The sequence below is a fragment of the Octopus sinensis genome, linkage group LG14 (genome assembly GCF_006345805.1).
Source record: "Octopus sinensis linkage group LG14, ASM634580v1, whole genome shotgun sequence".
In the NCBI taxonomy this organism is placed as follows: Eukaryota; Metazoa; Mollusca; class Cephalopoda; order Octopoda; family Octopodidae; genus Octopus; species Octopus sinensis.
This window is the reverse complement of record NC_043010.1, coordinates 51,072,931-51,145,019: the sequence shown is the minus strand read 5'-3', so window position 1 is coordinate 51,145,019 and position 72,089 is coordinate 51,072,931. Positions and strand designations below refer to the sequence as shown.

The following is a 72,089-nucleotide window of genomic DNA, read 5'->3' as shown; positions in this document are numbered from 1 at the left end:
GAGGCTACGGGCATTGCAAGTTAGCTTACGTCGCTATGGAAACGATGAATTGCGAATATCAGCAAAAGACTTACATTTGGCAATGCAGGTACGTTAACTATGGATATGTTTCTGTTGAGTTAAAATTAATTGCATGTTTTGACTGCTTAAAATAATAATATATATAGGCGTAGGTGTGGCTGTGTGGTAAGTAGCTTGCTTACCAACCACATGGTTCCAGGTTCAGTCCCACTGCATGGCACCTTGGGCAAGTGTCTTCTACTATAGCCTCAGGTTGACCAAAGCCTTGTGAGTGGATTTGATAGACGGAAACTGAAAGAAGCCTATCATATATATGTATGTGTGTGTATATGTTTGTGTGTCTCTGTTTGTCCCCACCAACATCGCTTGACAACTGATGCTGGTGTGTTTATGTCCCCGTAACTTAGCGGTTCGGCAAAAGAAAACGATAGAATAAGTACTAGGCTTACAAAGAATATGTCCTGGAGTCGATTTGCTCGACTAAAGGCAGTGCTCCAGCATGGCCACAGTCACATGACTGAAACAAGTAAAAGAGAGTAATCCTTTCTACTATAGGCACAAGGCCTTGGTTTTGTAGGGAGGGGATCAGTTAATCTTATTGACCCCAGTACTCAACTGGTACTAAATTTATCAACCCCAAAAGTATTAAAGGCAAAGTTGAACTCAGTGAAATTTGAACTCAGAACATAGTGATGAGTGAAATACTGCTAAGCATTTTGCCTGGTGTGCTAACAATTCTGCCAGCTCAAACACCGGAATAATAATAATTATAATCCTTTCTACTATAGGCACAAGTCCTGAAATTTGTGGGAAGGTGACAAGTCAGTTACATCGACCCTAGTGTGTAACTGGTACTTAATTTATCAATCCTGAAAGGATGAAAGGCAGAGTGGACCTCAGCAGAATTTGAGGCTGGTGCCTCGGGAGAAAATAATTTGATGAAAATACAGCTAGGGTCGTGACAAATGTCCTCCTAAAATTGGAGTGACGTGTGCTAATTTGTGGATGTGCATAAATTACATTCACGTACACACACACATCTTGCCTTTTATATACACACACACATATATATATATATATAATTTATAGAAATATTTATGAAGTCCATAAAAAGTGTATTTTATTTCCATCTATTTTCACAGGAAAATGATATATACCTAACAGACAGAGCCATGACCGAAATATGCATGTTTTACCAGGATTCTTTGGGAATAAATTACCAAGGTGTTTATGACTGTTTGATGGAGACACACGCTACCTCTGGTTGGTGAATACAACATTTGTGCAATCTGATAAATTTGAATTTATATTATTTTGGAATAATTTTATTTTTTCCTTCCTTGATCTTTACTTTATTTTCTGCAGAATTTCTTGGTTTATCTTTTATCATTTACCTTTTGGTTGTTTCAGTCAGTGGACTGTGGCCATACTGGGGCATCATCTTGAAGGATTTTTTGTCGAATATATTGATCTCAGGATTCTTTTTTATCTTAAAGCCTGCTATTTATTCTACTGGTCTCTTTTGCTGAAGCGCTAAGTTACAGGGACATAAACACACCAGCATTGGTTGTCAAACACACACACACATATATATGATGGGCTTCTTTCAGTTTCCATCAAGGGTTTGGTTGACCTGAAGCTATAATAGAAGACACTTGCCCAATATGCCACACAGTGGGACTGAACCCAGAACCATGCAGTTAAGAAGCAAACTTCTTACTACATAGCTACATCTGCACCTATATATTCTTTTTCTTTTACTTGTTGCAGCCATACTGGAGCACCTCCTTTAGATGAAGCAATCAACCCCAGGACTTATTCTTTGTAAGCTTAGTACTTATACAAACACATAAACAGTGGTTGTCAAGCAATGGCGGGGGTGACAAAGACCCACTCACATAAATACATGTATATATGACAGGCTTCTTTCAGTTTCTGTCTGCCAAATCCACTCACAAGTCTTTGGTCGACCTGAGGCAATAGTAGAAGACACTTGCCCAAAGTGCCACACAGTGGGACTGAACCTGGAACTGTGTAGTTGGGAAGCAGGCTTCTTACTACACAGCCACGCCTGCACCTATACATATTCAGTTTTGTTTATTTACTTATTCATATTTTGATGTCTATTATTGTTGATGTTGTGATTGTGGTTATGAGGCAGTTTATCATAACATTACCTTCAATAAATTATTTTAATGATGGAACTCAATGTAGATAAAGCAATAAATATCATGTAAATATTGGGTTAATTATTTACTCTTTACTCGTTTCAGTCATTTGACTGCGGCCATGCTGGAGCACCGATTTTAGTCGAGCAAATCAACAAGTAGACTTTTTTCCATACAAAAAGTTTTTACCCAATATTTACATGCTGTTATTTACAGCTTTATCAAGGTTGCGAGCTGGCAGAGTTGTTAGCACACTCGACAAAATGCTGAGCGCTGTTATGTTCTGAGTTCAAGTTCCACTGAGGTTGATTTTTGCCTTTCATCCTTTCAGAATTGATAAAATAAATACCAGTTGAACACTGGAATTGATATAATTGATTGCCCCAACCCTAAAAATAGTTAGCCTTATGCCAAAACAAGAAAGGATTATTTATAACTTTAGCTATTTCAAGTTACATGGTTAAAAACAATTTATTCCATGTCTCTTGAAGCTTCTAAATTCTTTTCACAAAATTACTCTTTCACTTGTTTCAGTCATTTGACTGTGGCCATGATGGAGCACTGCCTTTAGTCAAGCAAATTGATCTTAGGACTTATTCTTTGGAAGTCTAGTACTTATTCTATCGGTCTCTTTTTGCCAAATCGCTAAGCTACGGAGATGTAAACACACCAGCATCGGTTGTCAAGCGATGTTAGGGGGACAAACAGAGACACAAACATATACACACACATACATACATACATACATATATATATATATATATATATATATACATATAAACGACAGGCTTCTTTCAGTTTCCATCTACCAAATCCACTCACGAGGCTTTGGTCGGCCCAAGGCTATAGTAGAAGACACTTGCCCAAGGTGCCACACAGTGGGACTGAACCTGGAATCTTGTGGCTGGTAAGCAAGCTGCTTACCACACAGCCACTCCTACGCCTATAATTACATTAAATATAATTAAATACAATTACATTAAATATTTTAAAGTTGATATTTAAATAGGAAACAAAGACAAAATAGCTTTACAGGTGCAGCTGTTACCATCCCCTCTAATGACCCTTTTGTCCCTACTACTCATATAAGCATTTCCAGCATCCCTTGAGATAAGGTATCATTTACTTTAGAAAGTAGTGAGTTAATTGATAATTTAATTTCAATTTCAGGACGTGACAGTGTTCTTGCAATGGCACACAAGAAGAAAGGTCCAACAATACCACTGGAAAAAAAGGTAGCTGACATCACTGAAAGACTCCAGAAATCTGTAATGAATGTTGAAACATCAGACGTGTCGAATATTGAAAAGCATTTCACAGAAAACGATCAATATAACAGTCAAATTTTACCTGAAACCTTGGTGAGTATGTAGGCAAAAAAATTAGTAAGATTCATCCATTTTTAAATATTTATACTAAAAAATAAAACAGAAACAGGAAACAGGCACTCGTGGAATATAAACAAACATATTAGACGATACAAGGGGTAGTAATCTACTTTTTAGGGTTAGGGTCAGTTTTAGGATTGGAGTTAGTGTAAGGGTTAGTGTTAGGGTTAGGGTTAGGGTTAGGGTTAGTGTTAGGGTTAGGGTTAGAGTTAGGGTTAGGGTTAGTGTTAGGGTTAGGGTTAGGGTTAGTGTTAGGGTTAGGGTTAGAGTTAGGGTTAGGGTTAGTGTTAGGGTTAGGGTTAAGGTTAGGTTTAGAGTTAGTGTTAGGGTTAGGGTTAAGGTTAGGGTTAGTGTTAGGGTTAGGGTAATGGTTAGGGTTAGAGTTAGGGTTAGGGTTAGTGTTAGGGTTAAGGTTAAGGTTAGGTTTAGGGTTAGTGTTAGGGTTAGGGTTAAGGTTAGGGTTAGTGTTAGGCTTAGGCTTAGGGTTAGGGTTAGGTTTAGGGTTAGTGTTAGGGTTAGTGTTAAGGTTAGGGTTAGGGTTAGTGTTAAGGTTAGGGTTAGTGTTAAGGTTAGTTAGGATTAGGGTTAGTGTATCATTAATAATATCTGATTGGTAAAAGTAGATTACTGCCCCTTGTATTGTCCAACATGTTTGTTTATATTCCACGAGTGCTCATTTCTCGTTTCTGTTTTTTTTTTAGTATAAAATATTTAAAAACGAATGAATCTTTCTCAGTTTTTGCATGCATCATTTAATTTGTATATATTTTCCATTATCATAACTTTTTTTCTTCATTGCCTTTGATTTAATTGGAGAGGTGCGTTTCTGATGTAGTGCTGAAATTTCTTACACACTCAACCAACATGTACAAATGTACAACTTTGTAATTCATCTTAGTACATGAAACATGTGTAATGGTGAATAAATAATACCAACAATTTTTCTCCAGCTTCCTGTTTTGATACACAATAACATAATATATACATAATAACTCTGCAAACAATATTTCATGAATTTTTAACACTAGTATGTTAGTCACATAAATACAACAACTACATACTGATTGTGATGGGAGAATAAGCAGATGGGCATCAAGAGGACACAGCTTGAATTTTACCCTACCTATCTATTATATAAAATCCGTTCTGTCTGACTGTGTGTGTGTCTTCTAGGATCTCAGGTGTCCTCCATCCGATTGCGCTCAAATTTGATACGTAGATACCGATGGTATCAGGACGTGTATAAGTCTTGAAAAAATTACAAAAATCAATTCCAGGTGAGAATGAGATCGATAAAGCCATGGGAACGTGCATTTGTACGCACAAGTACATCAGCTGTTGTGATCAATAATATGTGTATGTGAGAAAAATGCATGTGCAGTTTGTGCAAAAGAAGCTGGCTGGCTTGAAATAATGCCACAAAATGGGACGGTCAGACAAGTTGTTTTGAGAAAATTTGGTTCAAATGTTTGACAACTCAGCACCGTCCATTGGACGGGGAGAAGGGGCATTTTGCTCGTACTACATATATATATATATATAGCAGATGATATATAAGCAGATGAGCATCAAGAGGACAACATTTTTTAGACAAAGAATGGCTATGAAGGTCCATCCAAGTAAAATGGGTATCAAAGTGGGCTATGGGCAAAAAAAAAAATGGTTGAGAACCCCTGCTTTAAGTAATGAATCTAAATAACTTTATTACAGGTTTTATCTTATATCAACAAACTTGATCTACCAATATATGGAGCACTTTTAAAGAATCTTGCTTCATATTTCCGTGAAGAAAAAGACATTACATTTGTGAGGTATGTATATTTTTCATTTAATCTCACAGACATTTGTAAAATTCCATAAATATTCATTCATTGGTTTAAAATTTTGGCACAAAGTCTGAAATTTCAGGGGAAGGGATAAATCAATTTACATCAACATCAATATAAAAATCAAATGGAAATTGTAGTTCTGATACCCATGCTGGTGGCACTTAAAAAGCACCATCCGAATGTGGCCAATGCCAGCACCACCTTGACTGGTGTCCATGCCGGTGGCATGTAAAAAGGACCAACTGATCGTGGCCGATGCCAGCCTCCTCTGGCCCCTATGCCAGTGGCACGTAAAAAGCACCCACTACACTCACGGAGTAGTTGGCGTTAGGGAGGGCATCCAGCTATAGAAACACTGCCAGCTCAGACTGGAGCCGATGCAGCCTCCTGGCTTCCCAGACCCCGGTCAAACCGTCCAACCCATGCTAGCATGGAAAACAGACATTAAACGATGATGATGATTGATCCTAGTGTTCAACTGGTACTTATTTTAATTGACCGTGAAAGGATGAAAGGTAAAGTCAACCTTGGTGGCATTCAAACTCAAAACATAGATGGCAGAAATGCTGCTAAGCATTTTGCCCAGCATACTAATGATTGCCATTTCCAAATATTCATACATTAAAATTTGAAATTAAGAAGAAGAATCAAATATGGCTAGAGGGATTGGAAGCAATCAGGGCCGGCTCAAAGTACTGGCAACTTGGGTAGTCGTTTGGGGCACCATATGCTAGGGGGTGCCAAGGAAGTCGTGACAAAGTCAAGGAAATTTCCATGACTGTCAGCTTGTACACACTGAAATTCAGCTTACACAGGGTGCAGCAAATGATATTTGAAAGAAGTTTTTGTTAAATTAAAATTTATTAATTCTATAAAAATAAACTTTAAAAAACCCCAGAAAGACACAAATATTTCAAAAAGAAATGTTTGAAATGTGTAAATGCTTTTGCTGTTTACAGCTTTTCAAACACACTTGTTATGATGTAATCAGCACAGGAGAAGTTTTTAGAAGCAGCATTGACTATTTCCTGTTTAGTTTCATATTTAGAATTCTTATAAAGTATTCTTCTTTTGCCTTTCATAGTTGATCATTTTCTTCCTGTATTTTAAATAAAGGGAATCTTTTGAATTTTCCATCTGCACAAATGTTTAGATGATCACTACATAGAACATTTCTATGAGAAGGATCTTCAATTTGTTGCTTACATACAAAGAACCAGGGATGGTGTCAGGTGGGTTGATTCCAAAAGAGTTAAGTAATTTGCACTACTTTCTTGTAATGAATTTCAATTTGTATAAAATCCAGATGGAAGCCTTTACTCAATGTATTAGATATAATACTAAAGAAAGGAGACATTTCAAAAGTGACAACAGTACTGACTTCAGCCAAAAGTTATACTAAGAATAACTACAAACTTGTAAAGGTAAGTTGGACAATTTACAAATCTAGAAAAATTTAACAAAATGTTTTTCAGTGGACATCTATTGAGGGGTTGGTCTTGTCTTTGGAGGACTTGGTGATTCACTAGTGCTGATGCCACAAAAAAAAAAGCACCCAATACACTCTGCAAAGTGGTTGGTATACATCTTTAACAGTCAGAAGCATAGCTAAGTTTTAAAATTAAGGAGAGCAAGCACATAAAATAAAAATAGGCACTATGACACAGGTGCAGGAGTGGCTGTGTGGTAAGAAGCTTACTTCTCAACAACATAGTTCCGGGTTCAATTCTACTGTGTGGTACCTTGGGCAAGAGTCTTCTGTTATAGCCCCAGATCGACCAAAGCCTTGTGAGTGGATTTGGTTGGCGGAAACTGAAAGAAGCCCGTCGCATATATATCTATATGTATATATATGTGTGTGTGTTTGTCCCTCCACCATCGCTTGACAACCAATGCTGGTGTGTCTACGTCCCCGTCACTTAGTGGTTCGGCAAAAAGAGACCAATAGAATAAGTACTAGGTTTACAAAGAATAAGTCCTGGGGTTGATTTTATTCAACAAAAGGTGGTGCTCCAGCATGACCGAAGTGAAGAGATTGAAACAAGTAAAAGAATAAAATAAGTATACCAAACAATTTTTAACTCGTTTCTCTTATATTACACAAAATATTTCATTGCCATATATATTCAAGGATAGGTCGTGCCAGTGGATAGGTCACACCCTTGGTTTGGGGTTGTCAAAGTAGGTATCTGCAGTTGACTTGCAGATAGGTCACACAATAAGCTGGTGAGTTACAACGGCTCCTTTATAACATAAATATAACTAATATTTGTTAAATATTATCAAATTACTATTTTACTTGTTTCAGTCATTTGACTGTGGCTATGCTGGAGCACCACCTTTAGTCGAGCAAATCAACACCAGAACTTATTGTTTGTAAGCCTAGTACTTATTCTATCAGTCTCTTTTGCCGAACTGCTAAGTCACGGGAATGTAAACACACCAGCCTTGGTTGTCAAGCAATGTTGGGGGGGACAAACACAGACACACAAACATATTCACACACATACATATATATACATATATACGACGGGCTTCTTTCAGTTTCCGTCTACCAAATCCACTCACAAGGCTTTGGTTGGCCCGAGGCTATAATAGAAGACACTTGCCCAAGGTGCCACACAGTAGAACTGAACCCAGAGCCATGTGGATGGTAAGCAAGCTATTTACCACACAGCCACTCCTCACCTTTATTTCAAAACTTTGCTTACAAATATTAAAGCATTTTTGCAGAAGTGACTTGAAACTAGTTTAATTGATAAATCAACTTGACTATTGATATACTGCCATCTACTTCAGATCTTTGTGATGTTGAGTGGATAGATTGCACCACTGATTTTTATTGAAATTTCTGGTAAATGAAGTGTGACCTATCCACGAGTGTATATGGTAGTTATGATAATCATAATTGTATTCTACATTCATTAATTTCGTGTTTCAGTAGCATAGGTGCAGGAGTGGCTGTGTGGTAAGTAGCTTGCTTACCAACCACATGGTTCCAGGTGGCACCTTGGGCAAGTGTCTTCTACTATAGCCTCGGGCTGACCAAAGCCTTGTGAGTGGATTTGATAGATGGAAACTGAAAGAAGCCCATCGTATATATATATATATATATATATATTTATATATATATATATACATATATATATATGTATGTGTATGTATATGTTTGTGTGTCTGTGTTTGCCCCCCCCCCAACATTGCTTGACAACCGATGCTGGTGTGTTTATGTCCCCGTAACTTAGTGGTTCAGCAAAAGAGACCGATAGAATAAGTACTAGGCTAACAAAGAATAAGTCCTGGGATAGATTTGCTCAACTAAAGGCGGTGCTCCAGCATGGCCACGGTCAAATGACTGAAACAAGTAAAAGAGCAAAACAGTAATATTATAATGTATAAAACAACTACTAATATAGGTGTATCAAGAGGTTATGATGTCAGGGTTTGTTTTGGTTCTTCATGTGTTAGCTGCCACGAACACATCTCATAAAATTGAGCAGACAGTTCAAAAACACAAGCGGTTGATCAAATAAAGTAGTGACTCCAGAAATTTTCTTCCAAGGCCATGCAATTAACAACAATAGAAAAAGTGATTCGACTTTTATCATGCTAGTAATCAGAAGAGTTAAAAAAAAATTGTTCAAAGGGTGCCAATTTTGAAAAATGATTTCAGTGGGAGTGGTTGCTCCCTCGTGCCCCTATTAGTTACACCATTAATAACAGTTAGTTTCTGAAGACGAATACCATAGTTTAGAGGGCTTTTAACATATACGCGCTTTAAGTATGCATACAGATTGCTAATTGTCTTTTTACTTTATGTTTCAGAAGTCTAGTGCCCGGTTCAAGCCTTCTCTTATCAGTGAAATTCAGAAGAGGAATGTTTATCAAAAGAATGACACCAAAATATTAGCAAACAAGTTGAAAGAATCAGGACTTCACAACGGAACCACTGTTGCTAATAAAACTGAGAATAAACCTCAGCAAAATGGCAAAGTGGAATGTAATGGTCATAAAAATATTCCAAAGGTGACTGAACAGCCAGAAGAAAAATCTTTGCTCTCCCATTTTATTACTGAATCTCCAGATGATAAAAACATTAATGCATATACAAATACTAAAAATACTACTACTAATAATAATAATAACAACAATAACAACAACAACAACAACAACAACAATAATATTGTAACGGGAGATTACAATGAACTACCGAATATACGATTTGGTTTAAGGCAACTGGCTCTCACGATGACCCAAAGTATTCCTGGGAACAGGTGTAAAAAATCATTTGTAACACCCCAAGTGACAGATATACCAAATGTCCCAGAGAGTTGATGAAATGTTTCAGTTGCATTTTTTTCTTTAAGTTTAGTTAAAAATTTATCATTGATTTGAAGAGTAATGAAAGATGAATGGAAGTTTGTGGCTTAGGCACTGCTCTCACCATTCATCTTCTGTTTGTAATCTTGCTTTAAAAAAAAAAAAAACTTTAATCCTGTAGTATTTAAACTGGCCATATCCAACACAAATATTCTACCAGCTTTATGTTCAAGCAGGCCCGATCTGGCATCTCACACCTACCCTACAATGTTAATCTAAAGATAAACAGTCATTGAAATGTCAAAGCTACAAAATAATGCATGATTAATTCCAAACAATGTGAATAAAGAAACACTATATTTGACAAAGTAATCTGAATTCTAAAGTGTTAAGATTTTTAAAATCCTCAAACAGATGATGGAAATATGTGTAATATTTTTAGTGTCTACCTGTTACTATTCTTTTACTTGTTTCAGTCATTTGATAGTAGCCATGCTGGAGCACCACCTTTAGCCAAGCAAATCGATCCCAGGACTTATTCTTTGTAAGCCTAGTACTTATTCTATCGGTCTCTTTTGCCGAACCACTAAGTTACAGGGACGTAAATACACCAGCATCGGTTGTCAAGTGATGTTGGGGGGACAAACACAGACACACAAACATACACACACACACACATATATACATATATACGACGGGCTTCTTTCAGTTTCCGTCTACCAAATCCACTCACAAGGCTTTGGTCGGCCCAAGGCTATAGTAGAAGACACTTTCCCAAGGTGCCACGCAGTGGGACTGAACCTGGAACCATGTGGGGAGAGGAGTTTTGGAAAATTCACACTCAAATTGACTTTGTTTCCTAATAACTTATAGAAAAATGGATATTCTTTAATGAAATTTTCTACAAAAGCCTTTCAGATTACATAAATTATGATTAGATCAGAATTTAATATGAAAAAAAAAGTGGTGGGCTTGCACACACATATATACTGGCATATATCACATATATTTACAAAATGAAACTTGCAATTTCGAAAAAAATTGTGATGTGTGTCAGCATGTATGTGTGTGTACCCAACAATGTTATTTTTCACATCAAATTCCGATATAAATGTAATCTACATCGTCTGAAAGATACTGGAAGAAAATTTCATTAGAAGATACATGATTTTTCTGAAGCTTATGAAGAAACAAAGTGGACTCGTGTGAATTTTTCAACATTCCTCTCTCCACCCTCAGAGAAAGATTATGCTACAAATTCCAATATAATAGTAACCTACATCATCTGAAGCATATTTGTAGAAAATGTCATTGAGAAATATCCATTTTTTTCTGGAAGTAATGAGGAATATTGGTCAGATGGTGGAGGTGACAATTATACTGAAATTTGTTATGGAAAATTCCATAACAATTCCATTATTTGGAGGTGGAGGGAGAGAAGTTTAGGAAAATTCACACTTGAATTGATTTTGTTTCCTCATAACTTTCAGAAAAATGGATATTTTTAAAATAAAACTTTCTACAAATACTGTTTATATCGGAAATTTAGTCAAACTAAAGTGTTTGACCCGAGCAAAAAAACAAAGACAAACAAAAAAATAGTGCAATAGGTGTACAACAACATGTAGTAAACGAATATGGAAAAAAAAATGTGCACGGGCGAACGGTGGTGCGGGGGAGACGACTCGGAAAATTCACACGATCAATCTCACAGGATCTGAAAACACAATGTTAACACTCGGTCACAAAAATGAAAAAAAAAAAAGATAGTGTACTAGGTGTAAAATGTGTAGTAAACGAATATGGAAAAAAAAAAATCGCCGACGAACGGGGAAGTGGTGAGAGGACTCGGAATATTCCTGATGTGAATTTTCCGAGTCCTCTCCCCCGCCCCCGTTTACCAGAGTGCTTTTTTTTTCATAATCGTTCAACTACACCTATTACACTGGCGATCTTTCGTCTCTAGTAGACCTTTCCGTCGATTTCCGTAAAAAAATTTTTTTTTTTACATATGGGCTTGCGGGAACTTTTGAAGTAATGAGAGCGAAAGAGACACATTACTCTCTCTGTCTCTTCACACACACTAACAGAAGCACTTCACTTACACAACATACTGTCTGTCTCCCACACCCCATCAAACACACACACGCACACACACACATGTACATCAATGCTCCCATGCACGGTAACTTCAAAAGAACTTCCCTCTCATTACTTCAAAAGTTCCCGCAAGCCCATATGTAAAAAAAAAAATTTTTTTTACGGAAATCGACGGAAAGGTCTACTAGAGACGAAAGATTGCCATTACACTATTTTTTGAGTTTTCGGATCCTGTGAGATTGATTGTATGAAATTTCCGAGTTGTCTTCCCCCTCCCGTTCGCCATCGCGCATTTTTTTTCATATTCGTTTACTACGTTGTTTTACACCTATTACCCTTTTTTTATTTTCATCTTTGTGACCGGGTGTTGAAGTGGGATTACTGGTTCGTGTGAATTATCCGAATCCGCACCCCACCCATCCCGTCACAAAAATCGAAAAAATAAAATACTGTATTTGGTGTAAAATAATGCGTAGTAAACGAATATCAAGAAAAAATTTTCGCCGACGGACGGGGAAGTGGTGAGAGGACTCGGAACATTCCCGATGTGAATTTTTCAAGTCCTCTCTCCGGCTCCCCGTTCGCCAGCGCGCATTTTTTTTCTATATTCGTTTACATGATGTTGTACACCTATTGTACTATTTTTTTTGTTGCTCGGGTCAAACGATTGGCAATCTTTCGTCTCTAGTAGACCTTTCCGTCGATTTCCGTAAAAAAAAATTTTTTTTTTACATATGGGCTTGCGGGAACTTTTGAAGTAATGAGAGCGAAAGAGACACATTACTCTCTCTGTCTCTTCACACACACTAACAGAAGCACTTCACTTACACAACATACTGTCTGTCTCCCACACCCCATCAAACACACACACGCACACACACACATGTACATCAATGCTCCCATGCACGGTAACTTCAAAAGAACTTCCCTCTCATTACTTCAAAAGTTCCCGCAAGCCCATATGTAAAAAAAAAAATTTTTTTTACGGAAATCGACGGAAAGGTCTACTAGAGACGAAAGATTGCCATTACACTATTTTTTGAGTTTTCGGATCCTGTGAGATTGATTGTATGAAATTTCCGAGTTGTCTTCCCCCTCCCGTTCGCCATCGCGCATTTTTTTTCATATTCGTTTACTACGTTGTTTTACACCTATTACCCTTTTTTTATTTTCATCTTTGTGACCGGGTGTTGAAGTGGGATTACTGGTTCGTGTGAATTATCCGAATCCGCACCCCACCCATCCCGTCACAAAAATCGAAAAAATAAAATACTGTATTTGGTGTAAAATAATGCGTAGTAAACGAATATCAAGAAAAAATTTTCGCCGACGGACGGGGAAGTGGTGAGAGGACTCGGAACATTCCCGATGTGAATTTTTCAAGTCCTCTCTCCGGCTCCCCGTTCGCCAGCGCGCATTTTTTTTCTATATTCGTTTACATGATGTTGTACACCTATTGTACTATTTTTTTTGTTGCTCGGGTCAAACGATTGGCAATCTTTCGTCTCTAGTAGACCTTTCCGTCGATTTCCGTAAAAAAAAATTTTTTTTTTACATATGGGCTTGCGGGAACTTTTGAAGTAATGAGAGCGAAAGAGACTAAGAGAAAGCGATTGTATGACGAGGGAAGTTCTTTTGAAGTTACGTGTATTGAAGCATTGATGTACATGTGTGTGTTTGATGGGGTGTGGGAGACAGAAAGTATGTTGTGTAAGTGAAGTGCTTCTGTTAGTGTGTGTGAAGAGACAGAGTAATGTGTGAAAGAAAGAGATAACTCGGTGTATGTGTATATGTGTGTACATGTATGTATATTACTTCAAAAGTTCCCGCAAGCCCATATGTAAAAAAAAAAATTTTTTTACGGAAATCGACGGAAAGGTCTACTAGAGACGAAAGATCGCCAAACGATTTAGTTTGACCGGAATTTTGTGAAAAAAAAAAAAAAAAAATGGTGGCCGTGCACACATACACAATATCATAATTTTTCATTTCAAGTCTCATTTTCTAGATATATATGTGATGTGTATCAGTATGCGCGCCCACCAATTTTATTTTCATATTAAATTCCGATGTAATCGTAATCGACACCATCTGAAAGCTATTTATGGAAAATAATATTTCAGAATATCCGTTTTTCTGGAAGGCGCACACTTGTGTAGGAATGTCAAAATGGCTTGCAGTATGTTCCAGCTCTTCATGTTCTGACTTGAAATCCTTGAAAGGGAAAAAATCCCAAATTTCTGACCTTGTCCCTATGTAAAGCAAATAAATAAATATTATCTGACAAAACCTTTAAAGCTTCGTAAAAAGTGTCTTGTGATATTTGTTCCGGCTCTTTCACGCTCTGATTTCAAATCTCAGAATATATAGAGTACGAGTCTTGTGCAAGGATCAAGTTAATCGACTAACCCTCCTACCCTATGGAATTTGTACCTATTAGACATTATTATTATTAATAAATATGCGAGGGTGATGAACTGACAATCTTTAGCACGTCAGATATGGGCTTTATAGTATGTCTCACTTCTGAGTTCAAATGCCATCGAGGCCAACTATCCCTTTCAGGGTCGACAAAATAAAGTACCAGTCGATAGGGTTGATGTTTTTCGCCCCTCAATATACAAAAGTAGCGAGTTAGCAGAATCGTTAATGCGCTGGACAAATCGCTTAGCGGCATTTTTTCCGGCACTTTACGTTCTGAGTTCAAATTTCGTTGAAGTCGACTTCGTCTTTCATCCTGTCGATAAAATAAGTACCAGTTGAGCCTTGATGTCGATGTAATCAACTGAGCCCCTAATCCTAAAAATGACTCGTTTTGTGCCGCAATTTGAAGCTATTATCAATAAATATACATATAGACTCGCACACATCTACACACGCATAGATATTCTTATGACGACCTGTCTATTATTCTGTATATATGTCGCACACACAATAACACAGGTTAACATCAATAAATCTTGTCTTAAACATTCTACCCGGTTGTTCTCTTATTTCCCTCTGGCACACATAAGCATTATTCTATTTATATTTATTGTATTGACCGTGTGATGTGCTAAGGAAACATTCTCATCACCTCGCTTCGCACGGACGTCACAAATTGGTGACCCGTTCCAGATCCTTGAAATTACAGAAAGAATTATAATAGGAGGAGATATTCCTTCAATTCCATTATACATCTCTCTCAAATATATATATATATATAAACAGGCATGCATCAACTTACGTCGGTGTGTGTTCCAAATATGCAACTTAATTCAAAAAACGACGTAACGCAAAAAAATTATTTGAATGACTTCATTAACATCTATATTTAAATAAATATTTACGGAGATGTACTTGCATAGCAAGTGACCTGATCTGAGATCGTGTGCTGGAACGAAAACAATTGCAGCGTGGAAGGTGTTTATAAGCCATTTAAGAAACACACAAAAACCGTTAGATTCACTTCAACATTTAAATTTAATTTGCCAACATATTTTCGTTGCTTTGAGACTGCGACCTGTTCACTTGCAAAATTCTGTGCTGCATCGGAATTTTGTCAGTGAACAGATCGCAGTGTCAAAGCGACGAAAATATTTTGACAAATAAAATTTAAATATTGAAGTGAATCTAACGGTTCTTGTGTTTCTTAAATGGCTTATAAACACTTTCCACGCTGCAATTGTTTTAATAAATAGTTTGTGCATATTTTAACGTATTTTATTTGATTTTCCACAACGGTATTGTGTTATTTTGGGGGGGGGGGCTTTTTTCATAATTTTTATTCTGTTAAAATATATTCGAAGAGACCGATAAATTGACTGAAGTTGAAGTTTATCTGCTTCATTAATTTCTCTAAAAAAAACAAGCAAAAACCAACGTGAAGTCGAAAAAGATGTGACTTGAAACGACGTAAGTTGAGGTATGTATGTATGTATGTATGTATGTATGTATGTATGTATGTATGTATGTATGTATGTGTGTGTGTGTGTGTATGTATGTATGTATGTATGTATGTATAGTGGAAGGCGCTTAATGACAATAACTAGCTGGTAGCAATAACAACAACCGGCTGATAGCAATAAGCAGTGGATATAACAATATTTTGAGCATATTTGGAACTGCTAATTTTGATGACAATAACAGTTTGATAACATAGGAGTTGCTTCCATTACACACATATACATACACATACATACACACACACATAAATACATTCAGAATAGCAAACAACTGAATTATACATAAAATGTTCGCTTTTTCTGTAGCTTATTATTCTAAATACGTTGCTCGCAACTATCGTTTTAGCCAACTTTGTTGATACCTGCAAGTTTATTCCATCAATATTTATTGTATTGCTATAATATATCGGAGTTTAATGATATTGCAAATAATTAAGTGCTTAAATACGGTGCATGTATTTTCATGCTTATACATTAACCCGTGCAGGAGTGGCTGTGTGGTAAGAAACTTGTTTCCCAACAACATGATTCCGGGTTCAGTCCCACTGCGTGGCAACTTGGTCGACTGTCTTCTACCATAACCTCGTGAGTAGATTTGGTGGACGGAAACCGAAAGAAACCCGTCGCACACACACACACATGTATGTATGTGTATATATATATATATTTTTTATTTGTATAGATCTCTAATCTTCTTTCAACTCTGTGTGATGTCCCCCACCATCGCTTGACAACCGATGTTGGTGTGTTCACATCCCGGTAACTTAGCGGTTCATCAAAAAAGGTCGATAGAATAAGTACTAGTCTCGGGGTCGATTTGTTCGACTAAAGGCAGTGCTCCAGCACGGCCGCAGTCAAATCACTGAAACAAGTAAAAGAGTGTGTGTATATATATATATATAATATATATATATATATATAATATATATATATATATATATATATTATATATGTATATATATATATATATATAGATATATATATATACATACACACACACACAGGGAGCGGGGAGGGAAACATACATACATACATGCATACATACACACACGCATACATATATATATGAGAGAGGGAGACGTCGTCCTTTTTTCTAACGTCAATAAAACAGTTTAAATTTAAATCTCCGTGTTATTCATTGGCTCAATTATTTAATCCAATCGGACAAAACCTCGGTGCATTAAACCCCAGATCACACTTCAACTGGGAACTTTCACCAAGGTACTCTTCTTTCCATCTCTTGTTCAATAATGATTTACTTCACAGGTTTTGTTTATTTATTTTTCTGGTTTGTGCCTGTTTTATGTTGATTTTATTTTCCTTCTATTAAACATGCATTCAAAGATCATTTAATTTTCCTTGGTTGAACTTTAAAAAAATTTTTTAGAATCATTTCCTGTTGAACCGCCTATCACGGATGAAAGCAAACTTAGGTGTTTAATAGCGCACATAGATATAAAGACGTTTATGAACTCATAAGTGAATGTGAGAATTACTCAGAAGCAATTCAAACTCTGGAGAGACTGTACGTGAAACCTTTTAAACTTTGATATTCGAGTTTGGGTTTATAACAGTCGTAAACTGCAGTAATATGTTGTCTCGATGGAGCTCGCACTTGATTGCTCGACCTGCTAGGTATAGCGCTAAATCACCCTCAAATCCTAGTCTACTCTCTTAAAAAAAAAATTCGTAAGGTTTTTTTTTTTCCAGTTTGGAATAGTTTAGTTTGAGATATATTATTCTGAGAAAAAAATGGTACAGCTTTGAACATGTTTTTAACTGTCTACTCGTCAAGGCTGAACTGCAGTTGGTTAAAAAAAATTACATTCGTGACTTTTAACTGACAAGTGCACAAAGTTAACTAACACTTTTCTGGGATTTCTTTGCAAATAATATTTAAATTTTTTTTCCAGTATTATTTGTGGTTCTTTATTTGACATTAAATCTGTTGGATCTTAGAAATTATGTTACAAACTGCCGTTCAAACCGAAAAGATCCAATCTGTTATATAAAGAATATTTAAAATTTTCCCGGTCATCATTCATTTTTGCACTTTTATTTATTATTTTGAAACCATATTGTATGAAAACAGATAAACATTCAGATATGATTGCCATTTTTCAATTACGTTTCTAATGTCCATGTTACACAATTTCATTTAGCCGTCTTTCTTAAATCTGTAGGAGCGATGGGCAAACTGGCTCGCAGGACTTTTTTAATTGCACACTTAACGAAAATTTATTTTGAATTATTAGTTTAGTGCAATCTGACTTCTGATGAACTATGTCTCACGCAGCCCATCTCTTGAAAAAGGTTGCCTATGCCTGATATAAAGTATTGTCTAAGTAAAAAATTAAATAAAAAAAAACAGTACGAACGAACAACTTTTATTTTGTTTTCTCTTATAAAATATTTCAAACTTCGACTTTTCTGTTAGGACTGGAAACTTATTGGGTAAATGCTAGTTGTGGGTCTTTCTGTTTTGGGAGCAAATTCTGACCGATGAGTTGACTCTAGTAAAGATCTCTTAAGACGGTGGTAAAATCGTTTGAGACGGACAAAATCCTTACGAGCTCTTTTCGTTCTGGGTTAAAACTGCGCCGAGGTCGACTTTGCCCTTTCATCCTTTAGGGGTCAATAAAATAAGTACCATTTGGGCAATGGGGGTCCTTTAATATTGCTGGTCTAGTGTCAAAATTCGGAACTGTTAATAATGATCACTCTGTTGAACTTCCAAAGAGTAAAAACAGCCGATATTTCGTTTTATGGTCCAGAAAATGAAACTGCTGTCGGAAACTCGGCAAACAATTTGTTTTTGAAACGAAAATAAAAGCGTTATAAACTTGGTGTAACAAAACGAATTGTAAAACCTAATGTTTTTCCTTTGTAAAATGCGTTTTATTTATTTTATAACTTTTTTTAAAAATAATAAACTAAAATATAAGAATTAAACAATAGTGTCGATGGCATTTAACTCTGCGCAAGTTCTACAAGATAATGTTTGGTGATTCAAAACGTTTTGGTTCGTTACAGTATTCCACTGAATAACGAATTAATCTCAACGTTGAATTAAGATAATCAACGACAATCTCTATGTTCATCGTAATCATATGAATACCCCGTTCTACTTAATTCCTTTCAATCGGTTAACGGTTCTTACGGGTTTTTGTGTTAAAACAATCAACCATTTCTTTTATATCTTATATTTTATCTTTTTACTTGTTTCATGTGTTGGGGCTCTGCCTCGAAGGCTTTAGTCGAACAAATTGACCCCAGTACTCATTCTTAACCCTGGTACTTGATCTATTGGTTTCTTTTGTCGAACCATTAAGTTACGGGAACATAAACCAACCACCATCGGTTGTCAGTCGGTGGCAGAGGACACACAAAAACATACACGCGCGCGCGTATATATATATACATATACACACACACACGACGGGTTTTTTTTTCTTTATTACCCACAAGGGGCTACACACAGAGGGGACAAACAAGGACAGACAAAGGGATTAAGTCGATTATATCGACCCTAGTGCGTAACTGGTACTTATTTAATCGACCCCGAAAGGATGAAAGGCAAAGTCGACCTCGGTGGAATTTGAACTCAGAACGTAGCAGCAGACGAAATACCTATTTCTTTACTTCTCACAAGGGGCTACACACAGAGGGGACAAACAAGGACAAAGGGATAAAGTCGATTGTATCGACTCCACTGCGTTACTGGTACTTATTTAATCGACCCCGAAAGGCTGAAAGGCAAAGTCGACCTCGGCGGAATTTGAACTCAGAATGTAACAGCAGACGAAATACCGCTCGGCCTTTGGTTGACCCAGTACTATAGTAGGTGCCATACAGTGGTTGGGAAGCAAACTTTTTACTACACAGCCATAAAATTTCGAAATCAGCTTTCAGTTTCAAAGAAAATCTTTCTCCCAGTTTCTATTTCTTTACCGAACTTATTCGATTATTGTTAAACATTGGTTTTATTCTGTTATGCTGTTTATGTGGACGAGCTAGCAGAATCGTTAGCACACTGTACAAAATGCTTAGCGCCATTTCTACAATCTCTTTACATTCTTAGTTCAAACTAGCAGCATCGCCCGGCGTTGCTCGGGTTTGTAAGGGAAATAACTATATAAGCATTTTTAGAGAGTTACTTCCTTTATAGATGCCAATTCGGGCTTTCTTAGCCATTTCTGTTTTGGTGTCTTCAAGCCATGAAGTCGTTGTTCTAAAAGAACGCTGGTCTCCTTGACAACGCATTACGACGTTGATTTCCTTAAACTCCCTTCCCCACAGCTTCACGAGGGAGGGGAGAAGAGGGAGAAGCAAACACAGGTGCAGGTGTTTGAGCGTGGACGCCAACTCCGCCGCCATCGACACACGAAAAATTATGCATTAAAATGGAATAAAAAATGATGTTAAATTATTTTTAAAATCGTAGACTCATCGTAGACGCGCGCTAATAGCCAGATGGGCTTGATATTAATCACGACTATAAGATACCCGAATTTGGTTAAACTGCACCGCAAAATGCGGGAGGAGTTAGGAATCTAAATCGTAGGAGACAGACACTCACACAACTACAGTTTTATATATATAGATATTGTCGTGATCGACTTTACTTTCATCCTTTTGCTGGCAATAAAATAAGTATCAGTTGAACACTGGAACCAATATAATCGACCACCAAATTTTCAGGCCTTGTCCCTTTAGTAGAAAGAATAGCAAGACTTCCGACCCCGACCCAAAAACCACCCTTAAAAAATTTTTGTTTTCGGCTACGGGGAATATGAATCTGCAAAAAAAAAATGGCAAAAATCGACATTTCTAAATTACCACCCCCATCCCCATTTCCTTCGTTTTTAACCTTTTTCACAATTTTTTCCCCCAAAAATAAGAGGAAAAATACAGAGATTATGATTCTGAAAAAAATTTCCAAAAATCATTGTAAAATTTTTTTAAAGAATTTTTTTTCTCTAAATATGTGGAAAAATACGGACAAAATTTTCAAAATAGTTCTGTACTTACGGTTACGGTTTTAGGGTTAGGGTTAGGGTTACTGTTGGGGAAAGAAGTCAAAATTGAAGTTGTGGGAGGGGGGAAATTTCACAATGCCGATTTTTAGCAATTTTCCGGAACCTCCGTATCCGAAAACGGGGATTTTAGGCAAAAAAAATTACAAAAATAAACAAATTTGGGATAAAATGGGAGAGGTGGGGGACGGACTGAAGTCTTTCCGAAATAATTATTTTTTATTTAGATGGCGAGCAGACAGAATTGTTAGTGTATCGAAGATAATTCGCAGCATTTCTTTCGGCTCATTACGTTCTGAGATTAAATGCTGCTGAGGTTGAGTTTGCCTTTCATTCTTTCAGGGTCGATTAGATAGAGTACCCGTTGAGCACTGGATTCAATGTAATTGACTTAATCCTCCCGTCAAAATTACTGGCCTTGTCCCAAAATTAGAAATCTTTATATATAAAAGTGAGGTTGTGTGCTGTCTGTCTCCTACGATTTAGATTCATAACTACTCCCACATTTTGCGGTGCAGTTTAACCAAAAGCGGGTATCTTATAGTCGTGATTCATATCGAGCCCTTCTGGGTATTATCGCGCATCTACGATGAGTCTACGATTAAAAAAAAAATTTACCATCATTTTTTCCCATTTTTAATGCATTTTTTTGCTATTATTTAAGGGAAGTAACTCTCTAAAAATGCTTATATAGTTATTTCCCTTACAAACCCGAGCAATGCCGGGCGATACTGCTAGTTATATATATATATATCAATAATTTGCTGTTTCCTGTTGACTTCAGTCGTTTCGTTTTCTCGATTCATAAAAACGAAACATCACCTCAAAATAAATGAATGGGTTTAATCTATTCATTCTTTAGAAACCTTAATTCCAATTACATTATTCTCAGAGGAAAAAACAAAAAGGATAAATATGTTTTTAACCATATGCCTACTCGTTCAAGGCTGAACTGAAGCTGGTTAAACAACTCCATTCGTGATTTTGTTAAATAACAATTATTTAACATTTTGTTAAATAACAATTATTTAACATTTCCCCCACAATCTGCTCTCTTACAATGTTTTTGAAACCACTGTATGAGAACAGGTAAATGTTCAGATATGATTGCTATTTGTAAATTACTCAAGGATGTTATACAACTATTTAACCGTCTATTTTAAATCAGAAGTATTGGGTCTTTTCTTTTATTCTTTTACTTGTTTCAATCATTTGAGTGGAACCATGCTGGAGCACCGCCTTGCGGGGGGGGGGGGTTAGTCAAACAAATCGACCCTAGGACATTGTTTTGGTAAATTTTTGGTTAATGTTTACATCTTGACCCGGAAACGAAAATCAAAAAAAATAAAATAAAATACTGGGACGGGTGTGAAACAATGTGTAGAAAAAGAATATTTTAAAAAATCCGTGCAAAGCAACGGGAGGGTGGGGAGAGGACTTCGGAAAATTCACAAGGTCCGAGCTTTTCCCTCTTAACTTTTAGGAAAATGGGTTTTTTTTCAATGAAAGTTTATAGAAATACCTTTCAAACGGCATACATTACGATTAGGAAGAAATTTGTGGGGAACATCTTTTCCCAAAGGGGTGGGGAGAGAACACATCGGAAAATTCACAAAATCCGAGTTTTTCCCTCATAACTTTTAAGAAAATGGTTTTTCTTTTTCAATGAAATTTTATATAAAAATACCTTTGAAACGACATAATTACGATTATAAAGTAATTTGTGGGGAACTTATCTCCAAAATTGAAACCGATATTTAATTCCACCTTAAATCCTTCTGAAAAGTGTAGTGCTTGTTGAATTCAATTTGGACAACTTTGAGTGAAATTTTAGTTTCATTTTTGCTTTCAAACATTCAGTGGTATGGAATATGAGCATTCCACTTTTCTATGCTTGTATAAGTCATACAGAATTTACTGAGACAGATTTTCTACGGCTGGATGCTATACATGTTTTTCATGGAAGACTTGTATGAAGGTGATGCTTGTTTACAACCATCATGTGATGTCATGACAAAGGAACACACGTACATGCAGACACACACACACACACACACATCACTAACGTGACTGAGAGTACTAGTCAGCACCAGTATTGCTAGAAATAAGAGTTAAAACAACTCATAGTTACAAGAAGCACCACTATAGTGATGTATATATTTCTGCCTTTTGGTTGTAAAATTGTAAACAAGCTACCCTTATTTTATATATATATATATATATATATATATATATATATGTTTATATATATAGACTCCCTTCGGTCATGAATGACCATGAAATTGCACCTAGAAAGTTGCCCTCCAAAGCACAACTCTGGGCAAGGTTGTTTTTGGAAGGGCAGCAGTCGCCCATGCATACCAGCCTTCCTTCTCCACACCACTGATGTTATCCAAGAGAAAGGCAACGGCCGATACAGCTTGGCACCAGTGATGTCGCCACTCATTTCTACAGCTAAGTGAACTGGAGCAACGTGAAATAAAATGTCTTGCTCAAGAACACAACACGCAGCCCAGTCCGGCATTCAGACTCACAACCTTGCAATCGTAAGCTCAATGCTCTAACCACTGAGCCATGCACCTTCACATGTATGTATATATATTATAAGAGTTCAGGATTCAAGTGAATCAGGTATTTAAATGGTAAAATATTGGGTTGAGTTACAGAAAGGGAATTGTGTATATTACAAAAGCATAGGAACAAATACCTACATACTGGTGTATAGACAGATTATTATTCCAGTTGTATATATGATAGACCACATCCGACTGAGTATATTACGTATCTCAATGCTGTATTTAGGAACACACACTGCACCAATTGTAATAGACTCCAGATGCATGCTAATAGATGGTTCCAAGTATGGTGAATAATATATAACAATAGCAACAGATGGATAATGGTCCGTTCACTGCAGCTGTTTCCAATGAATTGTTTTAATTGACTAGTACCAGTCAGGGAATCTTGGAGTGGCACAAACTGGTGACTTTGGAATGTATAATTCATGTGTATTCACCTGATGAAAACTTTTTTTTTTCTCATGAAAACTGTTCATTAGTTAAAACATTTGTTGGAAACAGCTCTAGTGAATGAGCCATTATCCATCTGTTGTTTTTATATACATACATTCATGCATGCAGCAGGCTTCTTTTAGTTTCCATCTACCAAATCCACTTGCGAGGCTTCAGTTAGCTCAGGGATATGATATAACACACTTAACCAAGGTGCTGCACTGAGGGACTGACCCCAAGACCACATGGTTGGAAAGCAAGCTTCTAACCAGACAACCACATAGAGAAATTTTATAAAATAAGCTTACAATGGCTCAACACCAATTAGACTTGTCTTGAGCAACTTTACCTTGTCTTATATCAGATCTATTAAGCTCAACCCATCTTCAAATGTTCTTACACCAGCTATGTTCCTTGGCCATCCAGACTTTCATTTCTCTTGTAATGTCTAATGCTACCTAAGGTAGCATTATGATGGACACTACCATCTTTTTATTTCGAAGACAACTGTACTGCAACCTGTTATGAAGTTACAACTCCATAGGATTTTGTTGAACCAGAAAATGTGACAGATTTTTCTGATACCAACTGTAGGAAGTATTGATCTTATTCATGTCTCCTTTTACTATTTGCCAGTATTATGAGTCATACATTAGGACAGGTGTGACATTACTCTTATTGTGTCCAATCTTAGTTGTTAGACATTAGCTTATACTTATTTCCTTACAAACATATGAACTCATTCCAATGTAATAAATCCTTATTAAAGTGTATATACCAGGACTGATAAAGTGTTGCAATATATATATATATATGTACTAGTTCATAAGATTATAGATTATTCCTTTGTCGTCTCATTTTCCTTGTGGTAATGGGTGTGTGTGTTGGTGCATGTGTGGTTTATTGTATTTAGTTACAATCCTTGAGAGTTCAAGTCCTACCCACACCATTGATCGACAAAATAAATACCTGTGATGTTTTGGTGTCAGTGTGAGATTTCATTATTATTGTTATTAACCATTTCTTTAAAGCAAAATTTCCTTTTCTTTTCAGATTAAGTCATGTTTTACAGCACTGAGATCCTCAATCGAAGAGGAGGCCGTTTTGCTCTGATATGGTAAATTCTGCTTCCATTTTTGAGTGGACATAAATTTTGGTACAAATTCTGAAATGAATAAAATGTTAAAAAAAATTTAATTAAATTAATGAAAATTAAAAAATAAAGATAAAAGAATGATACATTCATATAAGTATTTAATCCTTTTGTGACCATATATTTTATATATCAGATACAATTTATTTGTGTGTTTCAATTAATCTTAGATGAATTAAGGAAAATATAAAATTTGCATGTTTTTAAAAACTGTATGTCTATGAGATATTATCTCCAGATAGACATTGCAGTTAATTTGTTTTTTTTTTATGCTTTTGCATTAAGTATGATATATAGATGACTATTTTAATCTGGTACTGCTTCTGTTCAAAAAAAAATTTTATTCAGCTAAGCAATTTACTGCAACACCAGTGATTTTTCCTATGTCACTAGCGATCTTTTTTATCTTAGTATATGGTTGCTAGTGAGTACACACTACTGACAGACTGAAGAGGCATTATCCTCTCCATTTGAAGATTTATCTATCACCAGCTTAATTTTGTAAAAACCAGAAGTTATATCTCTCTAGATTCTCATGATTAATAAATTTTTTTATTACTCTTTCTTTAACAAATAAAAAATCCAGGCTGGCAGCAACCAAAGGCCGAAAGCTATCAAGACGAGAAGTATGTGGTGTAGATTTAGTAGATACATGGTGAGTAATTATAAGTCTGTGGTGTTCTTAACTGTTATATGGGAATGTAAATATGTTTGCAAATTGTTTTTGTTACATGTTATTCTGTGTTCTGAATACTTTTATTTTAATGAATGTTACTTACTGCAAGTTATGGATGATTCTTTTATGAATTCATTGCTTTCAGGCTTAGCTTAATGTATTTTCGCACCTGACATCACAAAATGCGTCTGAATAAACATTGCCAGACAGCAAATAGAGACTCAGACATTGCTTAGAAAATATTTTCCATTTTTAAACTTGTATATTGTATGCACTAGGGATTTTGACCTTTAAATTTTGGGAAAAGAATGCCGATTATACTCGAGGATTTATGGTACTGAAGATGAAATTTAACCATTATTATTATTATTATATTAATTTTCGATACAAAGAAAGAACACAATAAGCTGTTTATTGCTGGCAACCTTTTCCGCAAAACAGGCTGCATGAGACATGGCTCACCATCAGGCTTGATGCACTACTAAAATAGTTTGAGGCAATTTTTTGTTAAGTATGCCATTCAGAATGTCACACAGGTTGCAGTTTGACCATGAAAGATTACTCTTTTACTTGTTTCAGTCATTTGACTGTGGCCATGCTGGAGCACTGCCTTTAGTCGAGCAAATCAATCCCAGGACTTACTCTTCGTAAGCCTAGTACTTATTCTATCGGTCTCTTTTGCAGAACCGCTAAGTGACGGAGATGTAAACACACTTGCATCGGTTGTCAAGCGATGTTGTGGGGGACAAAAACAGACACACAAACATGCGCACACACACACACACACATATATATATACATATACATATATACGATGGGCTTCTTTTTTCAGGGTCAATAAATTAAGTACCAGGGAAATACTGGGGTTGATGTAATCAACTAGTCCCCTCCCCCAAAATTTCAGGCCTTGTACTTATAGTAGAAAGGATTATCATCAATACAAATCAACGAGAACACTCTGCATGAATACCTGATCTGCTAGAAATTTCAGCTATTCTTCACTCAAATCACACCCAATGATCTTGAAAGGATACCTTAGATTATGATATCCAGGTTCCTGCACGGAAGAAAAAAAATGACAGGATGGTCATAGTTGGAATGCTGTTGATCGTTGGTCTGTTTGATGACAGTTGACTTGGGGCTAAACAAGAACATCATTATTACTATCACCTTCATCAGCAACCTCATCATCATTATCAACATCCACATCATCATCATCATCATCATCATCATCGTCATGCTATTCATTTTCAGCCATGCTATTTTAAAGTACCTCAGAGCGAAAACTGTCAGACAGCGCCTGTCCCTCTACTTATCCACTCAGCTGATGTATGGTACCTTGGTTATATACCAGCGGCAGAGCTCAGTTTTATTAGGTAACACATACCTTTTGCTTCTTTTATCATCTTAAAATTACTCTCTTATAATGAAAGAATATGTTAGTATCATTAAGCAACTATTCTGTGTGTGTACGTGTGTACACATGTTATCTTTTTATCTTTAACTTATTGGCCATGCTGAGACACTCTTCGAAGGGTTTATTATTTATTTATGTGCCCTTTTCAAGCCTAGCCAGGATCATGGGCCCGGTTTCCCGGTTTCTGTTGTGTATGTGTTCCCCCCAGCTGGATGGGATGCCAGTCCATTGCAGCGTTACTCAAGAAACAGGAAGAAAGAGTGAGAGAAAGTTGGGGCGAAAGAGTACAACAGGGGTCGCCACCACCCCCTGCCAGAGCCTCATGGAACTTTAGGTGTTTTCGCTCAATAAACACACACAACGCCCAGTCTGGGAATCGAAACCGCGATCCTCCAACCTCAAGTCCGCTGCCCTAACCACTGGGCCATTGCACCTCCACTTGAAGGGTTTAGCTGAACAAAATTGAACCCATTCTGTTTTACCGGTGCTATGTTAACACTTCTACGAAGCTGCGTGGCCTAGTGGCTATAGTGTTACAATCACAATTGCAGGTTTGTGGTTTTGACTCCCAGACCAGTAGCATGTTGTGTTCTTGAGCAAGACACTTCATTTCACATTGCTCCAGTCTACTCAGCTGTAAATGGGTGACCCTGCAACTGGCTGGTGTTCCATTCAGGGGGAGCTATTTGCCTGCCTGCTACAATAGCTACAACACTGCAAAGAAGCATACTGTATCATCAGATAGTCTGGTTGATACAATGATTCACTGATGTTAACAATTCTATGATATCACTGCAACATAAAAGCTCATATATCACATTATCATGCTTGCACTTCCAGTGAAGGTGCATGGCTTTGTGGTTATGGTATTCAGCTTGCAGTTGTAAGGTTGTGAGTTCGATTCCTGGCAATGTGTTGTGTCCTTGAGCTAGTCTTTATTTCATGTTGCTTCACTCTATTCGGCTGGCAGAAGTGAGTTGTATCTGTAATTCAAAGGGTTGGCCCTGTCATGTTCTGTGTCATACTGAATTTCCCTAAGAACTACATTAAGGGTACATGTGTCTGGAGTGCTCAGCTCTATTATTTTCACTATGACAGAGGATAGTTGTGGTAGACTTGGCTTCTATATTTAGCAATTTAGCTACTTCATAGAAAGTTTCCTTTCTGGATTTGCCTCTCTTTCTGATCAGGACCAAGCTACATAACTACTTCTATCAGTCTGTCTCTTTGACAACAGATTTAACTTCTTTTTCATAGTTATGACAGAAAGTACCAGAATCTGAAACATTTCCATCCTCAGAGATTACAATTACTGAAGCAATTGCTGAAGCATGGAACAAACTGCCGGCATCGGTTGTTAGTTGTCGGAGCACTGCATCCTTCAAAACTTCCATGCTTCCTGAGATTCGCCAACACTACACTTGATTTTCTCCCCTCCATACACACACAAGCATGTATCTGACTCATACATTGTTCGCTTTCCAGACATTTCTACATTACTGCATGTACTTTATATGCACTTTCTGACAAGTTGTGGTGCACCTGAGCACTGTATACAATAATTTCATATTATATATATATATATATATATATAATTACACTACTGTCATTGTGAACCCCGGGACCATCAGTAAGAACCAACATCTTTTGTGAGCACATCCACAAAATGGATTGAACTCAATACCGCTTACTAAACAAACATCAGTTTCACAACCTGCAGAGTCGTTTTCAGTTATGTATTGTGGTCATGGATGTAACACAATGATTGTTTAGCAGCATCTTCTGATGGTTGTCTGTACAATACACACTTCTCAATAAAACCTGGTTAGTCCACATTGCTCTGTAAGGATCATAGGACTGGTTTCTCTGGGTTATATTTTCTTCCCTGGACATGATGTTGGTCAGTCACAGAATTACTCATTTTTACCAGCTGAGTGGACTGGATCAACATGAAATGAAGTGTTTTGCTCAAGAACAAAACAGATCACCCAGTCCAGGAACTGAAACCACAATCTTATAATCATTAGTCCAACACCCTAACCACTAAGACATATGTCTCCACAACCCTTTGCATAATCAAATTTGATAGTCATTCCCATAATGACATTAATTATCCACCAAAAACAGAATTAATATTTTCTGCTTCTGTAATACTTTTTCGGTATCTCTTGTAGGTATGGTTTTTACATCCACCACTAAAGTATTTAATTCTTCCTCTAGAAAGAGTTATTTGATTAAATATGTGAAAAAAATTAAGAAAATATGGAAAATTGTCTTTTGTGAAAAGTATAATTGGAGATGTTTCTGCTTCTCACTGCATAAGGAGAGTTTAAAAAAAAAAAACCCTGTGGGGTAAAACCACTTTTGTAATTAAGAGTAATAAAATTTTGAACAGATATATCTACTTTCTACATTCAAAAGATTAATAGTACTCCTTAACCCTTTAGTGTTCAAATTAATATGTCAAAAGTAATCCTTACTCACTTACATTTTAAAATATTAATCTGGTATTATCTTGTAACTTCAAGATTTGAAAAATGTAATTGTTTATTTTTAGGGTGACATTGCAGGGTAGGTGTGAGATGCTGGTTCTGGCCAGTTTGAGTAGAATATTCGGGCCGGATACAGCTGGTTTAAACACTAAAGGGTTAAACATCTTACAGTCTGTTTGCCTTTTCTACAATGAAAGAAACCCTTTAGGGCCAACTGAATTTGTTACTCCTTGAAATTTTGATAAAAATTCTTTTCTGATTTTTCATCCATTCCAGATGAGGTAAACAGTCTTTTTATTCAGTTCCGAAGCTTAAGGGTCGTTCACAATCCTATTGAACTTCAGTCAATTCCATTGTAAGTATATCATACTGGATTTTGTTCAGGGCATTGTTCAGTTCCAGGTTAACCCCCAATGAATTATAAGGGTCTGCTTAATCCAAGTTAACTTGGAATTAAACAACAACTAAAAATACATGTAGAGCTTTTATTTTTTAAACTTTTACTTGTTTCAGTCATTAGACTGTGGCCATGCTGGGGCACTGCCTTGAAGAGTTTAATCGAACAGATCAACCCCAGTATTTATTTTTAAAGCCTGGTACTTATTTCATAGGTCTGTTTTGCTGAATTGATAAGTTAGAAGGACATAAACAAACCAACATCAGTTATCATCTGGAGGTAGGAAACGAACTCATACACACACTCACACACAAATACAAATATGCATGCACACACACACACACACATGATAGGCGTCTTTCATTTTCTGTCTACCAATCTACTCACAAGGCTCTGGTCTGTTGCCCAGGGATTCAGTCTAAGACACTTGCCCAAGGTGCAGCACAGTGTGACTGAACCCAGAACCATGTAGTTGAGAAGCAAACTTCTTACTGCACAGCCATGCTTGTGCCTCAGCAATATTATAGGGCGGAATCGTTAGCACATCGGGCGAAATGCTTAGCGGTATTTCGTCTGCTGTTACGTTCTGAGTTCAAATTCCACCGAGGTTGACTTTGCCTTTCATCCTTTCGGGGTCGATAAATTAAGTACCAGTTACACACTGAGGTCGATATATATCACCTTATTTTGAAATTGTGTGGATAATACCGTACTAAATTCTGGTGCCTCAACTTCATCTGAAATTTTTGTTGAACTCACCTATAAGTATATATATATTATTATATATATATATATGTATATATATATATATATATATATATAAGTTCAGCAAAATTCAGATTCAGATGAACATGGTACTTAAGTGAAAGGCACCAGAATTTTGTATGGTATTATCCATATAAATCAAATGGGGTGATTATAATCAAAGTAAGCAACAAGGATATCCAAGGTAGTGTAGCATGAAACGAGTGTAGTACACTACCTTGGATATCCTTGTTGCTTATTTTGATTATATATATATATACATATATATATAGAGAGGGAGAGAGAGATTTATATATATATATACACACACACACACATGTATATTTTATATGTATGTATGTGTATATATATATATATATATATATATTACGTTTATATATTTGTTGTGCAAGATTTTTGGCTAAACTGGCAAAATGACCATTCTGAAATACAACAATATATATATATATATATATATAAGCGAGAAAGAAGCAACAAGAATGGATAGGTTTTTAGTACGATCGTTTCATACAAGGACAGGTTTTATTAAAAGTTGCAAAGATTACAGCATATAAACGAGTCCCGTACTCATCAGCTAAAATACATGTAAGTTCTCTAGACATCCTAGTGTTTGAGGCTATACTCATGAAGTAATGTAGATAATTAAACAGATTTCTAAAGTTCATTAAAGTTCTTTAAAGATGATGTACAGTCTTATCACAGAATTAAAAAGTTTTGATAGCATCACAGAGAAGGTGACCTAATCCATATGAATTTCCATAGATATGATGAGGGATTATATACTCACAGAAGACAAATTTATCCATTGTTAATTACAACGAGGTGGGTCTCAATTCCTGCTTATTAGCATTACAGAGAGGGTGAATTAATCCTTTGTATATATGCACAGATTCCAATGGTGTAGATGTAAATTTCCAGAGAAATGGAGATGAATTTCATATTCACAGGCGATAAATTTCACAATGGTTGAACACAATGAGGTAGGTATCAATCCTTGTTATATGATTAGGTGTTTGCCACATTAATCACATTATATCACGTTAATCACGTTTATATGCTGTAATCTTTGCAACTTTTAATAAAACCTGTCCTTGTATGAAACGATCGTACTAAAAACCTATCCATTCTTGTTGCTTCTTTCTCGCTTATAATCACCCCACATTACTGTATTGTTAAATCAGTATAGTTTTTTTTGGTGCATCTAAGTTAGGTACCATATTCAAGTAAATTTTTTAAAATTAACTTGAATCTTTATTGCTCTTTGTATATATATATATATATATATATATATATACACAAACATTAAATAATTGACCAAGTAATTGAATTTCATGTATTATGGTTGCTGTTGTTGTTGTGTATGTGTGCAATAATTTTTAATTCCAATTTTTCAGACGGGACAGAGTCACTAGATCAGACATTCTTACTGACATGGATTTGGGGTTTAGACAATTTAAAGATGTCATGATAGACATTGAAGAAATACCGACTGTGGTAAGTACCAACCATTATTCTGTTGTACTTGTGTTTGTAGTTCAGTGTGTATGTATGTGTGTGTCTGTGTGAGAGAAAGAGAGAGAAACTGTTTGCGTTTTGTCTTGTCACAGACAAACGCCCAGACTGTAGTAGTTACATAGGCCAATGACAACATGGCAGAAAAAGGGAAAGCCAAGATATGGGAATATAATTTATTAATGATCACAAGCAAACAAATAAAGATTCTTACAGGAATAAAACTATGTTAAAATTACACTCTGTCACACTCATGCTCTAGTGCACTTACCTACTTTTTCTGTTCTTCTTCACCTATTCTCTCTCTCATATGCACCTTGTACCTTGAGGGTTTTTTGTTCCTTCTCAAGCCACACCTGGCTCATAAGGGCCGGTTTCCTTGGCGTATAGGTTTCCCACCTGGACAGGACGCCGGTCCGTCACAGGTGAGATGCAAGATGCAGGAGGAAAGAGTGAGAGAAAGTTGTGGCGAAAGAGTCAGCAGAAGTTTGCCATTACCTTCTGCAGGAGCTGCGTGGAGCTAAGTATTTCGCTCATAAACACTTATATCGCCTGGTCTGAGATTCGAACCCATGATCCCTTGACTGCAAGTCCGCTGCTCTGACCACTAGGCCATGTGCTTCCACATCTTGTACCTTGAGGGTATGCCCACACCATCACTCACACACACTCTCTCTCTCTCTCTCTCTCTCTCTTCAGAAGCCATATTTTCTCTCCTTTTCAGCAAAACACCTGTTCCTGTATCCCTGTCCTTTTATCATATTTTCACCTCCTTCAATACTATATCCTACTCAGATTAGAGATTGTGTCTTGCAAGTACTTGATGATGACTTCACCAGTGCTGATGCCACAAAAATATGCAGTCGGTACACTCTGTAAAATGGTTTGCATTAGGAAGGGAATCCAGCTGTAGAAACACTGCTAAAGTAGACACTGAAGCTCAGTGCTGTCTTCTGGGTTGTTTGTTACTTCAAACTGTCCAACCCATGCCAGCATAGAAAAAAGAACATTAACTGAGGCTGATGAAGTAGTACTTCACTACTATCGACCATGAGATGATCAGGAATTATAACAAACAGGTATTCTGAAAATGGAACCCAATTTTGATTAAGTGGTACAATGATGTCAGCCCCATGATAATTTCACAGCTGATAGCTTGATAATTCCGCAATGGTAATCTGGTAATCTATGTGGATTTCCAGCAGTTTCCTCAATGAATACACAATAATCCACTTTTGAAAATAATAAGCTTGTAATGAACCTCAGTCGCCAGTAACACTCGTAAATAAATACAAGATTGAAAGCCTATTACCAGTAATATACAAGGGGAAGCTTAAGGTGGTAAGCTGGCAGAATCATTAACATGCTGGGAAAAATGCTTAGTGGCATTTCGTCTATCTTTACATTCTGAGATCAAATTCTGCTGAGGTCGACTTTGACTTTCATCCTTTCAGGGTCAATAAAATAAGTACCAGTTAAGCACTGGGGCTAATGTAATCAAACATACCACTTCCCCAAAATTGCTGGCCTTGTACCAAAATTTGAAACCAATATACAAGGAGAAATATAGAATCACCAGCCTTTATTATGCAGCAAAGAAGAAGAGCATGTGTGTTATAGAGAGAAAGATAGTGTCTGTAAGAGAGAGAGAAAAGGACAGACAGTTTGCTTCCCAACAATGCTATTCCAGTTTCAGTCCTACTGTGTGGCACCTTAAGCAAGTGTTTCCTACTATAGCCTCAGGCTGACCAAAGCCTTGGGAGTGGATTTGGTATACGGAATTTAAAAGAAGCTCATCGTATGTATATCATCATCATCATCATCATCGTTTAACGTCCGCTTTCCATGCTAGCATGGGTTGGACGGTTCAACTGGGGTCTGGCAAGCCCGAAGGCTGCACCAGGCCAGTCAGATCTGGCAGTGTTTCTACAGCTGGATGCCCTTCCTAACGCCAACCACTCCGAGAGTGTAGTGGGTGATTTTATGTGCCACCGACACAGGTGCCAGACGAGGCTGGCAGACGGCCACGCTCGGATGGTGTTTTTTATGTGCCACCGACACAGGTGCCAGACGAGGCTGGCTGACGGCCACGCTCGGATGGTGTTTTCTTATGTGTCACCGACACAGGTGCCAGACGGGGCTGGCGGACGGCCACGCTCGGATGGTGTTTGTTACGTGCCCTCAGCACGGAGGCCAGTCGTTGCGGTACTGGCTACGATCACGTTCGGATGGTTTTCTTATGTGCCACCGGCACTGGTACCACAAGGATACAAATTCCATTGATGTTCATCTATTTTGATTTGGTTCGATTTGATTTGATTTGATTCGATTCGATTCTCACTTGCCTCAACAGGTCTTTACAAGTGTCACAAGAAGGAAGGTATGCACAGGTGGACTGACTACGTCCCAGGTAGGGGCCACGGATTATGGCTTCACTAGTCTTGCCGGGTCTTCTCACGCACAGCATACTTCCATAGGTCTCGGTCTCTAGTCATTTCCATGGTGAGACCTAACGTCCGAAGGTCGTGCTTCACCACTTCGTCATATATATATATATGTGTGTGTGTATGTGTGTACCTTTGTGTCTGTTCCCCCCCCACTATCGTTTGACAACCGATGTTGGTGTGTTTACATCCCTGTAACTTAGTAGCTTGGCAAAAGTGTCTGATAGAGTAAGTACTAGACTTAAAATAAGTCCTGGGGTTGATTTCTTCAACTAAAAACCCTTTAAGGCAGTGCTCCATCATGGCCATAATAAAATAAGTAAAACAAGTAAAAAAATATGAGAATATATATATATATATATGAATATCCAGAGGTAATGCAGTATGATCGTTTCATGCGACTCCATGAACAATGCAATCATTACATCAATTTAAAATGTAGAGCAATTTTCAGCTGCACAAAGACATAGAATTTAATTAAATTAGAAGGACACATTAATATAATTTTACCTAAAATCTCCAAGAGGATAAGGAGATAGACAAAGAACATGTTTTACCAACAACATCATAGATGTAACTGAAATTTATTTTCAAGAAGACACTGCCTGTCACTGATTTTTCTGTTGTTTAGTTTTATTACGGGGTGGTCAGTTTTAATTTATAGACTAGCTTATCAAATCCTTTGTATATTTAAGGGTGAGAGAAGACAGTGGGTAGAATCTATTTGGGGTAGAGTTGGTGGAGTAGACAGACATTCTAAATGGAACAGTCATAAAATCAAGATTTATTTGAAGCAATGTCATGAGGTTTAGTAAGAGAATACCAAACCCAAATCCACTCACATTTCCTTCATTTTCAACTTTTTTCAGAACTTTTTTCCCCAAAATATGCAGAAAAATATGGAGATTATGATTCTGAAAAAAATTACCAAAAATCTTTATAAAATGTTTTTAAAGAATTTTTTTTTTCTAAATATGCGGAAAGATATGGCCATTATGATTCGGACAAAAATTTCAAAACATTTCTCTACTTAAGGTTACGGTTTTAGGGTTAAGGTTAGGGTTTTAGGATTAGTGTTGGCAAAAAAGTCAAAATTGAAGAAGTTGGTGAGGAAAGGGGTGGGGGTTTCACAATGCTGATTTTTGGCAATTTTCCGGAATCTCCGTATCCGAAAGATGGGGATTTCTGGCAAAAAAAATATTTTATATAAACAAGTTTGGAAGAAAATTGCTCCTCAACCACTTGGTTTCAGGTTCAGTTGCATTGTGTGATACCTTGGACAAGGGTCTTTCACTATAACCCTGGGCCATCCAAAGCCTTGTAAGTGGATTTGGTAGATAGAAACTGAAAGAAACCCATATCCACTCGCAAAACTTTGTTCGGTGCAGGGTTTATAACAGAAGACACTTTTTACAAGGTACCACACAATGGAACTGAACCCAAGACCACATGGTTATGGAGCACTCTTCTCAACTACACAAACACACTTATAAAAATGTGTTTTCTTTCTTTTTACAGGAAGTGTGGAGCAGAGATATTTCTTTTGAAATGCCACTGCAATCAGATTATACTGTATCTATCCAGAAAGAGCCATCAACTCCATCTCCGCCTAGTTTAACTTCAAAATCTAAGCCTGGTAATTTTTCTCTGTTTCCACATTCTTGCACTTGATTAACTTTTCAACCAATTTCATTACAATATTTCTTGTCTTGAGGGCAACGACCTAGCAGAATCATTAGCACAAATGCTTAGTAGTATTTCGTTCATTTTTATGTTCTTCACTTTTAAGTTGAGTAAAAGTGTTAGATAGGAAGTCTTGTATTAGATTTCTGTGCAAAGATATTTAACTGTAAAGATTCTGTTTTGTTTTATAAGATAAGTCCACATTACTTATATATATATATATATATTATATAAAATCCGTTCTTTCTGTGTGTGTGTGTCTTCTAGGATCTCTGGCATCCTCCATCTGATTGCGCTCAAATTTGATATGTAGATACTGACGGTATCAGGGCGTGTATAAGTCTTGAAAAAATTACAAAAATTGATTCCAGGTGAGAATGTGATCGATAAAGCCGTGGGAACGTGCATTTGTATGCACAAGTACATCAGCTGTTGTGATCGATACTACGTGTATGCGAGAAAAATGCACGTGCAGTTTGTGCAAAAAAAGCCGGCTGGCTTGAAATAATGCCACAAAATGCAGTATATTTAAGAGACCAAAAAAGTAAGATGCAAAAGAGATATTTTCTTCAAGCTTGGCATGAAGGAAGGAAAGACTATTTGGTTTCTCAGGAATTTTTTTGCCTTAACTTCATTCAACAAAACCAAAAATTTTATTGAAATAAAGGCATGCTTAAGGCTGTACTCCACTAGCTTTTCCATGCCCTTGAACATCCCGTAAAGTAAGTTAGCTTAAAATTAGTTACTTAGTTCCCTAGATTGTTGCTTTTCATCAAAAATCGCCCCAAGCTGATTTCCTACATGTTTTATTGGATAAACTTATTATTGTCCCAGGTGCGTTCTCATAAATTCATCATGCTTTTCCATCTAGATTTACCTCCAGCTAACCCATTTGCATGCATCGTTTTTGTACTGCTTTTCTTCCGTCAACCTGTACATAACTGCACCTTCCATTTTTTGTCGTTTTTGTACTGCTTAAAGGCACGTTTCTTTCCTGCCAAGCTTACTGTTTAAACCATGTTTGTGTTCTCCCAGTCAACAGCCTTATCATTACTGGTACTCTAAACTCTTCGATTGCATATTTGTGTGAACAAAATCATTTTTCTTCGGAATAGAAAAAAAGGTCCATCTTTATTTCTTCTTTTGCTGGTGTCTCAAATTTAGGTTAAATCAGTGTTTCTCAAAGGGGAGGCCTATGGAACGGTCAGACAAGTTATTTTGAGAAAATTTGGTTTAAATGTTTGACAACTCAGCACCGTCCATTGGAGGGGGGGCTTTTTGCTCATATATTCATATATACCATCATTATCATCAATACTGTTAATAAGTGTTTCTAGTCATTATTGTCATCTGCTTGTACTCATTATGTATTTTGCCTCTTCTTTATACAAGCTATGCCGGCATTCTCTATGCCTGAAGACCAGTTGAGGATGCGGGAGATTGTTGCAGACAATGTGACTATGGTATCTATGTTTTTTGTATTTGTTTTTTTTTTCAGTCATTTGACTGTAGCCATGATGGGGTTTCTTCCTTGATGAGTTGAGTCAAATCAACCCTGGTACTTATTCTGAAGCCTGGTACTTAGCCTGTCAGACTCCTTTGCCAAACGACTAAGTTATGGAGATGCAAACAAGCTGATACCTGTTATCAAGTGCTGGTGGGGACAAATGTGATCACACACACACACAGTATAAACAATATTCATTTGATAAAGATACTTAAAGTTGAGCCACCTAGTTAGATCGGAATAAAATGCACACACAACAATTTTTATTTGAATACAAACCTTGGTACAGAAGTACTGGCAGAATGATTTGCAAGTAATGTATGCAGTCAATTTAACTTGAATTCATAATCCACTCTTGAGCTATTCAGACATGTACATTTTATTAAATATACAGTCCATAATATACTTCAGAGTACGCAAGGTGAATTAAAAGTAAATAAGTAACAACTGAAAGACAGGTGTCAATCCATTACGGCTGTTTCTAAGGAAGTTTTTAATTGGTAAATGAGTAAATTATATCATTATTATAAACCGCTTTCTACATGAATCTTACAGTCAAGGACATTTAGAGTAATTTTGAAGAATAATTTAAAAAACACAATATATATATATACTTTGGGTATCATAGATGAGTTCAGCAAAAATTTAGATTTAGATGAATATGGAACTTAAGTTGAGGCACCAGAATTTAGTACGGTATTATCCATATAATTTCAAAGTAAGGTGATTAAAGTCAAAATAAGCAACAAGAATATCCAGAGGTAATGCAGTACGATCATTACATGCAACTCCATTTAATTGAACAATGCAATCATTACATCAATTTAAAATGTAGTGCAATCTTCAGCTGCACAAAGAATTTAATTATATTAGAACAAATGGACACATTAGTATAATTATACCTAAAATCTCTGAGAAGTTAAGGAGCTAGACAAAGAACATGTTTCTACTTCAGCATAGAAGTTACTAAAATTATCAAGAAGACCCATGAGTTAAGATCTTCTACTACCATGTTTTTACTGATGAAATTCACTTCTCTGTCAATATATCTACCCTCTTTGCAATGTTGGCAAATGGAATAAGTATAAAAATGAACATTGTCAATTTAATTTTATAAAATTCCATATGTGGATGAAGAGGGCTCTACATTTTAAAACTGATGTAATACTTACATTGTTTAATTAAATGAAGTAGCATGAAACAATTGTACTACACTACCTTTGGATATCCTTGTTGCTTACTTTGATAGTAATCACTCCATTTTGATTTATATGGATAATACCATACCAAATTCTGGTGCCTTTAACTTAAGTACCATATTCATCTGAATCTAAATTTTTGCTGAACTTTATATATATATATATATATATATATATATTATAGACCTTTATATAAATAAATAACGTGAAATACACGAAGAGACGAACAAAAAGACAAATAAGTCATTCAAGCCTTCATTCTTCATTCAGAAACTGATCCCTCATCGCAGATTTCGGCTGTTTATTTCTGAGATCCACTCTGAATCAGCCAGCCACAGAAGGAAAGAATGAAACGCAACAGAGACGAACAGGAAACAAAAATTCTTTTTTGGGGACAGTAACAATTAAAAACATGGATATATATATATATATATACATATGAGAGGGATGACCACTAAGTGGACATCCATTATGCTAGAAGTCAACCCCCTATGGTCTTACCAGTAAGACAGGAATGTTCTCAAGAAAATTCAGCAAACTCCAGAATGTAAGTGAGCAAGACAAATGAACAGATACAAAATATACAGATTAATCACAAACCAGTTTCGTTGTTACCACTTATGTAGATGTCTGCAACTCGTCAGTGTGATCGTCTTAGCAAAATATACTTTGCAGAACTATACGCGAGACGTCCGCATGAGATTGAACATGTATATAGTTCTACCAATTACATTTGGGATTATATTTCAAAAGTCTTCGTTTTGGCGCGCCAACAATACCGGAAATAATTCTGCAGAAAATAATTCTCTGCAGTGAATTTTGCCAGTTAGAGAACATGGTTATTTAAATTTAAATTTAAATAACTATGTTCCATCCTCTCTCTCTCTCTCCAATTCCCCTTCCCCACCTCTGTCTGAGTCAGTCTGTCAGTCAATCATTCTTAGTGACCAATGAACCTGTTTTATTCTTTGTTGCAGTTTCAGGCAGAGCCTGATTTACCAACATTTGATCCCCAAGGTTTGCAGATGATAGTAAGTGATGAAACTGATCTCAACATTCTTCTGCCAACTGAAGAATTGCCAGGGGCAGAACCAGCTAAGTTAGTAAAACTATTATATTATATCTGCTGCTACTACGTTTGATAGCTACACCACTGGCTTTTGGTTCTAGTATCTGTTTTTATTTTTTGACTAAGTACAAAAGGCCTGTATTTTAGGATATTTTCATGTCATTCCTAATAACATCCTTATAACCTGCCATTCCTAATAATATCCTAATAACATGTCATTCTTAATAATATCCTAATAACATGCCATTCCTAATAATATCCTAATAACATGTCATTCCTAATAACATGCCATTCCTAATAACATCCTAATAACATGTCATTCTTAATAATATCCTAATAACATGCCATTCCTAATAACATCCTAATAACATGTCATTCCTAATAATATCCTAATAACATGTCATTCCTAATAACATGCCATTCCTAATTACATCCTAATAACATGTCATTCTTAATAACATCCTTATAACATTCCATTCCTAATAACATCTCATTCCTAATAACATCCTTATAACATTCCATTCCTAATAACATCTTAATAACATGCCATTCCTTATAATATCCTAATAACATTCCATTCCTAATAACATCCTTTCATGTTGTTTTAATTATTTTATTATTGTAGTTATCTTTAACCTGATGAGTGGCTATATTTATATCGAAGTGATTTTACTACTATTACTAATATTTTTACTATAATCATTTCTTAAATATAGCCATGAAACATGTGTCGTTATTCTACCAAATATATACGTTTTATTTATTATTTTGCACATTACGTAATCATTGGTATATTTTTTATCTTAAATTTAATTTTTCTATAATATGTAATTTTCTAGATGGTGTCATTTAATTTTTCATTATTGAATTGATAAAAGGTGGGGTTTTTTTCTAATTCATATATATATATATATATATATATATATGGTCAGCTGTAGAAATGAAGCCAGAACTGACTGGAGCCTGGTGCATCTCTCTGGCTTACCAGTTCCAGTCAAACACCCTAACTCATACCAGCATAGAAAATGGACAGGAAATGATGATGATGATATATGTGTCTTTTGTGTCTGTGTTTGTCCACCACTACTGCTTGACAATCTGGTTGCTGTGATTATGTCCCCATAACTTGGTGGTTTGACAAAAAAGAGACTGATAGAATAAATAGCAGTCTTAACAAATATAAAGTACTGGTGTTGATTCGTTTGACTAAAAAATTGTTTGAGGTGGTGATGCTGCAGTATGGCTGCTATCTAATGACTTAACCCCTTACTCGGCAGAAACGAATATATGCATTTTGACCGAAATCGTTTTTTTCCATCTCTGGCGAGTTAACTCGTCAAAAGATAGACTCGCCAAAATCGACAGCAAACGAGTTCCTTCATCTAAAAACGGGTTAACTCGTTTCTGCCCAATGCCGTAATTTAAAATCAATATTATTGAATTAAAATTCATAATAAATAAGGTTTGAAATATACCTCGAAATCACCATTCAAAACATAGTAAAATAAAACAATTAAAAAATATGTCTGAAAAAATACATTTATTTTCAAAATAATTGTTGGGTAAGGGGTTAAACAAGTAAAAAAGTGACAAAAGATAAAAGAACAACTCAGCACCATTGAAGGAATAATTCAGTAGCATTTATAAATAGTTGATTACAAAAGCTCTGTACTGAAGTTTGTTATGACAGGAGAAAAAATATTCACAGTAGATTTATATCGGTTAATTATGTTGATATATCCAATGCAAGCAGGATTATTTATAATGACTATTATAATGGAAGGAGAGTGTGTGTAGCTGGACTGCTGGTTATCATACACTGAAAGTTAGCACTAGAACAAACCTTTAACCCTTTTATGTTTAAGCTGGCCATATCCGGCCCAAATATCCTACATGTTTTACATTCAAACTGGCCATATCTAGCCCCTCACACCTAACCTACATTGACATTCTAAGATTAAACTATCACACCATTGAAATTTCAAAGCTATAAGATAATGTATGATTAATTGAAAATAATTTGAGTGAAAAAAGTATTACATTTAACAGATTAATCTGAACACTAAAGGGTTAAATAACCCTTGTACCAAGACATTCCAGAAGGATCTAGAAGAACCTATCATGTGAAGCTTGGCTGCTGATTGGTCAATAACTTGACCTCTCGTGTGAACAAGGTTGTGCTGTGTTGTGACTTAAACTTCACAATCTGTTGACTCAGTTTTGAGTCTTGCTATAATAGCATTGTGTGATCTGAGAGAGATTTAGCTACTATTAATAGCAAATCTAGTGACTAAGGTGAGGTTCCCTTGTTGATTAGGGAAACTCCCTCATTAGCTCATGAGGCTCCCTTATTGGATATGGAGTTGCCTGGGGCAACTGCTGGGGGCAAGCTAGCAGAAACGTTAGCACGCCAGGCGAAATGCTCAGTGGTATTTCATCTGCCACTATGTTCTGAGTTCAAATTCCGCTGAGGTCGACTTTGCCTTTCATCCTTTCGGGGTCGATAAATTAAGTACCAGTTATGCACTGGGGTCGATGTAATTGACTTAATCCGTTTGTCTGTCCTTGTTTGTCTCCTCTGTGTTTAGCCCCTAGTGGGTAGTAAAGAAATAGGTATTTCATCTGCCACTATGTTTTGAGTTCAAATTCTGCCGAGGTCGACTTTGCCTTTCATCCTTTCGGGGTCGATAAATTAAGTACCAGTTACGCACTGGGGTCGATATAATCAACTTAATCCATGTGTCTGTCCTTGTTTGTCCCCTCTGTGTTTTATCCCCTTATTGGTAGTAAAGAAATAGGTATTTCGTCTTCCGTTACGTTCTGATTTCAAATTCCGCCGAGGTCGACTTTATCTTTAATCCTTTCGGGGTCAATTAAATAAGTACCAGTTACGCCCTGGGGTTGATATATCTATTTCTTTATTACCCACAAGGGGCTAAACATAAAGGGGACAAACAAGGACAGACAAAGGGATTAAGTCGATTGCATCGACCCCAGTGCAAAACTGGTACTTGTTTTATCGACCCCAAAAGGATGAAAGGCAAAGTTGACCTCAGTGGAATTTGAACTCACAACGTAACGGCAGACGAAATACGGCTACGCATGTCGCCCGGCGTGCTAACGTTTCTGCCAGGGTTGATATAATCGACTTAATCCGTGTGTCTGTCCTTGTTTGTCCCTTCTGTGTTTAGCCCCTTGTGGGCAGTAAAGAAATAGGAGTTGCCTGGGGCAACCTTTTGGAAAAGACAGTAACCATGAATTTCACACTTTACATGTTTAACCCTTCAGCATTTTAACTGGCCACATCCCAAATAGTCTACGCATTTCATGATCAAACTGATCAGATCCAGCCCAAATATTCTCTATGTTTTATGTTCAAACTGGCCAGATCTAGCTTCTCACACCTATCCTACAATGTTATTTTTAAAATATACAGTCACATCATTGAAATCTCAGAGTTACAGGATAATACATGATTAATTCAAAACATTGTGAATAAATAAGCATTACATTTGATAGAATAATCTGAATGCTAAAGAGTTAAATTCTTTTACTTGTTTCAGTCATTTGACTGTGACTATGCTGGAGCACCGCCTTTAGTCGAGCAAATCGACCCCAGGACTTATTCTTTGTAAGCCTAGTACTTATTCTGTCGGTCTCTTTTTGCCGAACCGCTAAGTTACAGGGACGTAAACACACCAGCATCGGGTGTCAAGCAATGTTGGGGGGACAAGCACAGACACACACATACACACATATATATATACGACGGGCTTCTTTCAGTTTCCGTCTACCAAATCCACTCACAAGGCTTTGGTCGGCCCGAGGCTATAGTAGAAGACACTTGCCCAATGTTCCACACAGTGGGACTGAACCCAGAACCATGTGGTTGGTAAGCAAGCTATTTACCACACAGCCACAATCAAGAAACTGTGTGTATCTTAAATTGTGTTGTATCCATGCCTAAAAATTTAGCTCCACGATAATCTAGACAAGTAGTTCTCAAACATTTCTTGCCAATGAATTAAAAATTTTATATTCTCTCTTTTTTTAATGTTACAAGCAGTGGAACACTGGACAAAATTGCCTTATAGTATTTAGTTGCATCTCCTTACATTCATCATCATCATCATCATTCATCATCATCATCATCAATCATCATCATCATCATCATTATCAATCATCATCAATCACCATCATCATCATCATCATCAATCATCATCATCATCAATCATCATCATCAATCATCATCATCATCATCATCATCTAATGTCTGTTTTCCAAGCTTGTATGTGTTGGATGGTTCAACAGGATTTGGCAAAATGTAGAGCTGCTCCATGCTCCAATGTCAGCTTTGGCATAGTTTCTGCAGCTGGGGGGGGGGGGGGCAATCACTTTACAGTGTTTACTGGGTACTTTTTCCACACCACCACTACTAGTGAGGTTTGCGAAGCAACTTGTAAGAAAGAAAAAGAACAGGAAAAAGGCCCCTTCGACCAAATGAGGGAAGGATTTTTTCAAAAAGGAGGGTGGAGGCTAAATGCAGGATTCGAGAAGCTAAAGTATGATAGAGAAACCAGCACAGATGTCTTGTCATAGAGGAGGAGATCCATGGCATTATATAAGGGTGGGTGGGGGGTAGCTGGGAAGAAGATAAAGACGGCAGTGGTGGGGTATCATAATTCATTGTGAGTTCAAATTCTGTGGAAGTTGACTTAGCGTTTTATCCTTTTGGGGTTACTCAGCTGTACCTGTTCGCATCCACAACCGAAATTTGTGTCTTTGTGTTAGAATATTATTATGGAAACTGTGTATTGTGGTATCAGGTCAAGAATGTTTTTCTTGTTTTATTTCAGGGAACAAGTGACTCCCAAGAAAGGTGTACCTGATAGCACTGTGCCTGGAGCTCCGCAAAGAGGTGTCCCAAAGGAAAAAGATGCTGATATCACAGTTGTCCAAGAGAAACCACCTGCAAAACGTCCAGTAATAATGGATCTTTATATTTTATTCTTTTGTTTCATTGCTTCTATTTCTTGAAGGAACTATGTGTAGATGCAGTGAATGACACAATCAAGAAACTAACAGGGTGTATCCTGAATTGAGTTATATCCATGTCTAAAAACTTAGCTCCTTGATAATCTAGACAAGTAGTTCTCAAACATTTCTTGCCTATGAACAACCTTTGATTACTATTTTATTCTGCCCCCCCCCCCTAGCTATTCATTGTTTAAAAACTAGCTTAATAGAAGCTTCTTTCTATTTTGTTTTTCATGCATTGACTTGTGTAGGTTGAACTATGTAAAACGTCTGAGAAACAAGTTTTTTTGCAATAAATACATCCAAAGTAACATGTTGTTCCCCAATTTACAATTTCACTTGCATAGACCCCCAAAAGTTTTACATGGACTTCCAGGGGCAACATGGACCTTGGATAAGAACCACTGATCTAGACCAACTGCAAAGCTCCAAGCTGTTGTTTAGCCCCAAGATAGCCCTGACTGAGGAAGCTCATCATCAAAAGCATTCCAGTTGTGTTCTGTTCTTTTGTCCTAGACACAGTGTTCCTTAGACCGGGGTTCCATAACCATTGGGCTGCTGACTAGTGCTGGGCCATGGATCATTTGGCACTGAGCTGCACAGAAAGAATAAATTTTAAAATATTAATTCTGTTTTATTGATTATTGCAGTCTATATAACAGGTTTTATGCAGTGTGGATAGAATAGAATTTATATACTGTTCACTTCAGTGAACAAAATATTTAGAACATCTAAAACTAACCTGAAATTATATACCAGCGGTTTCCAACCAGGGGCCCACAGACCCTAGGTGGTCTGCAAAGGTAGTACTGGAGGTCCATGAACTAAAATTTAATATTTCATATATATATATATATATATATATATCTGTAAATTAATATGTGACAATTATTCGGTAGCCAAGATAAAACTCTGAGTTTCGGATGCCAAGTTGGCCAGATAACCAAAGAGATGGTGGTGTGGATTTCCACCTCGGCATCCAAAACTCAGAGTTTTATCTTGGCTACCAAATAATTGTCACATATTAATTTACAGATAAATTTCCTCTATTTACATAATATTGAGGGCTCTTTCTTTCTTTTGTTATCTTACCATTTTTACCAACATATATATCTCTCTTTACTCTCTTTTACTTGTTTCAGTCATTTGACTGCGGCCATGCTGGAGCACCGCCTTTAGTCGAGCAAATCGACCCCGGGACTTATTCTTTTGTAAGCCCAGTACTTATTCTATCGGTCTCTTTTGCCGAACCGCTAAGTGACGGGGACGTAAACACACCAGCATCGGTTGTCAAGCAATGCTAGGGGGACAAACACAGACACACAAACACACACACACACACATATATATACATATATACGACAGGCTTCTTTCAGTTTCCGTCTACCAAATCCATTCACAATGCATTGGTCGGCCCGGGGCTATAGCAGAAGACACTTTCCCAAGATGCCACGCAGTGGGACTGAACCCAGAACCATGTGGCTGGTTAGCAAGCTACTTACCACACAGCCACTCCTATATATATTTATAAAATACAAAATGGGACAAGAACGCAAAACATCCGGACAGCTAGGTGATACAAAAATGGGACAACAAACATCCAGATAGACGATATAAAGAAAACAAGGACGGGTCATTTGAAGAAAGATCCTCACAATTTCGGCTGTGAGGATAATCTGGTACTTGACTGAAGAAAGAAAATTTCGAATGACCCGACCTTGTTTTCTTTGTATCGTCTATCTGGATATTTTGTTGTCCCTTTTTGTATCACCTAGCTGTCTGGATGTTTTGCATTGTTGTCCCATTTTGTATTATATATATATATATATGTAGCAGCATATGTACACTTTGTTCTCTGATATATATATATATATATATATATATATATATATATATATAATATATATATATATATATATATATATATATATATACACATACACATATATATATAAGAATACAGTGTACATTCAAACACAAAAGAGATAGCCAAAGAATAGGATATCTGACTCACTAGAAAGAGCAGTTAAACTCCAAGCCACTAATTGTTGTAATTCTGAAAGTGATTGAAAACAGAATAACAACAATTAGTGGCTTGGAGTTTAACTGCTCTTTCTAGTGAGTCAGATATCCTATTCTTTGGGTGTCTATTTTTTGTGTTTGAATGTACACTGTATTTTTCTCTGAATAATATATAGTCTGTTGACTAATTTTTTCCTTCTTGCTAGACCATTGGTAACTAAGAAATTTTTCAATAAATATTCTTGCTACCCTAAGATTTTAATTAAATATATATATATATATATATATATACATAGGGATAAGTATATTAAAAGGGGTCCATGGGAAAACTCATTTCAATAAAAGGGTTGGGAACCACCTATTATATACTGTACATCTGGCATTCTGACATGTCTTGTCCAATTTCTAGCGCATTATTCCATTGGTCCTTCCTCCAATTGAGAGCCCTCGAAGAAGACGTCATGTACGGCATTTGAAGGTTGATGTCGATATTTGTATTAACAAGAAAGATATACTACAGAACATAGTAAATACAAGAGATATTGTGAGAAACATACAGGTAAACATTAGTTTGTTATCTTATATTTGTATTGAGGGATGTTTAAGATAATAAATTCCTTGCTCTTGCTATATTGTATTTTTTCGAAACTTATTTTAGTCATTGGACTGTGGCCATGCTTGGGCACTGCCTTGAAGAGTTTTAGTTGAACAAATTGACCCCAGCGTTTAAACTGTTTTCTTTTTTCTTTTTAAGTCTTGTAATTATTACTCTATCACACATTTGTGGGCTTCCACATAGTTTCCATCTACTAAATTCATTCACTAGGTATTGGTTGAGCCTGGGTAATAATAGAATATGCTTATCCAAGGTGGCATGCAGTGGGGCTGAACCCCAAACCATGTGGTTGGGAAGTAAGCTTCTTAACCACACAGCCACACGTGTGCCTATGATAATAAATCTAAAGTGATGACATGAAATATAAATCTTCATCATTGTCACCACCATCATCATCATCATCATCTAACATCAGTTTTCTATGCTGGCTTGGGCTGGATTATTTGAGAGGGTCCGGCGAGCCACAGGGCTGCTTCTTGCTCCATATCAGCTTTGGCCAGCCCCTATGCATCTTCCAAGACAACACCAAGCCTCTGGAGAATTTCCTTAATCACTTCCTGCCATCTGGTGTTGGGCCTGCTACAGGATCCCTTTAACCCTTTCGTTACTGTATTTATTTTGAGATGTTCTGTTTCTTTCAATTAATTTTAGATATAACAAGGAATTTAGTAAAATAATTTTGTCATCATTAAGCTAGGGTTAAGAGCATAAATCGCGACTAAAGTTTGGTAGAAGATTTTAATTCAAAACTTATGAAAACAAAACATTTGTACTACAGAGCCAGAGGTGGTTTCAGCTGGGTTGGTATCGAAAGGGTTAAACCCACAGCTGCTGTGTCAAATGAGAGTAAGGCCCTAGTAGGATGATCCTGCCAGATCATCCTATCAAACTTTTCAGCTACAAATAATTATTCAGTCACCTTTTAAACTGCTACTATCTCCTGTTTTGATAGGATGTTCAAGTATGCCATCCCCTTCTGCTAGCCAGTACATTCAAAGAACTCTTTAAGAATCCTGCCAGAAAAGGTAAGAAATATTTGGCAATACATTTCAGTAGTATTTAGTTTATTAATGTTGTATTCTTTGAACCATATATACAGAGAGAAGGTACTCTGCCCTTGTGTAGGGTGCATCCAAGCCTAGAAGTGTTCTATTTGGATTGTTAGCTTTCCAGTGGCTTGACGTTCATTAATAAAGTTAATTAATGTGCTTTTGAATTCTTCTGGAATAAAAATTAATAATAAACAGGTGAAGAACAACTATATAGTCATCATCATCATCATCATCATCATCATCATCGCTTAACATCCGCTTTCCATGCTAGCATGGGTTGGACGATTTGACTGAGGACTGGCGAACCAGATGGCTGCACCAGTCTCCAATCTGATCTGACAGAGTTTCTACAGCTGGATGCCCTTCCTAACACCAACCACTCCGAGAGTGTAGTGGGTGCTTTTACATGCCACCGGCATGAGGGCCAGTCAAATGGTACTGGCAATGGTCACGGAAAATTGTGGTTTTTTTTTATGTGTTACCTGCACTCCGGCACAGTGCGTGTGTTTATTTGGCAAAAAAAAAAAATGACCATCCTAAAATATAACAATAAAAAATATTCCTTATTGGAAAACAGGTGTGGATTGGTGACAGAAATAGCATCTGGCTGTAAAATTCCTGCCTCGGTAATCTCCTATATAAGCAATGCTAGCATGGTAAAACAGACATTAGATGGAATATGTGTGTGTGTGAGTATGCATGATGAAAGACAGGATGATAAAACTTGCTGTTAATTTGGTCTCAAGATCTATGAATTTGAAGTCAAATAACATGCAAGAGAGCTTCTATACCAGTGCTTTTCAAACTTTTTGCGGGAGCGGAACCCCAAGAAAACATTCCACTGGCTCGAGGAACCCCTGTGCAATAATATAATAGTCTTATGCACACATATCTGCACAGGAGAATTAAAAATTACTGCTGATTTTAGCAGTTTTGCAACTTCTTGCAGAACCCCTGGACTGTACTGGCGGAACCCTGGTTGAAAACCACTGTTCTATACTATAAAAAGGATATCTGCTTAATTAGTATGTAACATTTACTAAAAGCACTTTTGAAGATCTTATACCCCTCCCTCTATGCCTTCTTGTATTTCTCTCTCCTGTTATTTAATATTTTTTCCTTCTTTTCTCTCGCATCCTGTTACTTTCACTTCCTTTCTTTTCCAATACTCTCTATTTCTCTCTTTCTTCTAGTCAACTGTTTTTATTAGGAATACTAGGAAAATAACCACCCTTCAAGCAGTGTTCTGCTAGTGGAAATAAGCACGGAAAGATTGATTTACATATTTTTAAAATTATTTTCAGAGCTAAGACAAAAGCTTTTGTTTCCACTTTGGGCAAGAAACTTAAAACAAGTTGAAGATTTCAGTGAAACGGAATCAGATCAGAAAAGACCTATTTTTTGTGTACCAGAACTAGTGTGTGAGTATTTTGGCTGTTCCATTATGTTTTAACAAGAATTTGTTGGATTCAAAGTAGATAAAACTATGAAGATTGGGTTAAAAGCCCTCACTCTGGATAGAAAAAAAAAATTAAGAGGTTTCTCATAGGATTTGAAACTATATTTTAGTAACTATGATAGATGTTCTGCCAGTGGACCAAAGCAACCATTTGAAATATTATATCTATTTTAGAAGCTTTGTTCTTACTAGTGAGAATTGTATGTTCTTTATATCATAAGAAATAATAGGATGTGAATATTGGATAATATATGTATATATATATATATATATATATATGTATACACACACACACACACCACACACACACACACACACACAGAGAAAGAGAGATCATGAGTTTTCAGCTGTTCAGTTATTTGACTATAGTATGTACTAAATATGAAGAAAAATAAGCTTAATTTTAAATTCACATTTCTTTGTAGCATAAATCAACACAAGATTCAAATTGTCTTAAATATTATTGTACATGCATATATTTTATTCAACACTGCTATTTAATACATTCCAACATCAGCAAATTTATTTTGGGCTTTTTCCACATATCAGAACTGTCGTTATGAAATAGCTGTGAAGGATGAATTTGGTATTTCTGGCTGATAATACATAACAATGCAGAAATGCATGCATCCTACAATCAGGTGACATCATTCATAGCCCCATGTGTTTCCACACATGTTGTTTAAAAGGAGATATTTCTCCTGAGACTATTTCCACAGAACAAGGTTTTCCTCAAAAGATTTAATCAAATAAATCAACACCACTACTTACGTTTTTTATTTAAAGTCTGGTACTTATTCTAGCAGTCTCCTTTACCAGACCACTAAGTTACAAGAATATAAACAAACCAACACTGGTTGTCAAGTGATGGTGGAGATAAACACAAAGACACACACATATTTAACAGGCTTCCACACAGTTCCTGTCTATCAAATTCACTCACAAAGTTTGATCAGCTTATGCAGTGGAATGTCCTGTAAGTTCACTGTCATCAATTCAAACACAATTTTGAATAATGTAAATTTGAATTTTGTGTTGATTTATGTTGTAAGGAAGTGTGAATTTAAAACTAAGCTTATTTTTCTTCGTATTTAGTACATACTATGTTTTAACCCAAAAGATAGGAGTGGCTGTGTGGTAAGTAGCTTGCTTACCAACCACATGGTTCCGGGTTCAGTCCCACTGTGTGGCACCTTGGGCAAGTGTCTTCTACTATAGCCTCGAGCTGACCAAAGCCTTGTGAGTGGATTTGGCTGATGGAAACTGAAAGAAGCCCGTCGTATATATGTATATATATGTGTGTGTGTCTGTGTTTGTCCCCCCCCCCCAACATCGCTTGACAACCGATGCTGATGTGTTTACGTCCCCATAACTTAGCAGTTCGGCAAAAAGAGAATGATAGAATAAGTATTAGGCTTACAAAGAATAAGTCCTGGGGTCGATTTGCTCGACTAAAGGCAGCGCTCCAGCATGGCTGCAGTCAAATGACTCAAACAAGTAAGAGAGTAAAAGAGTATCTGATTGCACTTTTTGATCTTCATTATTTTTACTATTAATGGGGAGATACTGTGGATATACTTTCTCAGTAAACTTTCCTCATAGTGAACTTTCTTCATGGTGAATCGATAGTAGTGAACTTGCCTGTAACCATGCAGTGAAGTTGAACCTGAAACCATGTGGTTGCAAAGCAACCTGCTCAGGAGCACAATATGCTGACTGCATATGTAGCGATTGAAACTGCAACTTTGTGATTATCACTTCACTTTTGAACTAGCAGTTTCGTGTCACAGAATCAGAAGCAATCTGAGGAGGATTGGTTTCAAGAGTGTTAATGTGAAACACTTGAATTAAAATCTTTACAATCATCACTTGTTGAATATGAATCATCCCGTGTTTTTGTACAACTTATTTATTAATTTCTGTTTCTTTTATTGTTTAGTGAGCACTGAATCCTCATCAACTCCCAGGTCTGATCAACTACAGGTATGTTAATTTTTTAATCTTTTAATCTGAAATATAGTCAATATTTTTGCTGTGCCTTTGATACTTTCAACACTTGTTTCTTACCTTCGGAAATTAGAAATTCTTTCATTTGTCTCAGTTATTGCACTGTGGCCATGCTGGTGCACCATATTGAAAGGTTTCAGTTAATTATATCAATCTCACTACTTCCTAAGCTCATATCTTACCATGGTCAACTTGGCCTTTCTTTCTAAATAATAGCACGTTAAAAATAGCGTGGGTTAAAAATCCCTTTGAATAGAAACAGTTGAAGGCTGCCTGTGAGACACAAATCCACAGGACAGACATTCTACCATTGTACCAAAACAATCCTTCAAATACCTCTATCTGTTTTAGAAATTTTATTCTGATTTCTTTATTACCCACAAGGGGCTAAACACAGAGGGGACAAACAAGGACAGACAAAGGGATTAAGTCGATTACATCAACCCCAGTGTGTAACTGGTACTTAATTTATCGACCCTGAAAGGATGAGAGGCAAAGTCAACCTTGGTGGAATAGGAACTCAGAACATAATGGCAGACAAAATACCTATTTCTTTACTACCCACAAGGGGCTAAACACAGAGGGGACATACAAGGACAGACAAACGGATTAAGTCGATTATATCGACCCCAGTGCGTAACTGGTACTTATTTAATCGACCCCAAAAGGATGAAAGGCAAAGTCGACCTCGGCGGAATTTGAACTCAGAACGTAGCGGCAGACAAAATACCGCAAAGCATTTCGCCCGGTGTGCTAACGTTTCTGCCTGCTCGCCACCTTATTTTTATTCTTACTAGCAAGAACTGATTGTTTAAATTTTTTTTTCCTCCACAAAAACTGTTTTAAAAGCTGTTTTAAACATTTGAAAAAATTATGATGTCTGAATGTTAAGCTTTTGTCTCTTGTAGGACCTTTCATCTGTAGAGTTGCCTCGACCATCCTCTGTTGTTAGTGAGCGTCAAAGGTCAAGCTTAATTGAGAGAAGTGTGACTCCTGTCAGTATTAAAAGTGGAAAATCAAAAGATTCTTTGCATGAAAGCACTCCTCGGAAAAGAAGGTAAAAACATATATATGGCTGGGTGGTAAGAAGCTTGCTTTCCAACCACACGGTTTTGGGTTCAGTGCCACTGTGTGGCACCTAGAAGAAGTCCTTTTTCTATAGCCTTGCGCTGACTGAAGTGTTGTGAGTGAATTTGGTAGAAGGAAACTGAAAGAAGCCCATCACATATATATATATATATATATATATATATATATATATGTTTACATACATACATGTATATATATATATATATAGATCAATGTGTGTGTCGGTATTTGCCCACATCTCCCCACCATTACATGACAGCCGATGTTGATGTGTTTGTCCCAGTAACTTAGCAGTTCAGCAAAAGAGACAGCTAGAATAAGTACTAGGCTTATAAAGAATAAGTCCTACAGTTGATTTCTTTGACTAAAAACCCTCTAAGGCGGTGCTCCAGCATGGCCACAGTCAATGACTGAAACAAGTAAAAGAATATATATATATACCTAGGCAGTATTTATATATATATATATTATATATATATATATATATAGATCAATGTGTGTGTCGGTATTTGCCCACATCTCCCCACCATTACATGACAGCCGATGTTGATGTGTTTGTCCCAGTAACTTAGCAGTTCAGCAAAAGAGACAGCTAGAATAAGTACTAGGCTTATAAAGAATAAGTCCTACAGTTGATTTCTTTGACTAAAAACCCTCTAAGGCGGTGCTCCAGCATGGCCACAGTCAAATGACTGAAACAAGTAAAAGAATATATATATATACCTAGGCAGTATTTATATATATATATATATATATATATATATATATATACGGTTAAGTAATTGAGATTCTAGTGAATTCTAAAGAATTCACATGAATATGGTCCTTAACTAGGATGCACCGGATATCTATATGGTGTTAACCATACGACAAGTGGGGTGATTATAAATAGGAAAAAAAGCAACAAGAATGGATTAAAATCTCGGTACGATCGTTTCGTACGAGGACATCTTTAATAAGCTACAAAAAATGCAGTGAATACAGATGGCTCGTACTCGTCAGCTGAAAAAATATCAGAGAATTCCCAAACATCAAAAGGGGTAGATACAAAAGAGGTTGTAAGATTAACTGCATTGAAGAAAGTTCGATTCATGGAGATCCGATGAAAGGTTTTAAACCTATAGAATTTATGCATGTCTACATATAGCTCATATTGAATATTTGATCAAGTTGTATGAAGAAATGTTCGGATACAGTCATGCAAAATTTCTGAAAATCCGAGTAAGAGGCAAAGTGACTGCCACATCATGTAGAGGAAAGTCTGAGTAAAAACATAGTGACTGTCATATCGTGTAGAGGAACAGATTGTTATTGAAATTTACAAGAATTGCAGATAAGTTCGATTTTTTGGTTTTTTGCCTCTTTTGCAGTCACTTTGCCTCTTACTCGGATTTTCAGAAATTTTGCATGACTGTATCCGAACATTTCTTCATACAACTTGATCAAATATTCAATATGAGCTATATGTAGACATGCATAAATTCTATAGGTTTAAAACCTTTCATCGGATCTCCATGAATCGAACTTTCTTCAATGCAGTTAATCTTACAACCTCTTTTGTATCTACCCCTTTTGATGTTTGGGAATTCTCTGATATTTTTTCAGCTGACGAGTACGAGCCATCTGTATTCACTGCATTTTTTGTAGCTTATTAAAGATGTCCTCGTACGAAACGATCGTACCGAGATTTTAATCCATTCTTGTTGCTTTTTTTCCTATATATATATATATATATATATATATATATATATATACCTAGGTAGTATTATATATATATATAATATATATATATATATACCTAGGTAGTATTTATATATATACATATATATATATATATACCTAGGTAGTATTTATATATATATATATATATATATATATACCTAGGCAGTATTTATATATATATAGGGAGAATTCGCGAATAAACAAAAGAGGAAGACAGGTGGTGTAGAAAACAAACAGCTGTATTAGTTTAACGCTCGGAAATTGAAAAAGTCTTTTACGTTTCAAGCCTATGCTCTTCCACAGAAAGAAACAAGGAGAGAAAAAAAATGTGTGTAGTGGCTACACATCTATCAATATATATATATACCTAGGCAGTATTTATGCTTTTAATGCTGTTGACACCATGGGGTAAATTGACTGTCCAGATGTCAAAACTATAATGATATCTGTTTGGTAGCTGGTGATGGGAATTCATATTTGTTATGCTTGTATCTGGAGATTACCTACATTGGTATTGGTTGTTTTTCTTCATAGGTAATTTTATTAAGCTTAGATAACACTTAAATATTGGTGTCTATTTTGGGGGGGGGGGTCCTGTGGCATATCTATCTATCTATCTATCTGTCAGTCTGTCTGTCTGTCTGTCTGTCTGTCTGTCTATCTATCTATCTATCTATATATATATATATATATATAAAATTTTCAAAGTTGGGAGTTAAGTCCAGGTAGATATAAAATAAGTTTCAGAAGAGGACCAAAGAACATATATACATGGGGTCTAGCTAGGGTGGGGCAAGCAGGGCACATCTCCTAGGTGCCACTTTGAGGGAGTGCAATTTTGGCCAAGATGATTTTCTAATTAAGCCATTTCTATGTGAGTTTCTACTTTTTGGTTGTGAGGAGGCAAAATTTTGATGCTTGCTCTGGTTACCATTCACCTTAGCTACACCCCTGTACATACATGCACACAAACATTCATGTGCACTCACTCACACGTACATATTTTTTTTTCTGGCCCTTTGTCTTCTGAGTTCTTGTGTTTGTAGAATTGCCTGAATGGACACCCCACCACTTGGTTCTTTTGTGCCTTTAGAAGAAAGGCAAAACTGAATAAAAATGGTTAAAGATCCTTCCTGATCCAATTGACCAGTGCTCCACAACTTTTTTTCACTTGTGGAACACTTATATTCTTTTCAAAATCCAGTGGCACACCTAAACTAAAAATATAAGTAAAAGTATGGGGGAAAACATTATATTCAGGTTACATTGCAGTACACATAGCTTCATCTCGTGGCATACCAGTGGCAGAGCACTGATATAGACTCTAGACTCATAATGCTGGTTTCCTGGTTACTGTGACATATAGACTCCACCCACCAACGAGACACTGGTCTTCCACATGATTACTCGTTTTTGGCAGCTGAGTGGACTGCAACCACAAGAAATGAAGTGTTTTGCTTAGGGACACAATACACCACCCAATCCAGGAATCAAAGCCACAATCTTACAATCATGTATCTGATACCCTAACCACTAATCCGTGAAGGCACATGGCCTAGTGGTTAGAGCAGCAGACTCACAGTCGAGGGATCGTGGGTTTGAATCTCAGACTAAGCGATACGTGTGTTTATGAGCGAAACACCTAAGCTCCACGCGACTCCAGCAGAAAGTAATGGCGAACTTCTGCTGACTCTTTCGCCACAACTTTCTCTCACTCTTTTCTCCTGCATCTTGCAGCTCACCTGCGATGGACTGGGGTCCTGTCCAGGTGGGGAACCTATACGCCAAGGAAACCAGGAAACCGGTCCTAATGAGCCAGGTGTGGCTCGAGAAGGAACAAACAACCACCACTAATCTACACACTTCCACAATTGGCAAAACTGACCTCAGCAGAATTTGAACTCAGAACATGAAAGAGCCAGAAGAAATGCTGCTTAGCATTTTGTCCAATATACTAACAATCCTGCCAGCTTGACCCCAGTAGATTAATAAAATAAGTTACCATCGTATACTGGTCTATATCCCTTCCTTCTTGAGAAATTTATGTGTTTTTACCAATGTAAAAAAAAAAAATTATCATTGCTAGTAACTCATGTTCGTTGTATACATTGCTATTTCAGAAAAACCCAAAGCCTGAGTGAAGAAGAGACAACCCAGATAATTGAACAACCTTCAATCCATCAACTTGATGAGGAGTTGTATCCTTTAGTTGAAGAAATACCTGTGGATATACCCAGCATATCAATATCTCCTGTGAATTCGGATGAAGAGAGAATCCCTGAATTCAGGCATCTTCAAGATTATATTGTAATGTAAGATGGATAACCTTGTTGTTTGTTGCTTCTGTGTCTCACATTTTTTGTTGTTAATTTATTGTTATGTGAACCTCCACGAGGAATGTGAAGACGCAGGCTGGAAAGCGGAGCATTTTCCAATCGAAGTTGGATGTAGAGGGTTTGTTGGACACAGTGTGAGACGACTGTTGTTATCGTTAGGCCTAACTCATCGTAAAGTCAATACCACCATGACCGGTATCCAAACCACAGTGGAAAAGGCTAGCCACTGGATTTGGTTAAAAAGAGACGATGAGCGATGGCTAGAAGAATATTGAGCTTTATTTGATAACCAGTTGATCTAGCAAGCGGGGCCTCATATCAATGTTTTATAATGTAAGAAAAATAATGATTTTGTGCTCATGTAACAAACAAAGAAAACACTGCGAAAATTCCAAACTGAAGTGCAAAATGGTGAGCTGTAACTTCAATTGTCCACGATGCTAAATGAACTGTCTGTACCACAGTAAGTGTTCTAAGGCAAAAAGAGCAAAATCCACAACAAGTCAATGTATATCTAACATCACCTGACAGAGTCCATAAAGTGTTCCCTTGGACGAATCAACATAAGCTTAAATAATAAAAGATGTGAGAGCGAACAATGTCACATGATAGGATCATGTCCATTGATTGGATGACATTTAATAAACAATGTTTTGTGTCGAGGCAACTGGAGTTGTCTCAGCCATCCTCTACCAGGTCTTTTTAATTGTCATTGATGTTTCTATAACTTTGCCCTTTTCTAGGTAAGAGCATTAGCCCTATGCAAACCGACTTTTTACCTCTGGGACCTGGTAGAGGTCCCAAGGTAAAAAGTTCATAAAGTGTTTCCCCGGAACACTATATGAACTCTGTCAGGTGATTTCTATTTTTTCTATTTTTTGACCTGTCCAGCATTAAAGGTCCCCAACAGGAGCTTGCTCTCCACCGGCATTGCTCTCAGGGTCATTAAGGTAAACAAACCACCACACTGTAACAAGGACTGCAACTTGTGATGGATTTCAGTCATATCAAAGGTTATATGACATACCATCACAACCATATTTTTTCTACTGTCATTTATTGTATGTAATATTTTTAAGACTTTGTTCAAATCATTCTACAGGAATGTGGAAAAATATACCCAAACAGAACGTTGGACAACATTCAAGCAGATTTGTCCTCCTGGACAAATTAAAAAGAGAAGAGCAGCCTGTCTGTTTTATGCTTTACTTAGTAAGTTAAATACTATTTCAATATCTCTATTAATATCATCGTCATCGTCATCATTCACTGTCCACTTCTCCATGTGTGGATCAGTCAGGCAGAATTTGTAGAAGCAGATTTTTTTTATAGCTGGATGCCCTTTCTGTCACCAAACTTGACCTGTTTCCATGTGAGGTAATATTTCCCCAAAGCCAGATATATTTTCACATAAGATTGGAAATGAAGGACCCAGCTTATATGATGGCGACATTTATTTACAACTATCATGTGATGTTAAGGCAGAGAGACACTAACACTCATATATATATATATATACATATATATACACACATATATTTAAAGGCGGCGAGCTGGCAGAAACGTTAGCACACCGGGCGAAATGCGCAGCCGTATTTCATCTGTTGTTACGTTGTGAGTTCAAATTTCGCCGAGGTCAACTTTGCCTTTCATCCTTTTGGGGTCGATAAATTAAGTACCAGTTACGCACTGGGGTCGATATAATCGACTTAATACCTACGTCTGTCCTTGTTTGTCCCCTCTATGTTTAGCCCCTTGTGGGTAATAAAGAAATAGGTATTAAACGAGTATGGCAATAACCAAGTGAAGATAATTAGCAACAAATGCACCTCGTTTCATGACAGAACATGGTGAATGGTTTGTTTACATGTTTGAATGTGCTTTTAGCATATCAGGACTGATATTAAACATTGCATTTTTACTAATCACCGCTTAGCGCACTCAACCCGTAAATTAAATAACAGCATCATATCTTCCCTTGTTTCTATCCCCGCCAAGTGATCTCGGTAAAACCACAAACCATTTTGTATCTGACACTTTAAATATTTCTCTCTCTTTCTTTTCTCATCCATTCCAGTGGCCCATCAGAACTGCCTGATACGCCTCAAACAGAAGGAACCATACGGTGATATCTACATCAGATTAAGGACAACACCACCATAAGCTCAGTCTTTGCACACTCTCTCATCATACACACACGCATACTGCATAGTAGCTTCATTAAACATCAAGTACATCAAGGACTGGACATCTTCTATCTCTCTCTTCTATCTTTTCTCTTTTCAAAGAAAATATTTCTCCCAGCGTTCACTACTTTCCCCTCATTCTGGTCTAACAACCCTCCGTGTTTGTTTTCATTCGGTTTCCTTGTATGTCTCCACTATTCTGTTTTTGTTCCCAACTTTCACCTTTCATAAATCCAAAATTTTATTTTGGTATTTATGGGAGCAACTGTCTTTGAAGACTCATATTATCGTTGAATGCTCGAAATGAGGAGTAGATACACAGCCGACAACTGATGAAAGGTTGTTCTTTGTGTTTACTTGTCTTGTTTTCCATTTTTTCCTCTTGTTGTTTGTGTATTTAACTCATTTGTTTTCATACTTCATGTTGTTTACACAGTTGGTGACATCCTATACCCATATAAGCATGCATATATATATATATATATATATATATATTATTTATATTATTATATGGGGTGGTGTGTGGGGGTGATGATCTTTACTACTCTAGGCACAACATTTTGGGAGAGAGACCCAGTCAATTAGATCAACCCCCAGTATGCAACTGGTACTTAATTTTTCGACCCCGAAAGGATGAACGGCAAAGCTGCCCTGAGCTGAATTTGAACTCAGAACGTAAAGACAGACAAAATACCACTAAGCATTTTGTCCAGCATGCTAAGAATTCTGCCAGCTTGCTGCTCTCATAATAACAATAATGATAATAATAATAATAATATCATTATTTTTATACAATAATGTCACTAAGAAATGCCTCAAAGTATTTTGACCAGTGCAGTAATGATCCTACCTTGGTCAATTTTGCCTTTTGTCCTTTTGGGGCTTTATAAAATAAGTACTAGTTGAGCACTGGGGTTTATGTAATAACCGAGCTCCCTCCCCCGCCAAAATTTCAGGCCTTAGTAGTAATAATGATCCTTCTTACTATAAGCGCAAGCCCTTAAATTTTGAGAGAAGGAGCTTGTCAATTATATCAATCCCAGTTCTTGACTGTTACATTATCAACCCTAAAAAGATAACAGGTAAAATTGACCATGGCAGGATTTGAACTCAGAATGTAAAGATCAGGAAGAAATGCTGCTAAGCATTTTGTCCATTGCACTAATGGTTAGCAACAATAATCATTTCTAACATTGCCATCTTTAAACATTCTTTCAAAATACTTTTAAGGCCTTTCACTTGATTTAATTTTTAAAAAATTTTCTTTTTATAAACATCACATAACTCCCGATAAATGTAAAAAAAGAGACAAGAAACGGCAAATTAAGGAATGAAAATCAAAGTTGTGGCTTCAATGTTGATAGTGATATGAAAATTATATACTCCTTCATCAAAGGTAATCACTCAGGACAGCCTACATACATCATCATCATTGTAATCACTGTTTAAAGTCCGCTTTCCATGCTGGCAGGGGTTAGACACCATATCTCTCTGTCTGTTTTGACATGATATTTACGGCTAGATGCCCTTCCTAACACCACCCATTCACCCAGCAGAGTGAGCTACATACATAGACACACACACATATATATATTATATATTATATATATATTATATGTTATATATATATATTATATATAGGCGCAGGAGTGGCTGTGTGGTAAGTAGCTTGCTTACCAACCACATGGTTCCGAGTTCAGTCCCACTGCATGGCACCTTGGGCAAGTGTCTTCTATAGCCTCGGGCTAACCAAAGCCTTGTGAGTGGATTTGGTAGATGGAAACTGAAAGAAGCCTGTCGTATATATGTTTATATATGTGTGTGGTTGTGTGTCTGTGTTTGTCCCTCACAACATCGCTTGATAACTGATGCTGGTGTGTTCACATACCCTAATTTAGCAGTTCGGCAAAAAGAGACCAATGGAATAAGTACTAGGCTTACAAAGAATAAGTCCTGGGGTTGATTTGCTCGGCTAAAGGTGGTGCTCCAGCATGGCCGCAGTCAAATGACTGAAACAAGTAAAAGAGTATATATATTATATATTATATTTGTATATTATATTATATATATATATATATATACACATATTATATATATATGTATATATATATATATACACACACACACATATATATATATACATGTATATATATTTCAATAAGGTATAAAAAAGAAATAAATAAAAGTTAAAGGCATTAAACAAAATATGTGATATTTGGTTCCATCTTTCACTCACCATCGTTATCATTTAGTGTCTGATTCCCATGCTGGTTTGGATTAAATGGTTTGTCAGGATCCAACAGCTCAGAAGAGTGTGTCAAGCTTCAGTGTTTGTGCCTATAGTAGAAAGGATTTTTAAAATACAACTGATCTGTGTTTGAAACATAGGATTTTTTTTTTTTTTCAAATGGTCTGGGCCCCAAGCATATATGTGTGTGGACCATGGGTGCCCTCAAATAAATTCATGCCTGGAAAGGAACTTCTTTCTAAAATAATTACAAAACATTTATTTAAGATCTGTTCATTTTAATTTGATGAATTTCTATTTTTTCAAGTTAATTTTTGTTGCCATTGTTTATAAACTCAATTATAATTTGTTTTGTTGATTTGAAAAATTCAGTTTGTTGAGGTGAGTTTATTCTTTTTTTACTTTTGTTTATATTGTTGTTTGATCTTCCTTGATTTTTTTTTTCTACTTAATTTAGAAAGTATTTTACAGGCATTCTGTAAATACTGGATATAAATTCTGTATTAAATACCACAATAAACTAACACTAATTTCTGTTTTAGTGCTAAAACCCAACTCTTTACTCTAATCAATAACCTTTCTCCTAAGACTGAATTTCATCTAACACTGGCTATCCCAGGGCTAACTTTTACCCTAAATTCTTGCCCTAGCCCTATGCTAATTTCCAACCCAGACCCTGACCTAAATCTAACTAACCTGCTCTAAGGATTTTTTTAACCCACTGTTTATACACTATTATTTATAGCTTCAAGATTCACTTTTTCACAAAAGAATTATTCCACTACTATGTTTGTTACTATCACTTTAATCGATTTAATATTATTAATTATAAAAAGGTAGCGAGCTGGCAGAATCATTAGCATACCATAAAATGTTTAAAACTATTATCATAATATATTTATTATAACTGTTTATTACAGTTATTTAATATCATAACAATATCAAAATTATTTCATACAAAATATTCATTGTGTAACATAAGATATTTTCGTAACTTATATTTATTTGATATCTCAATATGATTATTTAATATGAAGTGTTTTTTGTGACTAAGTACACTTTTAGTATTTATTATACAAGGCAGAAAATTGGCAAAATTGTTAGCATGCTGGGCAAAATGCTTAGTGGCATTTCATCCATCGCTACATCCTGAGTTGAAATTCTGTCAAGGTGGACTTTGCCTTTCATCCTTTCAGGGCTGCTAAAATAAGTACCAGTTGAGCACTGGGGGTCGATGTAATCGACTTAACCCTCCCCGAAAATTGCTGGCCTTGTGCCAAAATTTGAAACCAATATTTATTATAACTATATCTCAAATTATTTAACTATTTATTTCACATTATAACAAAAAAATGACTATTTAATATAAATATATTTATTAATATCTATTATATAATGACTATTTCATGTAAGATAATTTTCATGACTATTTATTGTAGCTATTTATTATATTTTATATCATAACTATACCTTGACTATTTAATATAAAATATTTATTGTGACTATTATTGAATTGTCAGCTAAATTCATTCATTTTTGTTTTCTACTTGATGCCCCATTGTTGTATGTCTGAAAAGAGGTAAAAATTTATTCAAATTTCTGAAAAGAGGTAAAAATTTATTCAAATTTCTGAAAAGAGGTAAAAACTTATTCGAATTTCTGAAAAGAGGTTAAAAATTTATTCAAATTTCTGAAAAGAGGTAAAAATTTATTCAAATTTCAAAGACTATTAAAAATAGAACCCATAAAACAATATAATAAGGATATTTTTCCTGTTAATTCAAATAACATGGAAAGGGTTAAAATAATTGGAAAAAAAGAAAATGAACTCAACAACCCAATTTTCTTAATTAATATCATAACTATGTCTAGTCTATGTTATAAGTTTTTGTTATGGTTATTTATATCAATTTATTATATTTATGTATTTGTCTTGCAAGATGATATGAAATCATGTGTTGAAACATATATTGTCAAACTTGGGGACAGTCATATTTTGCCAATTAAACACACACACTGTATGTTTTGATCTTTAATATTATTATCAAGGTGGCGTGCTGGCAGAATCGTTACTGTGCTGGGCAAAATGCTTAGCAGTATTTTGCTTGTTGCTATGTTCTGAGCTCAAATTCCACCGAGGTTGACTTTGTTTTTCATCCTTTCGGGGTCAATGAAACAAGTACCAGTTACATACTGGGGTCGATATAATCGACTAGTCTCCTTCCCCAAAATTTCAGGCCTTGTGCCTTTAATAGGAAGGACTATTATTATTATTATTTTTATCACGTGCTTTCACTGCACTGCCAAGTGCAACTCTGTGTGCCTTGGGTATGTGCAGTACTTAGTAGTGTTATTTTCTGTATGTTATATATACTTGTAACTCCTGGTGTTTTTGTTATGTATTTGTCTGAATATTTTTTTATCATACCTAATGCACCCACTATGATAGGAATTGTTTCTGTTTTTTGACTCCACATTCGAGTTACTGCTATTTCCAGGTCTCTGTATTTTGATAGTTTCTCCATTTCTTTTAGAGAAACGTTGTCATCTGTTAGTATTGATACATTGATTAGAAAGCATTTTTTTTTTATGATCTCTGACAACTATATCTGGCCTATTTACCTTAATTTTCCTATCTGTGTGTATTGGCATATCCCATAGTATGGTTGCTTTCTCATTTTCTGTGACCTTTTCTGGTGTGTGCCTATACCTTGTTTTTTCTGCTCTTATTCCATAGGGTTGGTGTAGCTTCTAGTGTATATAGATTCCAACTCTGTCATGTCTGTTATGATATTAATTTCTTAGCCAGGACTGAGCAACCAGAGACAATATGGTTTATTGTTTCTTGTCCATCTCTACATATTCTACAGTTATTTGTCATTTTTCTTTTCATTATTATTATCACTATTATTATTGTTTCTTTGTCAAGCTCTTTCATCACACATCTTCTGGCCTCTTCAGCAACTTTTTATCTCACATATCTCCTTAAGCAGAACAAGAGTAGACATGTGAGATAAAGAGTTGTTAAAGAGATCATGTGACTAAAGAGCTTAGACATAGAAATAATAATAATAATAATAATAATATAAATAAAAATAAATGCACCCTTTTAAAGCCTAGCCAGGCTCATGGGCCCAGTTTCCCCGGTTTCAATGGCGTATGTGTTCCCCAGCTGGACGGGATGCCAGTCCATTACAGCGTTACTCATTTTTGCCAGCTGAGTGAACTAGAGCAATGTGAAATGAAGTGTTTTGCTCAAGAACACAATGTGTCGCCAGGTACAGGAATCGAAACCACAATCTTACGATCCTGATGCTGACACCCTAACCACTAAGCCACATGCCTCCACTTAAATAAATGAACCCTTTTAAAGCCTAGCCAGGCTCATGAGCCTGGTTTCCCAGTTTCAATGGCATATGTGTTCCCCAGCTGGACGGGACACCAGTCCATCGCAGCGTTACTCATTTTTGCCAGCTGAGTGGACTGGAGCAATGTGAAATGAAGTGTTTTGCTCAAGAACACAATGTGTCGCCAGGTACAGGAATCGAAACCACAATCTTACGATCATGATGCTGACACCCTAACCACTAAGCCATGTGCCTCCACTAATAATAATAATAATAATGATAATAATAAATTCTTTTATTGACCACAAGGGCTAATATAAAGATACATTAAAGGACATGACACAACATAAATGACAACACAAGATGAGACGAAGGGTTTTCACATTCGTGTAAACATTAAATAACGAAAAAAAGGTAACGAGTAAAATAGGGAGATAACTATATCTCAAATTATTTAACTATTTATTTAACATTATAACAATATAATGACTATTTAATATAAATAAATTTTGTCCTATTGCTGTCAGGAGTAGCAAATGTATTTCATTGCATGTGCCATGTGAAATAATGCGAAGGTGTGTGGCCCAGTGGTCAGGGTGTTGCACTCACAATCATAAGACTGCAGTATCAATTCCCGGACAAGGTGGTGCCTTGTGTTCTTGACCACTGGGCCACACACCTTCGCATTACTTCACATGGCACATGCAATGAAATACATTTGCTACTCCTGACAGCAATAGGACAAAATTTATCATGTTTACTCTCAACCAACGTAAGGCCCTATAACCTCACTACCTCCTCCTGGTCCAATAATAATAAAGCTGAAGTAAAGACCAAACATATAGTGTGTGAGTTTAATTGGCAAAATATGACCATCCCTAAATATAACAATATTATATCATTATAATATATTATAATATATTATGATTATTTATTGCAACTATTTAATGTATTTAAATAAACACTTTTGTAACGTTCATTCCAACAGAAATAAGCGTTACAAAATAATAACTAAATCTCCCAATAATCACATTTTACTCTCTTCATTAAAGTGCATTCTTGTCCTAGATACACTATGTTAATACATGGTGCAACGTCACGGCTGTAATGCCTTTCTTTGATCATAAAACTATAACAAATATTTTGTTCAGCTGAGATAACCAAGACAAGAGTTTCAAATCAAATATTGTAAAAATCAATGTTTAGGTAGTGTTTTCTAGATTGTGTGTTCAAATCCAACTTGAGTTCAATTTGCTTTTCATATTTTCCAACCTCAATGTACTCAGGTTCAGTAGTCCTTTAAAAAAAAAAAAAAATTATTATAGTAAGGTGCAGGTTTGCCAGCACCTTTGTAAACACACGGTTTTAAATTCAGTCCCTACAGTGTTAGTGTCTTCTATTATAGCTTCAAGCCAACCACTGCTTTTTGAGTGAGTTTGTTTGATGGAAGCTGTGTGGAAGCCCATCGTGTGTGTCTGGGGGTGTCTTTGAGTTAGGTCCCCCTCCTCCACCACTTCAGAACTAGTGTTGGTTTGTTACATCCCCATAACTTAGTGGTTCAGCAAAAATGACCACTACACTCTTTTACTCTTTTACTTGTTTCAGTCATTTGACTGCAACCATGCTGGAGCACCACCTTTAGCTGAGAAAATTGACCCCAGGACTTATTCTTTGTAAGCCTAGTATTTATTCTATTGGTCTCTTTTGCCAAATTGCTAAGTTATGGGGACGTAAACATACCAGCATTGGTTGTCAAGCAATGTTGGGGGGACAGACACAGACACACAAACATATACACACACATACATATATATATATATATGATGGGCTTCTTTCAGTTTCCGTCTACCAAATCTACTCACAAGGCTTTGGTCAGCCCAAGGTGCCACGCAGTGGGACTGAACCCAGAACCATGTGATTGGTAAGCAAGCTACTTGCCACACAGCCACTCCTGAACCTATAGTTAGCAGATTTTTTTTAAATAGGCACTGGGCTTGATTTGTTCAACTAAACCCTTCAAGATGGTGCCCCAGTATGGCCACAGTCCAATGACTGAAACATGTAAAAAAAAAAAAGACACAAAAGGTTAATTTAGTTGATGTGTATTGTGTATTGTACTTAGTGTTAACTCAAGATAGGCAAATTAACTGAAGTATTAGTCTTGATATAACATCTCATATGGATATGCTGTGTTAAAAAACACAACATATGAAAATTGTCCAAGCAGCAGCTGGTGAGAATGCTAGATGCAAGTATCTGCCTGATGGAGCTTTGTCAGTAGCATGTACTCATAGCCAACTATATGCCTGTCACCATTGATATAGGAAAACTGAATACTGTTTCTCTTGCATATAACAGGATTTTATTCAGCCAGGCAGCTATTTGCAATATCAGTGAATACCTATTCACTTTTTCCTTATATCAGTGACAACAGATTTCTTCTTGGCATGTGGTTTGTTGTGAGTAAATGCTACTGACGAAGCCTAATGAGGCAGAAATGCATCTAAGATTCTCACCAGCCACTGCTTGGACAATTTTCATCTGCCTCCATTATATTTTGTGTTTTTAAACACAGCACATCCATGAGATATTATCTCAGGATGGATAGTATTGGACTGGATTGACTATGCTCAGTCCACTGCAGGATTAAGGCCTTAGCATGTTTTCTTCACCAACCATGGTCTGACGTGGATGCTGTAAATTAAGCTTGAGATCATACTGGTTTGATGAGCCTACTCTGCTACAAAGTTAAAGGCAAAGTTGACCGCAGCAGAATTTGAACTCAGAATGTAAAGACGGATGAAATACCACTAAGCATTTGACCCTGCATGCTAATGATTCTGCCAGCTTACCTCCATCTCAGGATGAAAACCAGAATTAATTTGCCTATCACAATGTATTAACCTTAAGTATGGATACACAAATGGGTATTTCAATCTAATGCTGTTTGCTTCTGTTGTATATAACAATTTTATATAGACAGTGACAAAAGAAAATACAGCCGCACTCCTAGTACCTCATATGTAATTTCACACTGAAAGGCATGTAACTATAGCACTACAGCTCTCATAAACACACATTCATGCAACGTGTGTTTTTTCCATGAACTTTCCTGTGTGTTCATTTATAGTGTTCAAATGTTTGTCTTATACATTTGCTACTCCTACCAGCAAACTGATTTTCCACGTACGGGCACGTGGTGCACCAAATGTCAGCTTTCAAAGTGTTTGCAGAGCAATGTGAAATCAAGTGCTTTGCTCAAGAACGCAATGCACTACCTTGTCCGGGGATTGATACTGCAATCTTATGATTGTGATTGCAACACCCTGACCACTGGGCCACACACCTTTGCATTACTTCACATGGCACATCCAATGAAATATTAATACATGAATGCAAGAACATGTTTAAACACAACACTCAGCATTGTGCCAAATCCTAGACATTTTATCAAAGTGCCCTATAATAATTGGCAATAAGGCCTATAACAACTTGTAGAGTGACGATCCCTAATATGTGACTGGTATTATTTAACCTTAGTTGGATTTGAACCCAGGACATTGAGAGGTAGGGTAAAATACTGGAAGACATTCGGTTTCTATCACCTTCACCTACTCAACAATTCCTGTATACTCACAAACAATGGTGTATATGTGTGTTATGTATTATTTTATTAATAAAATGTTCTGAAAACACTAAAAATGTCGTCTCTTTATTCATTTGCCCTTCTTTATCTGTGGCTTTTTTTTACTCATGTTTATCCTCCTCAACCTCCTCATCATCATCTTCATCATTAAATGTCCACTCTTCCATGTTTCCATGAGCTGGACAGAGTTGGGAGTGCTTGTTACAAATACAATCTAAAAGCAGAACAGAGTAAATACACAAGATTTTTCTCAAGTTTAAAACATGAATTTGTTTTTGTTCTCTATATTCCAACAACAGAGTTTCATATCTTTGTTAGAAACGTTTCTCATAGGAAGATTTCAAATAATTAAAATCAGAGAACAACATACAAGCATGCATAAACACATACCATAAATCCTCGAGTATAATCCGCATTTTATTCCCAAAATTTAAAGGTCAAAATCCCTAGTGCGTACTATATACGAGGTTAAAAATGAAAATTATTTTCTAAGCAATGTCCGAGTCTCTATTTGCTGTCCGGCAATGTTTATTCAGACGCATTTTGTGATGTCGGGCGTGAAAATACCTTAAGCTAAGCCTGAAAGCAATGAAGTCATAAAAGAATCATCCATAACTTGCAGTAAGCAACATTTACTAAACGTTATTACTGTGATTTCTTTATTTTCCTCAAACAAAATGCACAAAAAAGCTACACGTTTGCATTATGTTATATATACAATAATAATAAAGGACGTTGATAGACAAGAGGATGTACACAAGGAATATATTAGTTCGATGCTCAGTAAAAAGCGAGCATAGCTCTTTGTCGGAAAGGAAAAAATCCAAAGAGGGAAATTTTTTTTAAATGAGTTAGGCACAGGGGTAGCTGTGTGGTAAGTAGCTTGCTTACAAACCACATGGTTCCGGGTTCGGTCCCACTGCGTGGCACTTTCAGCAAGTGTATTCTACTAAAGCCTCGGGCCGCCCAAAGCCTTGTGAGTGAATTTGGTAGATGGAAACTTAAAGAAGCCTGTCGTATATATATATATGTCTGTGTTGTCCCCCCCCCCCAGCATCGCTTGACAACCGATGCTGGTGTGTTTACATCCCCGTAACTTAGCGGTTCGGCAAAAGAGACCGATAGAATAAGTACTAGGCTTACAAAGAATAAGTCCTGGGGTTGATTTGCTCGACTAAAGGCAGTGCTCCAGCATGGCTGCAGTCAAATGGCTGAAACAAGTAAAATAAATTTAAAAAATTAAAAAATCCTGCCGTTCTTCAGATCCTACTGTGCTTTTCAACCCATACTATGCCAGCATAGAAGACAGAGGTGTCGATCGTATGCAAACATTTTTGCTTCTGGGAACAGGTGGTCCGAACAATTCATGGGCTTGTGCTCCATTGGCATAGCTCTCAGGATCATTGAAAGACACACAAATCACCACATTGCAAGAAGAAATGGCCCTTGCAGGGATTTTCATTACATTGGTCATGGTGTAATCTCATGCGAAGAGATTTTCTAATGTAAGCGTTTCTTATTTCTTTATTGCCCACGAGGGGCAAAACATAGAGGGGACAGAAAAAGGGATTAAGTCGATTATATTGACCTCAGTGCGTAACTGGTACTTAATTTATCGACCCCGAAAGGATGAAAGGAAAAAAAATCCTCGGCAGAATTTGAACTCAGACCGAATGGCAGTCGAAATACCTATTTCTTTACTACCCACAAGGGGCTAAACACAGAGAAGACAAACAAGGACAGACAAAGGGATTAAGTCGATTATATTGACCCAAGTGCATAACTTGTACTTATTTAATTGGCCCCGAAAGGATGAAGGCAAGATCAACCTCGGTGGAATTGGAACTCAGAACGTAGTGGCAGACGAAATACCTATTTCTTTACTACCCACAAGGAGCTAAACACAGAGGGGACAAACAAGGACAGACAAACGGATTAAGTCAATTACATCGACCCCAGTGTGTAACTGGTACTTAATTTATCGACCCTGAAAGGATGAAAGGCAATGTCGACCTAGGCAGAATTCGAACTCAGAACGTAGCGGCAGACGAAATACCTATTTCTTTACTACCCACAAGGGGCTAAACACAGAGAGGACATACAAACGGATTAAGTCGATTACATTGACTCCAGTGCGTAACTGGTACTTAATTTATCGACCCTGAAAGGATGAAAGGCAAAGTCGACCTCGGCAGAATTTGAACTCAAAACGTAGTGGCAGACAAAATACCTATTTCTTTACTACCCACAAGAAGCTAAACACAGAGAGGACAGACAAGCGGATCAAGTCAATTATATCGACACGAGTGCGTAACTGGTACTTAATTTATCGATCCTGAAAGGATGAAAGGCAAAGTCGATCTCGGCAGAATTTGAACTCAGAACGTAGCGGCAGACAAAATACCGCCAAGCATTTCGTCCAGCGTGCTAACGTTTCTGCCAGCTCGCCGCCTTTCTAATGTAAGTGTTTCTATAACTATCTCAATCACAGTATCCCTACTATGTACTATAAATACCACTTTTCAAATACTTTTGGTCTGGTGTAGAGTCCAGTCTGAAGCACAAGTTGCAATCGGAAAATAAGGACGTACAACTAATTTTGAGTCACTGGTACGTTCTTAAAAGTGGTTGGCATTAGGAAGGGCATCCAGCCATAGAAACCATGCCAAAACAGACTATGGAACCTGTTGCGGCCCCTGCCCTTGTCAGTTCCTGTCAAGCTGTCCAGCCCATGCCAGTATGGAAAATGGGCGTTAAATGATGATGGTGGTGACAGCGGTGATGGCGATGACGATGATGAAGATCGATATCCTGTCTATCATTTTAGTTCTTTTTTCTAACAGTCTAACTATATGTATCATCTGTCTTTCTAATCCTAGTCCATCGTTCTGTCTTTATAGCTCTCACACTCGTTCCACCACCTCAGCGTCATTCAATTGCCGAACTTTGCTTTCTTCACCTCCACCTTCATTTTTCTCTGTCAAAGCAACCTACTGTCTAAGACACTGAACCAGTCACGTAATGTCAGCTTTTACCTAACACCTTTCTTGACATTACTTTCCCTCCCATCCCATATTTCCACCGACACCATTCCCCACAAACTCAACGAGGGAGCCTCTACGTGGTGCCTCGAACGCCTAGAAATAGTAGCTAGATCTCCCACACACGCTATCGTCTACAAAAATAAAAGA

At 36.6% G+C, this 72,089-nt stretch overlaps 3 protein-coding genes across 3 annotated transcripts in view; all 3 read left to right on the top strand.

Moving 5' to 3' along the window:
- LOC115219472 (integrator complex subunit 1 homolog) overlaps window positions 1-10,098 on the top strand; it is a 19,285-nt gene extending 9,187 nt beyond the window's left edge. Inside the window, exons 2-7 of the mRNA XM_029789641.2 lie at window positions 1-88; window positions 1,164-1,284; window positions 3,360-3,550; window positions 5,288-5,388; window positions 6,713-6,830; window positions 9,232-10,098. The exon at window positions 1-88 is cut by the window's left edge and continues 95 nt beyond it. Coding sequence (XP_029645501.1) covers window positions 1-88; window positions 1,164-1,284; window positions 3,360-3,550; window positions 5,288-5,388; window positions 6,713-6,830; window positions 9,232-9,741 — 1,129 coding nt within the window. The 3' untranslated portion in view covers window positions 9,742-10,098. The remainder of the gene's footprint in view (window positions 89-1,163; window positions 1,285-3,359; window positions 3,551-5,287; window positions 5,389-6,712; window positions 6,831-9,231) is intronic.
- A 14,765-nt stretch (window positions 10,099-24,863) lies between these two features.
- On the top strand, window positions 24,864-36,344 carry LOC118766119 (meiotic recombination protein REC8 homolog). The gene is made up of 6 exons (XM_036509383.1): window positions 24,864-24,934; window positions 25,557-25,625; window positions 26,901-27,022; window positions 29,832-29,910; window positions 32,112-32,259; window positions 36,192-36,344. Exons 1-6 carry the CDS (start codon window positions 24,879-24,881, stop codon window positions 36,342-36,344), a joined length of 627 nt encoding a protein of 208 aa, XP_036365276.1. The 5' UTR covers window positions 24,864-24,878.
- A 1,407-nt stretch (window positions 36,345-37,751) lies between these two features.
- Window positions 37,752-59,714, top strand: LOC115219347 (meiotic recombination protein REC8 homolog). Its single transcript, XM_036509415.1, has 11 exons — window positions 37,752-37,819; window positions 40,040-40,161; window positions 44,988-45,114; window positions 47,600-47,749; window positions 48,759-48,831; window positions 50,163-50,279; window positions 52,257-52,300; window positions 53,233-53,381; window positions 57,256-57,447; window positions 58,574-58,683; window positions 59,549-59,714. The coding sequence occupies exons 1-11, from the start codon at window positions 37,766-37,768 to the stop codon at window positions 59,632-59,634; spliced, it is 1,224 nt and encodes a 407-aa protein (XP_036365308.1). The 5' UTR covers window positions 37,752-37,765; the 3' UTR covers window positions 59,635-59,714.
- The last annotated feature ends 12,375 nt before the right edge of the window (window positions 59,715-72,089 follow it).

Excerpts from the sequence above, each read along its gene's own strand:
- LOC118766119 (XM_036509383.1), top strand. The coding sequence starts at position 24,879 with ATGTTTTACAGCACTGAGATCCTCAATCGAAGAGGAGGCCGTTTTGCT. Across the intron at positions 24,935-25,556 it reads GGCCGTTTTGCTCTGATATG|GCTGGCAGCAACCAAAGGCC; the intron begins GTAAATTCTGCT and ends TAAAAAATCCAG. Across the intron at positions 29,911-32,111 it reads GAACTTCAGTCAATTCCATT|ACGGGACAGAGTCACTAGAT; the intron begins GTAAGTATATCA and ends CCAATTTTTCAG.
- LOC115219347 (XM_036509415.1), top strand. The coding sequence starts at position 37,766 with ATGCCTGAAGACCAGTTGAGGATGCGGGAGATTGTTGCAGACAATGTG. Across the intron at positions 40,162-44,987 it reads CCAGGGGCAGAACCAGCTAA|GGAACAAGTGACTCCCAAGA; the intron begins GTTAGTAAAACT and ends GTTTTATTTCAG. Across the intron at positions 50,280-52,256 it reads TTGTGTACCAGAACTAGTGT|TGAGCACTGAATCCTCATCA; the intron begins GTGAGTATTTTG and ends TTTATTGTTTAG.